The following is a 72,089-nucleotide window of genomic DNA, read 5'->3' on the forward strand; positions in this document are numbered from 1 at the left end:
CGTATAAAAACCGTGGTGCGAAGGCAAAAACAAATAAAACGTTCAAAACGCATCCCACAACAAACATAGAGTTTTGCATGATACCATCCTCATTTGGAAACAATATCATATCTGACTTCACTAAGCTCTGCACCTTCACTTATACCACTTCATGGTCAGTGTGTGTCACCACCAACACCTCCCTATGGCCACTGTCGCCAAAGACTTTCTAGAACAGTGGCCACCGCATACATTTATAGCACTATTTACCACAATGGTTCACTAAATTCCCGTTGCAACCGCCACTTGTAGTATGCAATTGCTGCCCCCAACAACCCATCTACCGGCAGCCCTTCAAATTGTATACTATAACTTATTTTTAAGTATCAACAGTAATTGGCATGATTTCATTGTAACATAAGTGAATGGTCGATTTCATTGGCATTAGTTAACTTAAGTATTAACTCATGTCTCAGAAATATTTCTCTGGGCTAAATTATCAAAATAATCGGTACTCAAAACTTGACCCATCCAAGATCGAAGTCTCAAGTATCAACACCCAACGAGAATGTGAAATTAGTAGACCATGCCAGCATCTCAAGGAACATCGCAAATTGAAAAGACAAAAATCCATACAAAAAATTTTAACACAGAATACTAAGTTAATCCGTAAGATTTTAGCATGGTTATCAATCTCCGTGTCTTAAATGGGAAACAACCAAAAATGACAGCCTGTAGAGACAAACTCTTAAGTTCTACAAAGTCCTGAATTGGAGAAATCTTGAAACAAAAGTAACTTGATATCCTAATTCCTCAATCAAAGAGATCGAAGCCCATATCCTGCAAAAAGTAGAACAAAAGAAAAGAAGTCAGATTAAAAGGGGATTAAATTATATACGCCTGCTTGCTTTTTTTCTTTGGTAAGAACCAAAAAAAAAAAAAAAAAAAGCCATTAGGGTAAAGGTAACATCTCTAAGGAAACAAAGTTCATGCCTCTATGTGAAATAGTCTAGTCTAAAGAGAGGACATGGATTTGTCACCCATTCCCACTGGTCCCCATAGAGTTTACTAGGATCCCATGGTGCAAAAATAAGAAAGAAAGGGGCCAGACTGGTGTTGCCCCACTACCTAAAGTTACCACTTTGAATTTTGTCTCATTTGGCCACACAATCTAATTTCAACCATATTCTTTTGATGTTCTGATTTGACCAATTTTAGCCCTTGAATTTGAATTTAGCATGTTCTCTAATGTTATTACCTAAATGTGGCACCACAGCTACACATGACTCCTAAAATTGATATCATGTATATGTAAGGATACACTTAAACAAAAAATGCTAAACACAAAAATAAATATCATAATTGGAATATATGTAATCCCCTAGTCCCTAAAAGAAAATACTTGCAAAATAATTATATGAATTGAGAGGTTCGGAATATTTATTTGGTTGGAAGGGAAGAAGAAACCAAATCCAACAAGTAAATTTAGAAGGTTATGCTAATTAATCAAGGTTATTAAATTTTGTTGTAGAATGCTTACATCATCTGATTCCTCTTTCTCTTCCACCTTTTCCTCTTTCTTTGCCTCTGCTGTGAGGTTATGCAAATTTAGAAGGTTATGCTAATTAATCATTTGTGCTTTTATTTTTGTTCTTGGGTTATAATTACGAATTTTTTTTAAAAAAAATTGGGGCTTTTGAGTTTTGATACCTTATTTTGTTCTATGGAAAATTTAAAGAGAAAAAATTGTGAATTATTTTGTGCTTTTGAGTTTTGATACCTTATGAGGACATCGCTTTGTTTTGCATCAATATGAGAGTGACTACCCTGCAAGCAAATAAGAGATGCTATAAGCCATATAGAACATATTAAAATGACATTAAAACTCAACTTCCCCCTATCCACAAAATCAAATTGGTGTATTTGTATCAATTATATGAAAATTTCTTAGTATACTAGGCAAGATAATTCTAACTACTCTTTAAGTTTAACAGACAACATCTGTTAGACTGTCACACTGCTGTCTTCAGAAGATTAAACAAATCTCTTTGGATTGAAACTTTACCTTAACAATTTGACAATCACCTTAATCTATTCAGTTCATCATGTTGAGCTTGGTTTTCCGGTATACAAATGGGTGCATTGGTGTCATAAAACAGAGTTTGAGTTTCAAGGGCATCATAACATCAAAACACATTTCAATTATAAGTATCCAAAAACTCTTGTTTTAGCATTCCCATTTAAATCATTCCTCCCTTTGTCCCAACTAGTTTTTTCTGTATTCCATTTTGAGATGTTGCAATATATAGTCTTATTTTGAATGGGGATCTATCTCATGTTTAGTCACATTTCCTTGCATGTAGAATAGCATTCCTTTGCCCCCACACTATTAATGATCTCACAGTTGAGTATTTGAATGTTTGCAGTATGGAGCCTCGGATTGATGACGAGCCACAGATCTTGCACCCTGGTCCACTTGACGAGTCATTGTTGACGCGACAACGATATCATCGATCAGAGGACATTTGGAATGGCGAGGTGAAATATCTAGTTCTAACAATCGCTTTAATTTTTACGTTGTCTTTGACTTTTAGTTAGCAAGTTCTTTCAAAACACAATTTGTAGTTGTAATAACCGCTATAATTTTTATGGATTTTGCAGGACCCGGGCCCACTTACGTGCCGTGGTCGCACTAAGGAGATGGCAAGCATTCAGATGGAAGATAATCGGGTGATTGACATTATCAAGTTGCTAAGGCTGGAAGGATTGTTTAGGGCCCCTTCCAGAGAGATAGATCATTGCCTAATTTCGGCCCTAGTTGAGCGATGGCGGCCGGAGACGCATACGTTCCATCTTCCACATGGTGAGATGTCAATCACCCTACAAGATGTGGAGGTCATTTTCGAACTTCCTATAGACGGTGAGGTCTTGGTTGGGCCGACTGCTGTGGTGGATGGGGATTGGCGAGATCTGTGCATGGAGTTGCTTGGTTTTACTCCGGCGAATGACAACAAAACTTTGGTGGGGCAAAGAATTCTCATCAGCCGCCTTGTTGACGTCATTGCAGCGCCACTGCCTCATGATGCAATGGAGATGCAGATACACCAGTATGCTCAGTGCTATATTTTAGCGCTGCTAGGGGATAAGCTTTTCATGGACAAGTCGGGAGATAGGGTGCATCTGATGTTCTTAGCGTTCCTGCGTGACCTTTGTGATCTGCCACAATATAGTTGGGGTAGTGGTTGCTTGGCCTGGTTATACAGAGAGTTGTGTCAGGCAAGCGAGAAAGGGGCATCGCAGATTGGTGGGGCGTGCACATTGGTCCAGTATTGGGCGTGGGCAAGGTTGTCATTCTTGTGCCCGAGGATAGAGCCCCCACCTGGATGTGATTATGGCCCATGGCCATATGCTCCACTTGCATTTAAGTAAGTATTTTTCTAATATTGTGTGTGCAATGTACTCTTCTTAGTAACTATAACATGGGTATTATCTTATCTTATGTTATTCGCTTCTAACTGTAGGTGGGTGCGGGTGCCAAGCTCGAAGAGTAGGCCATCCGGCATGGCCTTGATCCACTATCGCGAGCAATTAGTTAGAATTCAGCCGGACCAAGTATGGCAAACAAAAATTTTGTTTGGTTATGTTAATTTTCCTTAAGAATATGATTGTTTCATCCTTTAACACATCTTTTGTTTTAATTTTTGTTTTTCCCTTTATCTATGTATTCTCCCTTGTTTTAATAAACTTGATGTTATGATAATTGTTTTTTGTTTCTATTGTAGATTGTGTGGCAGCCATACGAGGCAGACTTCGGCCACCTTCCTGACTTTTGCGTTGCAGGGAGGGATACGTGGACGGCAAGGGTGCCAATTGTGTGTTTTTGCATAGTAGAGATACACCACCCAGATCGTGTCCTTCGTCAGTTTGGGTTGGCGCAAGAGCGACCCGACCATGTTGTGTACGATGAAAGACTGTATAGAATAGACTTGCGTGGGAAGGTGGAGAAGAATTGGAGGGAGGAGCATGGACCGTATATCCTTACATGGGATGAGAGACGACAACGACTTTGCCATGCACCTCCTCAGACTGGTGAGATGCCTCGCGATCATGACTATTACCGCTGGTACCGTCCAGTCACTCGAAAGTATGTTGACCGCAACAACACAAAATTAGATATATCGGTAATGTGTTCTAATTAGATATATCTTAGTTGAGTGTTTAGGTAGATTAATAAGTACTATATTATCCATTCTACAATTGATACGTAAATGTCTCAAATCTAATTGTACTGGTTCTTTCTCGGTTTCAGATTGAAAGCCATTTAGCGCTATTGGAGATGCTTCCTGTAGGCAGCCGAGCCCACAACCATGTCCGACGCGTCCTAAATGATTTGGCTGGGCTTGGTGGTGGTCTTGCACCAAATGGAGAGGCAAACAATGGGCATGAGACTGAATCAGCAGATATTGCAACCCCAAGCACAAGCGCAGCACCTGTACGTACACTGACCCGTGCTACTGCAGCTAGGGGCCGTGGTGGGCCTGCTACAGCAAGCCCAAGCACAAGCGCAACTAGGGGCCATGGTCGGCCTGCTACAGCAAGCCGAAGGACAAGTGCAGCTAGGGGTCGTGGTCAGTGTGCAACAACTGCTCGGGTTGTAAGTAGTCCTGAGATACCTGCACCCATCCCGCACGCATCTCTCCAGCCTGAGGTCCTTCCACCCATGGTAGATGCATCTCCTCAGCCCGAGGTCCCTTCACCCACCCCACCTTCACAGCCCAGTTTCGATCTCGGTATTCATTCTCAGTTGACCCCTATGCACCCCGAGACACCCTCAAACCCATCCACCAGCTCCAGTGCACCCACTTTGCCCATAGACCCACCCCGTACTGAACCCATGACAATGATCCCCACTCCTGGCCTGTACACAGAGCATCATTACCCACCTACCTCATCCTCATCTGACCCTCTAGGACCTCCAGTTGGGATTGACACTCTTCAGCCAGATACTGATGTACCGGACGAGCATCCCCTTCATCAGCCCTCACCCCCACGAGGTCGACCGCAACGTGCTAGAAGAGCTCCCACTTGTGGGACAGGTGGACACAAAATAGGACACAAAGGCAGCTCTATGGTACGATACCATTAATTACAATGTATAGGCCTATTTTGCAGTTCACACACCTTATCATTTCACCAAATATTGATTGTATGCATCTAATGTCTTTGCAGCGTGATGATGAGCCTAAGGATGATGCCCCGCAGCCTCCTCCCCCGCCCAAACATTACACGAGGGTTAAAAAACGCAGAATTGGTGAACCTTGAAAAAGAGGTTTGTTACAGAGGTAATGTCTAAGTCTCGGGATGTAAATGCAGTAAATTGGCAGGAACTCCTGCTGGTCAATCAAAGTCTCGTGATGTAAACCATGAAGTTTTAATGCTTTCTTTTTCCTGCAATTGGTGGACAGGCTCTTGAACCCTTAGCACAGCTGATGGAGACTGCCTAATTTTTAATTTGAACACCTTCTTGGTAAGATTTTGAGCCCCTTTCATTGGTTTAAATTTATTATAAAATAATAATGTCCTCTTTATGGTATAGGAAATCATGATCATGATGTGTGTTTAGTGGTCATTGGCTGGTTTCTCAGTAAATATATGGTTGCAGTTGATTTCTAAACCAGTGTTTATGACGAGTAATGTGCCCGTTTTGATTTTGTGGGGTGTGTGTATGTGTGACAGCCAAGATTGATGTAAATGTTGATGCTTACTCCTTTCAGGTTCTTGCTCAATTCATGCTTTGTTTATCTTTTTCTTCCTTACCCAGTAATTGATTTCTCTCTCTCTCTCTCTCACTCTAATTCCTTCTAACAGGAGCACTGGCAGTCCTCTTTCTCTGGTAATTGGAAGGTAAGGTTCTGATTTTTGTTATTTTGGGTCAACATTCTCTAGATGGTGCTTTCTTGTTTTTTGGATTTATATGGGTTCATTAAATTTTAAAAGAGATGATAAATGAAGGGAAAGAGAAGATATATAAAAGTTGAAACTTTGTTTTTCCTCACTTGTTTGGCGTAAGGGAATAAAAAGCTTCACTCAACTTTGTTGAAATCAAAATTTGGCTTTGTTTTTAGCTGGTTTTCTTTTTATGTTTTTCTGGTAATCAAAAAAATGTGAAATTTGAAATTAGGAATTTAACTTCTTTTACTTAGCTCTCTAACCATATGGAGAACTATGGCATTGTCGAAATAAAGGGTTCGGTTGTTTATTGCGGTCTTTACATCAAACATCCGAACTTATTTGGTGGAAGTGAGAAGCATGATGTATCATTAGACAAGGGGCTCTATGATTCAAATGTCTTAATAGCTTATAGGAGGCCGAGACCAGAATTACTTGCTCGGCGGTCCTTTGTTATTCGGGTTTATTTCTCGCTTCATTACTATTATTTGTTGGTGAGAAAGATGGAAAAACATATTGCAATTTTTTCGATTATGCCCGTGTAGGTGGACATTTGGTGAACCCTTACCATGTACAATCATAGGTATGCCGGGTAAAGATATGCTTATGATATTCCACGCCCTAAGGTCTCGCTTATCATTCTATTAAACAAAGTTAGCTGCACATTTTGTATTGATGAATTCATTCTAATGAGATGGCTATCTGTCAACCATTGGCTGAGATGCAGTTGTTGAGAGGTATTTAGTTGAATATCAGGTTGAAAGCACCACTAGGCCAAGAGGCCTTGGGCTAGAATTAGTTAAGTTATAAATGAGTAAGTAGTAACTAGAGACAATATGTAATAAAATATACTACGCTGAACTAATTTGTCACTGCTTGCTCCTGAGTTGAAAATGGCAAATTTTTATGTAGTCTTGACAATATGACTGATTGGTAAATGTATAATAATAAGTTCCCTGCAGTTTTTGCTGGTCAATTCCTTCTTTAGAATAAAATATTTAAACATTTTTTAGTTTTTAAATAAAGATATCCTGTTTATGAACAGAGTTGGGGTATGCATCTGTAAAAGACCAATATTTTTTTCTCTGAATTTTAGTATTGTAATAAAAAAGGGTAGAACTTCAAGGACCATTCCAATTACTCCAAAATATAAATAAAATAGAACTTATGTGAACTGTATTAATGGCATAAAACTTTTTGCTTTTAAGTGTTGTAATAAAGTTTTGGGGTCTGATCTCCAAAAGACTCCAAAACTTTTGGAGTTGTATAAAAAAAAAAAAAAAGATTTAAGAATCTGTGTTTTTTTTTTTTTTTTTGTTGTAGTCTGATGTATGTTGTTCTATCAATCCTGTTAATAATTTTTGCACTAAAGGGAAAAAAAATCTTAATGGAGGAAGTAAAAACAGGAAACTAGAATGCAACAAGGAAACTAAAATGGAGACTGCAACCAATTTGCATTTGTTGTATGGCTGATTTCAATTTTGTAAGCTATCCTTTATAATGTGGTGGTTTAAATGATGTTTTTCTCAGAATTTTGTTCATTGAGGTCATTAAAATGGAGGCTTGTACTTGAGGGAAGTCAATTCTCCCCTGTAAGGAAAACTAAGACATCCTGCTCCTGCATCAGAGCATCAACATTATCAATTGAAAGTTTATTTTCAGAGTCCTATGTCCAAATCCTTTTGTCAGGTTCTTTAAAAAGGCAATGATATTGATATCTTCCTTATATGTTCTACGCTGTCAGAATCTTTAAAAAGGCAATGATATCTTCCTTATATGCTCTACACCATGATAACATGTTCCCAAAAGCTTAAGCTGTAAATGAATGGCAAGATTTCTCTAATTAACATTTTATTTTTCCTTATCTCCTGCATTAAATCTTGAATATGATCGATTGAAAATTTATCTTTAGAGTCCTATTTCCAAATCCTTTTGCCAGGTTCTTTGAAAATGCAATGAGATTTTCCTTGTATGCTCTACACCATGATAACAAGTGTTCCCAAAATCTTAAGCTTTCAATAAATGGTGAGATTTCTCTGATCCAACATTTTCTTTTTACCTAAATCTTACTCTCACCAATAAGGTCTTCATATTTTATGCCACTCTCTAGTTCCATTGGAGTTTATTTATAGCCTTATAACCCTTGTAACAAGAGATAACTACCAGTTTGAGTGAGTTCCCTCAAGTACTCTTGACTTTGTTGCCTCTAAACTGAACTATTTTCTTATATGCTAGATCTCAATAGATATTTTTAATGTGTCTCCTTATGCACCAAAAATCATTATTACCTTCTACGCTTTTCCAATATCAGTACGGTGTGAATTATTGGTGTGATATGAATGATTTGACAACCAATCCCTCATGCTTTAAATTAGAAAGCTAACAAATTTGGGTTGACTTTCAGTTTTTTATACGTGTTTTCAAATCATATTTGACGAGATTGAGCCCCAAGTTTCGGGATCACATTCAAATCATATTTGACGAGATTTGCAGTTCCCTCACAGAGAGTGGATCTAAGAGTAACTTATACTACTCTTTTAATGCCGGAGGAGTACATTTTATCATGTTGGGGGCATATGTTGACTATAACAAGATCTGGTAACCGATACTGTCACTTCTATAAATATATAAACCAAAACCACCCAGTATGTTATTTTTTAGATTGTTTTGTGTGACTGGAGTTTTCAATTAATCTTCTTTCAGGTGCTCAATATGCTTGGCTAAAGAAAGATTTAGATCTAGTGGACCGCACTGTAACCCCTTGGCTGGTAGCTGCATGGCATCCACCATGGTATAACAGCTATTCTTCACACTATTAGGAATTTGAATGCATGAGGCAGGAAATGGAAGCAATTTTGTATCAATATGGTGTTGATATTATTTTTTCTGGACATGTAAGTCAAACTTTATCCTATCCTACACTCATTGATTAGAGAGCATGTGATTGTAATCATTTAACATTTTTAGGTGCTTATTTATCAGAGGTAAAGAATTTGATGTTAAATAATTGTCCTTTTCCGCCTTCCAAAGTATTGCTTAGTTTACTTCTGTTTTGTTATTTATAACAATTATCACACAAAATGGAGCATCAATGGCCATTTGCATAAATCAGTAGACATGTGGTGGTCTGTCCTGTATTTATGATATGATTGAGTGGATAGATATAAGGAGAACTGGAAAATACCTTAAATATTTCAAAAAAGAAATTTTCTTCTATATTGAATTAAGTGCAACATATTTTCTCGCTTTGCAGGTGCATGCTTATGAGCGAATGAATAGAGTTTATAACTATACATTGGATCCATGTGGGCCTGTCTATATAATAGTTGGAGATGGTGGCAATATTGAGCAAGTTGATGTTGATTTTGCTGATGACCCCGGAAAGTGTCCTTCACTCGGAGATAACACACCTGAATTTGGAGGGGTATGTCATTTGAATTTTTCTTCGGTCCTCGCTAAAGGGCGGTTTTGTTGGAACAGGCAACCAGACCGGAGTGCATATAGAGAAAGCAGCTTTGGGCATGGAATACTTGAGGTAAAATCCTAGCCTGTAAAATTATTTACTTTTCCGATATTCCTCTCCTAGGTTTGACAACTCATACCCAAATTTTTATCCCTACTGCCTAATCCTAGTGCTACTTGGGATTATACCGGGGACATCTATAAAATTTAGTTACTTATTTGCCCTTGATGCAGAGTTGAATTTTCTAACTCAAAAATGTTATTTGAGCTCCGGTGGAAATCAATTTGTTCCTTCGTTTATACAGTTTTTGTGTATCAGTTTCCTACTACCATTCTCTACATGGCCCCATTTAAGTTTATTGTAAAATATGGGGTTCTCAAGACTCTAGATGTACACCTCACACTTCATTGACCTAGCCCTTCTTTTAAATGATCCCCAGTAACATGAGTACTCATTGGTTCAGTCAATAAATAGCAATATGTTTATCATGAATGGTAGTAAGCCTAAAGTCTAAGCTCGCCTTGGATGGGTAACTTATGTTAAGGATCTTCTCTTTTATAAATCAACTAAATGGGGCTGCTTTCTTGACCACGAGTGATTATGAGGTTCAACTTTTGTTTTTTGCGTTTGGAAAATGTATTCTTATAATAAAAAAGAGGGGTGTTTGGAACATGTATGTTGTGCATGCAAACCTTTGATAATTCTAAGCACATCATCCAGTCTGCAGTGGCTCAAATGAAAAGTTTACAGATTTTTTATCTAATTAAAAACAAAAAATGCTCAAAAAAATGAAGAGCATGTTGGTTTACATTTCCATTATGATCTTTTATGACATCTGCCTTCATATACTTACCGTTTTTAGTTCCTACTCCCCTCATTAATTGCCTTTCTATTTCTTAATGCAGGTTATGAATTCTACATATGCTTTATGGACTTGGCATAGGAATCAAGATGTATATAATGAAGATAGCCACGGTGATCAAATATACATCGTACGACAGCCAGAATTGTGCTCTAAAACTTTAAAAGTGATTTCTTCGTTCAACTTTAAACTTTATCAAACTGTTAAATTTTTTCTCTTTTCATCAAGCAGAAGTAAAAATTCTGTTCACACAATAAATGTGTAGGTCATTATAGAGTGCAACATAAAACAATAGATACTGAAAGCATAATTGTTTATCAGGGGCCAAAAAAAAAGAAGTATGCTGAAATATCTTTTATCATTTTTCTATTCATTTAAGTTGTTTTTGATGAATGGCCTCATTTTGGCCATTGATGGTAACCTTTTGCTGGCGGCAAAGTTCCTGGCAGTTAAAGAAGGCTGTCAGCGAATAATGCATTCTTAATTCTTTTTTTTTGGTACTGGCAGCCAAGCACCCTTCACTCGGGAAAGGGATACTTCCACAATGAATTTGTCACCACCAGCAAAAATTGTCACTAAAAGATTTTGCCTAAAGGGCTTGTGCATTTCTTGCCATAAATTTCGATGGGGGACTTAGAGTGACAAATGCCATTGCTAAATAATGTAGTCAGTAAATGCATGGAGCTCATTATATCTCTCTCACTTGCAGCCCTCTATCGTGCAGGCTCCAAGCTCTCTCCCTCCCTCTCCATCACTCTCTGAGGCATGTTTTCACCACCACTCTCTATTAGTAAGCTCTCTCGCTCTCTCATGGAAAAATTTTGTGTTAATAACAAAACGTTTCTAATTTCAAATTTTGTTCTCTCAGATATTCTCTCTCTACTCATTACTCATAGGGGCTCTCTCTCTCTCTCTCTGCCACTCAGGTAATCCCTTCTTTTTGCCTATAATCCCAGGTCTATTCTTCTTCTTTTTTAAATCTATATTAGAATGATGATTTTTTTTTCCTTTTTCGAAGCTTAATGGGGTCGTTAGGCTCATGCTCTTTTGCCCTTTTTTAAGAGGTAATTGATGCAAAACCATACGAAAATTGCTTGGATTTTTTTTGTAATATTTGTATAGTGACTATTTGGTTGCTTTGGAAAGGTAGGCATTTTTTTGAGTTGTGCAAGTGGGCAATTGGGTTTTTATTGATTGTTGCTGATTTTTATCATTTGTAAGATTCTGTTTCAGTTAAATGAAAGTACACAGTGCATGCTGTGTCTTGCCTTCTTTCATTAGCATTCACCACTCTTTATCTTGGTGAGAAGTTTTACAGTGTTCATGTTTCTTAAAATTTGTTCACTGCTGTTTCAGAAAGTGGATTATCCTTTGGAGTTGGATATTTATGATCTGTGTTCGGATGATCTCCGCAAAAAATTGGAAGCTCCTCGCAAGGTTTTTGCTTGCCCTTGGCTTTGATGAACTTTAAAGTTACATCTCCATTTCAAAAATATTTGATTGCTTGGTTGTGTTGGACATTTTCATGTATATTTTTTATAATTTAGATCCTAAGGGACGAGGAAGGTAAAAAGCTTGGTTTGAAAGCTAGCGAAAAGGGCTCTGGGCAGAAGACAACGATGTCAAGATGTCTGATGCAGAGGTACACAACCTATCCATACAAACACCCAAACATGTATCTCTTTCTCATTACAAAATTATCTCATGTCTCTTCTTGGCACACAGGGATCATCAAATAGAAGTGGTGAACCATCTATAGCTACATCTGAAGAAGGTATCAACCTAAAATGTCCATGTTAGCTGAAATTAGGGAGTCTACTGTAGATTTCATGTGAGTTTTTGGAAGTCCAGTGCATGTGGTCCCTCCTTTTCACTGTTTGACTGATACTAAAATGCAGGTGTTCCATCCGATAGCGGAACACAAATGACTGGAATTTATGATTTGGTTGCTGTGCTGACCCACAAGGGTAGGAGTGCTGATTCAGGACATTATGTTGCTTGGGTCAAGCAAGAAAGTGGTCAGTTTTCTAGACTTGACTATTTAGTACTTCCATGTACTTACTACCTCATGTGCATAGGATGTTGGGATGTCTACACTAGATAACCTAAAGAATTACAAAAAATGTGAACTACAATCGATGAAATCTACAATAGAAAGAGTATTAAGGATATAGAACATAGAAAAAGTGAACATAGGCTGTTAGGAACCGCTAGCTCTGTGGGGATCATCATCGCGGGATATGGTTTTTCATTTTAGTGGCAGGAGACGGGAGCCGTAGGTTAGGAACTTATCTAGATTGCCCTACGTTGCCTCAACTGATGGTCGTAAAGAAGACTTTTCCTACCGCAAATGCTTGGATAGCTTCATCAAGGGAAAGTATCCAGATGTTGCTGAAACATTCAAGAGAAGAACAATACTCCAGAGGAAACTGAGAATGAAAATAGGCAGGAAGTCCAAGGAGGGGGGGGTTCTAATTTATGTTAATTGTAAATCTTTTAGCTTGCCTCCCTCATCATGTAAGTAGTTACAAACAATTCCCGTCATCTACTATTCTGATTTGTATATGTACCGGGCGTATGTTTTTAGTTTACTTCCAGCTCGTCCACAACAAAATCAAAACCGAAGCGTGCTTCCATCTCATTGCTCATTTTTCATACAAGAGCGGATCTTATTTACCCTGTAGTTAGCTTATTTGGTAGTTTGTAACCTATACTGTGTGTATAACTTACTAATAAAAAAAGAAGAGAGATATGTGGGTTGAATTAGCATTAGTTTAGATAAATTCTTTGTTGGGCTGTATTGGTTTCTTAAACTATAGTTTTGCCACTGCCAGTGCTTTAAGTGGAATACATAATTCTCAACTTTTTTTGTTTTGACTCAGGTTGGCATCAATGTTCCTATCCCAGTTCCTTTGCCGTTCTTCTCATTTACTGGCTGTAAGGCATCTTTTGCAGGCGATCTCAATTTCTATGGTAAAATATCTTCCTTCCTTTGATCTGTAACTACATTTTTTTTTTCTTTCACTGTAGTGGTTACTTGTATTTAATTGATTTTTTTATTATTTAATTTTCAGGCAAGGCTGGTGTTAATTTTTTCACCCAAATCAAAACAGTCACTCAGCAATGGAAGGATTTGCCAAGCGGCACTGGAGCTAATCTGGCAATGCCAACTTCTAAAGTGTAATAATTTATGTTAATACTTAAGAGTTTCTATTCCAGAACTTATTGTGAACTGTCCAATAAATTAATAACAAGATGGTCTTTCTTCTAAAGCTTGTGCTCAGTGGTGAAATCATATAACTTTTTCAAGGGAGACCATGGTTGTATATTGATGTTAAAATTTTTGAAGTTAATCACTTGTCTGAATAATAAGAAATTTTTGACAATTTAAGGTCTATTGACAAGGCAATAAAATTCAAAAGCAAATTTTAACCATCATGTTTGATTAGCAAATTTTTGAAGTTAATCACTTGTCTGAATCCTTCCAAGGAAGCAGCCCTGGTGAAGCTGATGGCATTTTTGAGACTATATTTATCTTCAGTGATTATAATTTATTGGATAGTTCACAATAAGTTCTGGAATTAGATGTGTATATTATGTGATTTAGACCATAATTTTCATTCTATACGAACAAAGAACAACAAGGAAAAAATGAGCAACTGATTTCATATAAACTTAGCCACAAGCTGTGTGCAATTGTTTAATTGGATTTGCAACAAGTGAATATATGGTGACATGATTTGTCAGACATTAAGAACAACATTTAAAAATTGCACACAACGTATAAACTTTAACAACAACGTCGAATGTTCGTAGGTAGAAATTTTTGGAAATCATCATTGCTTGAATCTGAGAAGTCTGAAATATCACTTTCATCATCTAATGCAGTAATTTCATTAATAGACTTCATGGCTCGCTCTTGCGCCTTCCCCTTTAGATGCTTCCTAGCTTTTTGAACTGCATGAAAACGGTCTAGCCGCCTTTGCATTTGATTGTTCTCTTGTTCAAGGCGAGCAAGTATGTTGGCAGGCTCATCTCTAGGTAACTCGGCTGAGCGTGCCTTAGGAACTCGTAACCCGTGCCATCGACAATACACCTCCAACTCACACCTCTTCTCGTATAGGGTTGACCATGGTGGTTCTGCTACGGTGAACTCCATTGCGGTGGTATCTGTACTTAGTTTTGTAGGTTTGCCGACCATGATGTGGCTAACGCTTCCAAGACTCTCGTACGTGTATATTGGCATATTAACGAAATCTCTCTTCTTTCCAACCCATTTCCCTCCATAGTGGTCTGTGTATGTTTGTAGTTGTTGATCTGCTGGAACTTGTGATAATTCATTTCTTGAAGTAGATTGAAACTTGTTTCTACGTGTACGAGATGATGTTGAGGCGTTGCGACTCATAGCTTACTCAACCTACAAAGTTAGTGGTGTAGGAATAAGAAAAGAATTGTGGTACATTTATAACCTCATTCCACTGTGTATTCAGTAATAAAATTTAACATATTCAGGCTTGTCATGTCAATACAGGCTGGAAAACCACGATACGAATTTTTTGTTCAAATGTTCCCAATGTCATAGTGAGATTCTCTTATTCTGGGCGTAGTTGCGGTGTAGGCTATGACTATTCAGCTGAACAGTATTCATATGAAGAGTATTTAGCATGCTTGTGTTTCATCTGACATGAACTTGACAAGACAATACCGAGTTGTGTTAAATGCATCATAAACTTTTCAGGGGTCTTCTGCATCCTTGAAAACAGTGCATTGCAAAATGATGCAGATCTGTGTATTGACGTGAGTGTGAATGATATGACTAGATAGGATTCAACAGTGCCGAGCTATTGAGCAGCACATGTAGCACTATGAATATCAGTGTAGCAATGGTGGACAGCTGGCCCCCAAACTCGAGAATTTGTTTTAATAAATTTAGATTTTGAATAAGGGCTCTCAACCTAAACTTGTTGTCTCCAATTATATATGTAAGTACACAAAGATGGATCTTCCTGACCAAAATGGAACAAAGTGGACTGCATGGACCAAATTAGACCAAATGAGACCAAATCAGACCAAATCAGACCAAATGAGACCAAATCAGACCAACTCAGACCAAATCAGACCAACTAAGACCAAATAAGACCAAATCAAACCAAATCAGACCAAATAAGACCAAATTAGACCAACTTAGACCAAATCAGACCAAATTAGACCAAATTAGACCGATTTTATTTTCCACTATAACTCGAGTGTTAAAGAATCGAGATACCAAAAGAACTCGAGTCTCTAAAACTCGATTTTCGGTGGGCAAATTTTTTTTCCCCACCTGCTCTGTTTCAGGCAGAGAGGCATGCCCTGTTTCAAAAAAATTTGCCCAGTGGAACTCGAGTCTCTAAAACTCGATTTTCACTGGGCAAATTTTTTTTCCCCACCTGCTCTGTTTCAGGCAGAGAGGCAGAAAGGCATGCCCTGTTTCAAAAAAATTTGCCCAGTGGAACTCGAGTCTCTAAAACTCGATTTTCACTGGGCAAATTTTTTTTTTCCCAAGAGAAGCATGCTCTGTTTCAGGCAGAGAGCAATGCTCTGTTTTAGTGAATATAGCCCAAGGAACTCGAGTCTCTAAAACTCGATTTTCACTGGGCAAATTTTTTTTCCCCACCTGCTCTGTTTCAGGCAGAGAGGCAGAGAGGCATGCCCTATTTCAAAAAAACTTGCCCAGTGGAACTCGAGTCTCTAAAACTCGATTTTCACTGGGCAAATTTTTTTTTTCCCAGGAGAAGCATGCTCTGTTTCAGGCAGAGAGCAATGCTCTGTTTCAGTGAATATAACCCAAGGAACTCGAGTCTCTAAAACTCGATTTTCACTGGGCAATTTTTTTTTTCCCAGCAGAAAATGCTTTGTTTCAGGCATTGTTTTACAATGTAAATGCACTCAAATCACAACAAAAGTCATTCTCAATGTATCACTATTCTAAACATGTCCAACCACGCTTAATTTGCAATTCTAACCATACTACTCAAATCACAATCTTCATAGAGGTACATTGGATAGAGAATTACAAGTACATTCAACAACAATCAAAAAGTTCACATAGAGCCAATACAACGTAGTCACTTTTCCTAAGATCAGCGGTCCGCATGACAAAAACGTCGTCCATGGAAGGATGCCTGAAAAACGTAGAGTATTTACGTTAGGAGACAAGATAGTAAACATTAGGTAAACATCGAATGAACAACAATTATTTAACCGATGCATAACTTTTTGCCAACCTACCTAGTGTGGAACATGGCCGCTTGTGGAAGCACCACGGGACTGCGGACATTTTCTGCGGTTATGCCCGGAAGCATGACACAGTCCATATGTCTGCTTGGGTTGACTCTCTATCAAATCTGCGTCCTCCCTCCGCCATCCCGGTTCTTGATCCTTATTCCTCACTCCATCCATCTCATTCCTTATTCGTGACTTCACCGGTCGACCTTTGGCCCGCAACAATGCCGGATTAGGCAACCACTTTGGCCCCATGGGATCCCTCCATAATGACTGTGACTTAGGAACCACAAATGCATGCTCATAAGTGTTAAGGGCATGGTTCAAACCATAACATGGGTGAATATACGTGGTCGAATCAATATGTAAATAGTCACATACTCTAATTGCATGTGAACACGGGATCCCTATATTTTGCCATTTCCCACAACTGCATGTTTTTTCCCGTAACCGAACTTCGTAACTGTGGTTTCCCCCTCCTGCGCTACACATGTTGAGTTGGGTAACTACTTGAAATATCAGTTCTTCATTGCTAAATGGCTTGAGATAGTGTTTCTCAGATTTACGCTTATTTCCATTCCACGTGGATAAGGCATATTCACTCCATTTCTTACCCTCTGACAACTCATAATGGTATTCTTTGTGCCGGTCGTGGAAATATTGAACAAGTTTGCTCCAAGTGAACTCAACCAACGCGACAATAGGAAGGCCCCGTGCATTTTTCAGCACACCATTGAAACACTCTGATATATTGGTTGTCATTGCTCCAAAACGTCTCCCACCATCGTATGACTGTGTCCACATGTCCACATCCTCGCTCATTAGGTATGTGTATGGAAGATAATCTTGATCCTTTTCCTTACCATCCCTCCCCGTCACCTTCTTCTTCTTCCTAATGGCCTCAATTTCCACCTGCTTAATAGAGTCCATTATGGTAGCAAATTTAACTACCTGACTAGCATATCCCGCTTTCAACGCCACTGACTTTAGAGTCGAGTTCTGAAAATGGGTGTTGAAGTTGCTAGCAACATGTCGAAGACAATATCTATGAAATACCCCTGCTTTTCCATCATCCCTTCTAGGCCAGTTTGCAATGGCGTTTTTGATACCGAGATGTCGGTCAGAAATTATGCAAATGCCGTCGTCAGGTATCAGGTGGCCAATCGTTTCTCTGAGGCATCGTAAAAACCACCTCCAACTGGACCCTGACTCACAATCCACAACAGCAAAGGCGAGAGGGAATACCTTGTTGTTAGCATCGGTTGCCATTGCGACCAACAACTTTCCCTGATATTTACCATACAGATGGGTCCCATCAATACAGATAACCGGCTTGCAGTATTTGAATCCTGATAGGCATGGACCGAAAGACCAAAACACATAATGCAACAATACGGTGTGATCTTCATCGGTGGGTGTGACACGATAGCAAAACTGGGTAGTCGGGTCCTGATCAATATACGCCATTAGCAACTTTTGCAGCCTTTGGTAAGATTCTTCCCAATCTCCAAACATAAGCGCAATCGCCTTTTGTTTCGCATCCCATACCTTGTAGTAAGAAGGCTTATGGCCATTATATTTCGCCTCTATCAGAGATCTGAGATGCTTAATTTGAGTGGTGTGATCCTCAAGTACCTTGTTATGGATTTCTGCTGCAATAAAATTACAACTCATCATTCTACCATCATTTCGCACCCCAGTCGGTATACACGTGTGAGGACCCACATACACGGTGACCATCCATTGATTTTGGAGCTCGGGCTTCATAACTGCGTAGACATACCACTTGCATGACTCATGCACGCATTTCGCACAAAAATTTTTCCTCGTCGACCTAGTGATCTTAAAGTGTTTGTTTTCCTTGAGGGCACAAATTGTTAATACGCGCTTCACCTCCACTTTACTGGCAAAAGTCAACCCTTTGCACAAATTCATCCCCTCTCTCCAAGTAGACACAAATGGCATCTCAATATACGAAGGATTAACCATATTTTCCCAAGTATTTGCAGAGAATGACAACGCAGGAAGTGCGTAGGCAGGGATTGTGTTTGTAATGTTTTGGACACTAATAACATTGTCTGCATCAGGTTCACCACCGTCCAATGTCTCATCGTCATCAATGTCCCTCTCAAAGTCCCCAAAGTCCCGAAAGTCCCCTCTCTCAATCATGTCTTCATAGTCATCTTTATCGGCAAAATCTTCACCGTTAATGGCAAGATTCTCATCAACATAGTCGTCATCATCATCGTCATCATCATCATCGTCATCATCATTGTTAACGACAGTAGTCTCATCAACACAGTCGTCGTCGTCATCATCATCGTCATCATCATTGTTAACGGCAGTAGTCTCATCAACATAGTCGTCGTCATCATCATCATCATCATCTCCATCGGCATGAACAACATCATCCTCTACATGTGTAGAATACTCATATTGAGCATCCGGAAGCGCAACTTGTAAGCTTGTGGTTGTTTGTTGGATATCCTCTTGCCATCCTGCACGCGGCTCCAACTGTATGTACAACTCAATGTTACTTACTTCAATTATACTCTCCAACTTGTCAAACATGATCTTCACATGTTTGTCTTTTTCTATCAGCATATACTTGTAATTAATTCGGTGCTTCATGATTTCATTTGGCATACGATAAGTAATTTGCATGTTGTACGCATCAGGATTCTTACACAACTCTTCCATGACAAATATCTTCAATTCATCAAGGGTTTTCAACCTACGATCAACTTCGGCATAATAGGTTTTCATACCCGGCCCCTCAAATGGCAATCCCTTGTTCGCATTGGGATTCTTAAGCGGACCACCATGGTATATGATTATAACAATATCAGGCATTGTGAACCTGTTCAAGTCAAGTCCTATGTTAGTTAAATCACATAGTCGTAAAGTGAGGGAAAAAAGTAATGCAATCTTACCAATGAACATATTCAAGCCAGGTTATAGAGTGCCCATTAATATCTAAAGGCCAAGACGTAAACCTTCTAATCCTAGTTGATGGAGAGATGGAATTATCTATTACTCCATTGTGTGGTGACCTATAATGCCTAAAAGGGTTCTGAAAGAACTAGGTGGGTAGAGGAGCATGATTACATACCCATTCACTACATTCATTCACTACCCATTTCATACCCAAACCAATGATAAATAAAGTCAAAAAAACTTGAAAGATCATGATAAAAATAAAAGCCTAGAAATGATGAATAAAATTTTGATAATTACATACCCATTCCCATTCATTACATTCATTCACTACCCATTTCATACCCAAACCAATGATAAATAAAGTCAAAGAAATTTGTAAGATCATGATAAAAATAAAATGATGAATAAAATTTTGATAACAAAAACTATACAAATAAATACTCAAAAAATTAACACTAACAAAACAAAGTTCTATAATTCACAATATTGATAAATTAACTAAGTTATGTTAACTATCTACAAAATAAATGGTAAAACTCTTTAACCCACACCCATAGACAACATACCCAACTACAATGACAATCAAATTATGCAAACCCTTACCTTAGATATGAATTTGCTGAGAGGGAAGAGCAGTGAGAGTGGACAATGTGGTTTTGTGAGAGTGAGTGGTGTGAGAGAGTTATGGTGTGAGAGAGTTATGGGTGAGTGAGAGTTAGTGAGGGTGAGTGAGTGAGAGTTAGTGAGGCTGAGAGCTCTGTTTTAGGCTTTCTCTGTGTGTTGTTACTGAGGGTGAGTTCCTGTGAGAGTTAATGCCACGGGCTGAGTTTTTAAATAAACATGCCCAGAGGAAATCGAGTCTATAAGACTCGAGTTACTATCATAAAACTTGAGTCTTAGAGACTCGAGTTCCATGCGTATAACAAACATAATTTAAAAATAAGATATAGCTAAACTCGAGTTTTATAAACTCGATTTTAATCCGACTTAAAACGAGTTTTAGAAACTCGAGATCCAGGTGGCATTTGTCCACCTCAACAAGCCCAAAGCGAGCATAAAGCGAGTTTTTGAGACTCGATTTATTATGTGAATCTCGAGTTTCAAAAACTCGAGTTGTTATTTTTCTTTATAGTTTTAAACAATGCCTAACTTACTATATTCATGCCATCCACACTGCTAATCTGCACATTCCCCCAGACCCACACACTCAGAACTCTCTCTCTCTCTCTTTAGAGCATTTTGTGTATGGGTGCGATTTAGGTCTCCAATGTGTGTATTCGAGTAAGTAAATTATGGGTTTAATTTGTTAAACTTATTTTAGTCTTTTTAATTTTTGAAATGTGAAGGCTTGCATGTTGCTGTACGATTAGAAAAAATCAGATGATATTTAGAAATTGAATGAGCTTCAGTTTAAGAAATATGAGCTTCAGATTTTATAAAGTAAGCTGGTATGCTATTCATTGACATGAAATATGATCTTTGAGATTTTATACTTCTTGAAGTGATTTTCATGCCAATTTTAAGAAATTTTAAGATTTTCCTGTGTCTTTTCCTGTCAACCTATTTTCTTGTAATTTGTTAGTACTTGGGTAGTTGGTCACTGTTTTTGGGTCAGATTTTAACCAAAAGATGGTCTGAAATTTTTTTATTTTTCTGGAAATTGCCAATGCCATTTGGGCCGAATGGCATCTCCAACACCCATACAATTATGGGTGGTGACTGGTGAGTGAGGTTGGGGATTCAAATCCCCTTGGGTGCATGAGTGAATACCAAGAAAAAAAAAGTTCAGGACAGTTTTTTATTTCTCATTTTGGCTCTCAATACTTCTGTTGTAGGTGATATGGTATGAATTTGCAGCGTTTCTTTGACAAACCTGACTTGTGGTGGCTGAATGGTATGGGTAATCCTTGTACAAAGTTCATGTTGCTGTTGATGTAAGGGGATATGGAGAATGTGATGCTTGGAGCCATCTATTTGGCTTCCAAATAATTGAGAGCCGTATTGATGGTGCCACAGGTAGAAAGTATTGCTTTATATGCCTTCTAGAATTGATATTGTAGTCTATAAATTTTTTTTTTACAGTTTGTTCAAGGTCAACATACAGCCTATTTATATCTGTGGTGGTAATTGGATATTGTCAGATGGGTTACTATGTCTTTCAAAGGAATGTTATAAAACAGACATCAAGTTTCATGCTAATATGAATTTGAATATGATCCGCCGCTGGGGTGGTGGATTGGCTGAGAGGCCAAAATTCTATCATTGTTGTGATATTTATGGACTTCTGGTGATCTCTCTCTCTCTCTCTCTCTCTCCCCCCTCTCTCTCTGTGTGTGTGTGATGTGAGTGTAATCAATTTTATGGAGTGTTCATGAAAAGTAGAACAAGCAACAGCACAGGGAACATAGAGACCTTACATGGTTCAGCTTTAGACATATGTCCATGGGTGGCATTGAGGAGAAAATTTCACTAACAAAGGTGCTGCAATAGTGACCCAAAACAATCACAAAACCCAACCCCAAATTCACCCAAAGAGCTCTTTCTCACAAATAACAAAGATTAGAGCTGGAAATAGGACTAGGCAGTATTGTTGGCTATTGTAACCTATCCATATGTTCTCTTGTCAGTTGAATGAACCATATATTTATAGAATATATCAAAGAAAAATAATTTTGTTTCTAAGTACTTGACATTTGTACGATTACAGGGAAAGGAACACTGGCATATGGGTTGAGGTGTCTGTATCAATAACTGGGGTGAGCTGTATTGCAGAACTTCCTTCCATGACAATAGATTTGTGATAAACTATCATGTTAATGATATTTGTAACTCCTAAAATGAAAGCACTTGTGTAAACATTAGTAGTATCCTCATAAGCTGTAAATATGCATGGTTATGAAACATGTAGTGTAGATTTCTTCTGCCGTTCCTTATTAACTTTTATTCGTGGTCATGCCATTTTTTTCTGAATTAGAATTTCAATATTTAATGGTGCTTTTGTTCTGTTGGGAGAATTGTTCTTTCCTTATTGTAATCAGATAATTCAGATTGGATGCTTTATTATTTGATGCAGCCAGTGAGAATAATTGATCCCCACTTGGTTTCATCAATTTTTTACGATTACAAGAGGGTATATATGCATGCTACAACATAGTTAGAAAATAGAAGTGCCTGGGTTGCTGAGTGTTCTTTGAATATCCAAGTAACAACGGGAGATGGCGGGAAACATTTGTTTAGTAGAGCATCTTCAGAGTCAACACTTGTCAATCCCTGCTGCATTGCAATATAAATTTCCCGAGGTCAGTGATAGCATTCATTATTATGTGAATTTTTGAAGAATTGTCTTCTTTCAGCTTGCCTCTTTCTTAAGCCATTCAAAATTTAAGATAGTCTAGTTTTACTAAGTAGTTATCAACCATTATGAGCAAACTTGTTTTATTCGTAGTATCTTTAGCACAATTTTAAGTCTATGCCCTATTGGATTGCCCCACATGGAAAATCAAAAAACAAGATTAGACAGGCTTGGAGTTAACGTTTAGGAACTAGGCTATGTGAGCTGTCTACATCCTTATTCCCAATTGAGATGAAGAAGACTTGTCGACTTACATCTTATGCAACCTGCAATACTTATCATGGAAGTCTGTTTATTAATAGAGATTAAAATAAGGATGTGGTGTAAAAGCCCACGTTTACACCCTCCAATGCCAATATGTCACATAAGATATTTATGAATAAAAGATTAGGTCCAAGCACACAGAATCATTCTCCCTTTAAACACTATGACACAGAAAATTAAAAACCCCAAACTTCTTCTAGTACACGCAGGTGAGCCAAGAAGTTGCCGCTGGAGATGTTGTGCCGAGAAGCATCTGGTGAAGCCACCAGTGACTGTAAAAGACATCGGTGTCAAAACTCAAAATCCCTCTGCATCAACCTTGAAGTTGAAGATATTTCATATGAACCTAAAGACATTCTGTGAAGGAAACTACTAAATATTTATTGCTGTAACCATAGCTAAACTCCTTTTCTTTGGATCCCAGCAATTTTATACCCATAAAAGGTGTTGACAAAGTGGAAAATATGAACTCAAATTAAGAGAACATCTGTGTTAGCTGAAGTTTTGAACAACCATAGTGTTGATAGTAGTGGGGGCTGGAGTCACCATGTCTTCTTTGGCTTCTCTCTGTCACTGGCAGAATCTCCACCGACTTCTTTATTTTAAATGGTTCTGGGTTTTGCATGGCTGGGTTTTAGGTTTCTTATTAATCAGATTTTTTTTAGTTCTTGATAATGCTGAGGTATTGATTGAGTGTGGTAGTACTTCACCTTTTATTTGCAAAAGTCTGATGTGGCACACTGTCATTGGAGGGTGTAAAACTAACCTTTTACACCACATTCTTATTGAATTCAATCTCTTATCAATAACCCTGGCTCTTTTGGTGTTAATGAATTCCTCCTCATACTTAACACTTGGGACACCCTCCCTTTTTTACTCTAGTTCCTGTTTTTCTTTTGTCAACTAAAGGATTGCTTTTGTTTCTGTCTATTTGAGGTATAGAATTTACTGTAGTGATAGTGGTTCACCCTGTTGTATAGCTTAACCATGTCCTAAAGCTTAACCATTGTTGGCCTCTGCAGTTTTCCATGTTAGTCTGTGTGTCTGTTTTTGATACTCATTCCTTCTGCTTATGATTCAGTAAAATGGAATTTGATTTTTCATCATTTTTATTTTTCTTGTCAATATCTTACAAAATCATAGCATGATTTTGTAAATTTAGGCAATGAACTTCGTTCTTGATTCACTCCGTTGATATTGTACATTACCATTGAAGAGATGTGAAAGCATAAAAGAACCCCACGTCCCCCAAGTTAAAAAAATTGCATACTGTGCCCGAATAATGGAAGGGATATAGCCTTCATTACTTATCCGTGCCTTGAATCATTGTAATTTTTTTCATCTCTGAGCATTTGGACCACCCGATTATTATGGATTCTGATATGTTGCATTTTTATCTAGTTTTAGGCTCTCAATACTTCTGTTGTAGGTTATAATGATATGCATTTGTAGCTTTTCTTCTTCTACAAGCCTGACTTATGGTGGCCAAACGGTATGGGAAAACAATCATTGTACAATGTTCATATTACTGTTGATGTAAAGGGATATGGAGAGTCTGATGTACTTATCAAAAAAAAAAGAGTCTCATGCTTGGAGCCATCTATTTGGCTTCCGAAAAATTGAGAGCCATATTGATAGGGCCACAGGGGGAAGGTATTGCTTTATATGCCTTCTAGGACATATTACATAGGTTTTTATTTTGACATGCGATGCGTGGGAATATATATATATATATTATATTGTAATAGGGTGTAATATATAAAAAGTAATACTTACTTCAAGTATTGTCATTTTTTAAAATGATTTCTATGAGTATTTTTTTATCTTTTTATCTCTACAAATATATCATTCTACCATTTTTTTGTGTGTTTGATTAATATTTTTTTTAAAGTGAACCATACCTTTCTAACTTTTGTTGTAGTGTGTTATATTAACCTAATATACAACTAAACTTTATAAGTTTCAACTCTCTCAAGGAGATATCATGTAATCAAAACTCATCACAAAATTACAGATTTATCTTAACCAAAATTAAAATGAAACTAAAGAAATAAAAGATAGACTTCATCATAATTTATTGTTCAAACAATTGGTAGGCATATTCTAATTCATAGCCATGTAGATTGTGTTTTGATATAAACTCAAATTCCCATTTCCCAAAAAAACTAAGTATTAATCTAAACCAAAATTCAACCAAAGATATAAAAGGGAGAGAGAAAACTTTGTAATGAGAAATTAAAAAAAAAAAACACAAAATCCCGAAATATATATTTAAAAAAAAACCATCAATTATAAAAAAGAATAAAAATTCACAGAGAGAGACAGAGAGTACTCAGTTTTTTTTTTTGGTGGTAAAAATCTGGATTGAAATGGGAGAAATAAAATGTGAAATGTGAAAATGGAAAGGCTCTCCTTTTACTTTTACTTTTTCTCTGGGATTCTCATCTTGTCATATCATCACTTTTAACCCTACCAACTCAACCCAAATCTCTCTCTTTCTTTCTGCTTTAGTCTACTCTCATCTCCTGTCCCACCATTTTATTTTTGGCAAAGTCTCAAGTCTCATCTGACTCTCTCTCTCTCTCTCTCTCTCTCTCTCTCTCTCTCTCTCTCTCAATTTTCTTTTATTTTGCTTGTCCAACGATTTCATTATTTGAATTACATTGAAAAATCCCAGCTCTTTTTTTTTTTTTTTTTTCTTATTATCATCAACACCAGTAATGATTTTCTTTGGTTCTTTTCCTTCAAATAAAATTTGAATACAGTAAAACTTCAAGGACTTTAGTGTAGAAAGAAAAGATTTTCAGGGTCCCACTGCCGACTGTTCGGCCTACCACCACCATTATGCCACCGGAATCATAACTGGTTTGAAATTTATACAAATAAAATGGGAAGAAGAAGAGTCAAGTTATAGAAAAGAGAAAATGACGAAGGAAGTGTAATAGCGAAGTAGAGAGTAGTGGGAGAGGTAAAGAGGCAAAGAAAGAAGAGAAGGGTTGGAGGAAGTGTAACTGTAGGCGTGTATTAATAAAATGGCAAGAAGAAGAGTTAAGTTATGAAAAATAATGAAGGAAGTGTAACGGCGAAGTAGAGAGTAGTGGGGGAGGTAAAGAGGCAAAAATGGAAGGGAAATGTTGGAGGAAGTGTAACCGTAGGTGTGGACTAATAGGGGGAAGAAGAAATTTTTGTTTTTGTTTTTTTAGAGAGTAGGGAGAAGAAAAGTCTAAAAAAGAAAAGAAGAGATAAAAAATAAGTGGATGATGTGGCTTAATGATTGAGTAGCAAAATGTATTGTGTGTGTGTGTGTGTAAGGATAGGATGGAAAGAAAATAACACTCAATGTTGAAATGAGCTTTCAATATAGACAATAAACAATTAGAATTTATGATGGCGTGTAGTGTATTACATATGGCCACAGAGAATTAATTTTGCAAAAAACAATTAATGAAGATGGAAATCCAAAAAAATAAAATAAAATAGTGATGTGGTCACTGCTGTGGCTTAACAGGAGCGTAGTAACAATAAATGCTATGCTTTAGCTTTTAAATATATATAGATATAAATTAGGATATTTAGTCTATAAGTTTTTGCTTAACAAGTTGTTTAAGGTCAACGGACAGCCTATTTTTATTCGTGGTGGTAATTGGATATTGTCATATGGATTACTTTGTCTTTCAAAGTAATGTTATGAAACAGACATTAAATTTCATGCTGATATGAATTTTAATATGATCTGCTGTTGGGGTGGTGGATTGGTTGAGGCCAGAAGTTTATGATTATTGTGATATTTATGGACTTCTCTCTCTCTCTCTCTGTCTCTCTCTCTCTTGTGAGTGTGATCAATTATGGAGGATGGTTCAGCTTTAGACATACGTCCACTGGTGGCATTGAGGAGAAGATTTCACTAACAAAGGTGACTACAATAGTGGCACAAAACATTTGCAAAACCCAACCCCAAATACACCCTAGGAGCTCTTTTCAACAAAAAACAAAGATTACGTCTACAGAGTCGGTTTGGTGACTTCTTGTGGAGACTAACCAAATCAAAGTCAGTAACTGTTCTTAGTACATCTGTGAGGGTTGAGGGTTGAGTTCCACATTGAGAGAAAAAGTAATGAAATGAAGAACTTCTTACTAGTTAGCTTAGTGGTCTTTGCTTACATAATTAAAAACTGTCTTAAACAAATTTTCTATATATTTTCCTCAAAGCTACATCTTGAATTTAGTGAATGCATTCATTCAGTATTCTATTTTTTATTGCCATTATCAATGATTTAACAGGGGAGAAGGGGACATGGACTCTAAATAGAGCTTAATGGAAATATTGGATCAATGTAGCCAGCTAAGTTACTTTGGATAATGGCTTTGTTGAGTTCTGTTGTATTTTCTAATTCTCATTAACCTATCTCAGCATCTTTTCTCTCAAAAAAGTTATTTGACATTGTCTGTTGTTTGGTATATTGCAATCGGATCCTTTGGTACTTTTAATTTTAGGAAACTTGGTTATTTAGTAATTGAAGCTTTAAAATGTTCCTACCAGAGTGAATTCTTCGATGCCTTACTTTGAATGATTTATCCTCCTAAGACCCAAGCCCGTCTATAGGGTTAACTAAGGATGCTAATCAAACCTAAGGATTACAATGTGCTGCTTTGGATTTGATATTGTAAGCTGTTGCACTATTAAATTACTCTAGTATAACTTGATCCATGTGGGTGATTTGATTTTTGTAGGTATGGCAAGATTTTTGGATTACTAGAGATGTTGATGGGTGAGGTGAACTGGTATCAAATCCAAATGGTCCCCTGGATCATAATCCAAATTAGTAACAGTAATTTCAAAAGTTAAATTTTGAGTAAACTCCACTCAAAAGTTATCTTTTTTTTTTTTTTTTTTGATAATATCAAAAGTTATCATTTAAATGTAACATGAGATAAAATTTCATTTGTGTATAATCTAGAAAGAGATGCATAAATAAATCTTATAAATGAATGAGAAAATTAAATGTTAGTATGGATATGTTTGGAAACACAAAAGCAAAAGAAAAACAAAAAAAGAAAAAAAAAGAAAAAGAAATAGGAAATGTTAATATGAAGTATTGAAGTCTAAGTTGGCAAGTAAGCATATGCCTTGCTTACTTGCCTACTTGCTTCCTCTATTCTTTCTTTCTCTCTCTCTTTCTTTCTTTTGTTTTCTTTGTTTTGGAGCAAGAATTTATCCTTTGACACAATAACATGAAAATCCTCTAAGTTGGACAAGGTATACCTTCTTAGGCACAATGGCATGATAATTCTATATATAGTGAATGTTATAGAGGGGTTTCATATGAAGTTAGCTTTTAAAAAAAATTGAAACTAAGGATAATTTGGAAGCTTCCCTAAGTGTGCTTTGAAGCCAAAATTGGATTTTTATTGCTGTAAGTATTGATAGTTGACTTTGTAAATTTGTTCATATGCATGTGTGTTTTTTTATTGGTATTTATAAACAACAAGTTACTTTGCTTTAAATTTGTCATATAAATGTTAAATGTAGTAAGATTTTATTACACTTGCCACTATATTTTTGTGAGATATATTATTGCTAGATGGTTTTGTAACATCTAGATGGTTTGGTTTATGTTACATTTAATGCAATTTGGATAAATGGTATAATTTTAATGTCTAATCACCTTGATATTTAGAAAGAATAATAGATCACCTAAATATTTAATAAGCATGATAGTTGGAGGAAAGAAATTTAGTTCAATAATGGGATTACAAACCATTATTATGGAAAAATGGAATTGAGGAATATAACTTCTATAGAAGTTAAATATCCAAAAAAAGAAAAAAAAAATCAGTAATAGTTACCCAAAAGTCAAACTTGCACATGCCTTATCAAATGTTCATTTTATCCCATATTAATTGTAAGATAGTTTAAATTCATTTTCCAACATTATCAAATCTTTTTTTTTCTTCTTATTTGTCACATGTGGGGAAGAGAGAATTTCAACCCAAATTAAAAAAAAAAAGAAAAAGAGGGAGAGGAAGTGATAGACTCAACATTAAAAAAAATGTTTTTATTAATAAAAGAATTTTTCTATTGCATTTCTCATTGTAAAAATGGATTAACATTAAACCAAGCTTGCTTGTGTTTATGTGAAACTCTAAAAGACTTTGCTCTTTCATTTTGAATCCCCAAACCACAGGTACTAGTGAACTTCTTTTAGAGGTTTTGTTGGATTAGCTTTGTTGTTTTGACTTTTGAGTTGTACTGGCTAAATTGGGGTAAGGAAAAACTTGCATAAAGAATTGATCATATCAATATAAAGGCAAACTTAGTTGCACTCTTTATTTATATATTGAATCAAGGCAAACTTAGACTTGTGTTAAATGATTTTAAATAAATGATAACGATTGACATAAACAAAAGAAAAAAAAAAGTAAAAACAAATTGTATTTTTCTAATCACAAGAATGGAAGATAAATTAAAAACATATATTCACAAGAATGGTATCAAAACATATATTCATAACTATTTTGGTGCATTCCCTTTCACTAAAAAAATTACATTCATTATTAATGAAAATAAATTTAAAAAAAATTCCATTCCATACAATAGAAGATTTTACGCCTTCCATAGTTTTACATTAAAAAATTGAAAATTCCCACAGGCCACACCCAACCCAAGCAAGCCCTTTAAAGCTAAAACATGCACATCTAATATTCATTAACTCCAACGGCCTCCGTTACTTAACAGAACAGGCCTGGGTTTGAATGAATAAATATTTGTTAAGTAAAACCACACCTTCTTCCAAATCCCTCTTTTTTTACTTTCGCTTTTTACAATTCTAAAATTCAACTCTAAAATCCACCAATTCTCTCTCACTCTCATGCACTCTCTCTTTCTCTCTATTCTTTATTTTATTTTATTTTAAATTTCTCTGTCTAAACAAATTTGATGTTGTCTGTGATTGTCACTGTTACTTTGCATATGATAGAAAGAAGAAGATGGAGCAGCAGCAGCAGCGGCTTCTACATTTTTGCGATTCAAAGCATCCCTTGGTCTTCTTTCCAGACTTCATATTTGGATACACTTGTTGTGGGTGTCAAGAATCAATTTATGGTCCTGGCTACTTTTGTCAAGAATTAGGATGCCCTACCTACTGGCATCATAAATCATGTGCGGAACTACCCCTTGGGTTGGACCATCCCTTGCACCCAATCCATCCTCTTATTCTCTCTCCCTATCAGATAGATTATGGCAAAGACATTCAATTTAGCAATTGCCTACTCTGCAATGAATCTCGCAACCAATACACTTATCGCTGTTTCCGCTGCGACTTCAACCTTGACTTCACATGCGCTTCTTTACCGCTCACCACCATGGAGGCTGAATTCCACGACCACCCATTGACCCCCATTTTTAAGTCGTTCACATTCACTTGCGACATTTGCGGCAAAGAAGGGAAAGGTATGCCCTACCTGTGTAATCTATGCAGTTTCTGGGTTCATGGAAGATGTGCTTCTTTCCCACGCATGGTCAAAGTTGTGCGTCACAAGCACCTCCTCCATCTCACCCATTCTTCTCTTGAATTCCATCAACCTGACACCCGATTTTGCCAACTCTGTGTTCGAAAGGTGGACACACGCTATGGGCTTTACTATTGCTCCAGATGTGATTTCGTTGCCCACCTCAATTGTGCTATCGACAGCAGAAACAAGGAGAACATAAATTTGAAGGAATTTAAAGATGTGGATGAAGTTCCAGAGCTGAATGAATCGGCTGACTCAGCAACTTACGAAGTCAAAAAATCCAATATGAAGGAGGACGGAACTCAAATAGTCGAAGAAATTAAACACTTCAGTCACGAGCATGACTTAAAGCTCACGAATGAGGTTCCAATTAACCAAATATGTGATGGGTGCGTAAGAGCCATTCTCCCTCCGTATTATAGTTGTGTAGAGTGTAGATTCTTTCTTCATGAATCTTGTGCTAAATTACCCCCAAAAAAACGACATCCACTTCATCAACACCCCTCATCCTCCTCCTCCTCCCAATGAAACCAAGTAGTTATTTTAAGTGTGATGCCTGTTCTCAGCGTTGCAATGGCTTCACCTATAGGTGTGAGGAATGTAATTTTGATCTAGATGTTCAATGTAGTTTGATCTCAGACGTCCTCACCCACAAAGGTCATGAGCATCCACTTATCCTCTCCTACACCACACACGAACAGAAATGCAGTTGCTGTAGTAATGAAAGCGAGCAAGTATTCCGTTGTAGCACTTGTGAATTTGCACTAGACTATAAATGCGCTACACTACCACATTCAGCAAGGTACAACCAACATGAGCATCCCTTCACTTTATGTTATAGACCTGAAGATGACTCTGGTGAATATTATTGTGATATCTGTGAAGAAGAACGAGACTCAAAACAGTGGTTCTACTACTGTGAAGATTGTAGTTATCCTGCTCATTCCAAATGTATTCTCGGGGAATACCCAAATTACAAGTTTAGAGGTGCTTAAACATTTGACTATCACTCACACCCCCTTATTTTCATTGAGGAAGCTAAAGACCACCCTAAATGTGACAAATATGGTTATCTTTGCGAAGGGTTTATCTATCAACGTGCCCAATGTAATTTCAATAGGCACTATGACTGTGTATAGAAAGGAAAAATGTGGCTTTAAATTTTTCTTTTCTTTACTAGACTTTTTAAATAATTTTTGGTGCATGAAGTTTGTTAAATGATAGTGCAATTATTCTTTTTAATTCTCATTCATGTCATCATGGTTTAGATGGGACATCAATACATTGAATCAACTCATGGTTGTTTGCGTTTGGTTGTACCCTGCCTTGTCCACATATGTTAGAAACTTGTAGATAATATGATTTTTTTAGTTTTTAATGTTTTATGGTACTATTTTTTTAGCAATGGAAGGCACTAAGTGTGAAACATTGAGTTCAGGGATGATGAACATATATTGGAACTAAAAGGCAAACTGCAGCTATTTCTTATCTGTTATGTATACTTGTTTTTCCTCTCTTTTCTGTTTTTATGCTTTTGCTAAAAAAAGCATGCTTTTGTTTCTTTTCCCTGAATAAATTTTTATGCATTCTACTATTGTCCAATTGTGTTATTATTATTATTTTTAAACAACGCTTTGTGGACATATTATGATCATCCAACTATGTCCTCTTTTTCCACTACCCGATTCTTATGTAATTTGTTTCAGTCTCCTGATAATTGTGCAATAAACATAGCCAACATTATTTTACCACCATGAGACACAGTACTTGGCATCTCTTCAGCTTCTCTATATCCCTCTTGTTATGGTTAAATGATTAATATTCATTTTTCAAAAGTCCTTCATTGACAGTTATAATTGGTAGCAAACCTTTTCAAACTTGCCAGATACCACTTTCAAGGTACCATTTTCTGCCCTCAAATTTAAACTTAGGTTAGGTTCTTGTTACTTAGGAGTTCTTCTTTAGCACATAGGCTTCTGCATTCCGCTCAAACGAGTTCCCAGCTTCATTCAGAAAATCCACCCTAACATTTTCATTGGTCATCTTTTGCCCACACACTTCCAAAGATTTTGTTGTTAGTAGGATCTAATGGCTTCCTTGGCCATAGCCTTGTGGAATACCCATGGTGTTGAAATCAATCTTATGGGGGCAGAACCTGCAAGAAATACAGAATGGCAGAGTAAACATAATGGTATGAAATCAATCAAGGGATTTGTAAATAATATTGACAGCCCAAACATGGAGACTCGGCTTGAGGTCGTGAATAATAGAGAGCTTAAGAATGGAGGCTCAACTCAAGCTTGTCAAGACTCAAGACTAACAAAGAAGGCCTGAAAATGGAGATTCATTTTGAAAGTGTGAGCTTGATTAGATTTAGAGGTATGTTCCTTTTTGTTTTAAATGGTTTGTTGGATATCAAAGATGAAGTTCTTGAGCTTATTAGTATTGATTGGCTTAATATTAGGTAAAATTTTAAAATTGAATGAAATGGGTATATATATTTTTGTTATTATTAAGCACTTTCGAAAATGATACTACAGTTGTTTGGCACATCTAATAGTTGAAATTTTATGCTATTTTGACCCACTTTCAAAATTTTATACTATTGTTGTTAGCACAAGAATGCTATTTGCACACATTTTTGTCACTTGTTTTTCTCACCCGGCCTTTAAACCTTCACTTCAAATCAAAACAGATATCACATTTTTTCAAAAATGCTATAATTTTTCCTGTGTTGTTCAAGGTCTGTAATTGAGACAAGTTTAAGAGCCTTTCATGTTAGCTCCTTTTGTAATGATTTAGACTATATCATAATCCAGCACACATGCTATAAGATGCTACCCTTTCTTCCTCCCTTTTGTTTTCTTCCTAATTGTTTGTATTTACTTGAACTTCTTCATGTAATGGCTTCTTATGCCATGTCATCTTGTAGGTCACTACTCTGGACATTAGTAGGCACAGACTTATCATTATCCATGGCAATTCTAATTTTGGATTTAGTGTTAGTTTGATCTGACTTTGAGTCATAAGTGAAATTTATGAAATTAATGCTTTTTTCTAATGTTGTATCTTTTGAGCCTTTATTTTTTCTTGTGCCATTATTCATAGTCTTTGAGAGATGAGGAGAGGTTAAGGAACCAATTGGCATTTATTGGAACTCCAGGTATTGTATATGATTATACCACAAACTTTCATTTGCTCATACCTAAGTAACCAAGCTTTAAGGGGTGGTTTTTGAGTGATGCATTTGTAAAAATTTTGAATTTCATTCTACCTCTATATTGTAATTCACTTTTGGTCATATTCGAATAAAATTTTCCTCTATTTGAGCTACACTCTTCTTTTTTCCTCTGATGTGCAAATGCTGATAGTCTTCCATTCTTTAGTGGGGTTCATTAACAGTATTTGAATATAATGGGTGGAAATTTAGAGAAGCAACGTTTTCAACATCTTATTCTCAAGTATCTTCATTCTTACCCTCCTATGTTCTTTAGGAAGTCTTCTTTTTCTTTTATTTATTTATTTATTAATATTTGGGGGTTTTCACTTTTGGAGTTTAAAAATCTCTATATTGTGTTATTCAGTTATTGTTTGTTCATTTTCTAGCTTATACACAACCAATACAAGTTCAACTTTTAATGTCATTGTTATAACTTAGGCATAGAGCAGTCGTTACAAAATATAATAAGGTCATATTTTTTTTAATAAATATGGAGTCCCACCCCCCCTCCCCTCCCCTCCCCTCTTTTCCCCTTTAGAAGATCAAATACTCAATTGCTATGGTGATCAGTATCATGGTTTGGATCAACCTGTTTGATGAAATGGCTATCTTCTTTAATATTGCTTTGGTCGCACTTAAGATTGTGATCTATTAAAAATGTTATTTTGTTTAGAATAATGAAAAATGTGACAAGTGCAGCCTTGTCATTTGCCTCTGTTTTATAATTGTGCGAAGTGTAGCTTCGTTCTTCATAAATCATTTGATTTGTTAAATTACCTAGTAAAAATCCACACTCACTCTGTCACCTCCCAAAGACACACTATACAAGACTGATTGTAATAACTGCACTCTGCCTGCAAAGGATAAGTATTAAAATGTCCAGGCAATTTTTCTTCCAAAATCTTGTTATTTTCTCAATTAGGGGCCTGCAATCATGATAGCTCAGTTTACCAGGGACTAGAGCCATACTTAGATATCTAACTAGGAGCCTACCTTCCTTAGATTGACAAAGCATCCAAAATCTGGTTCTTTAGATCAGTAGGTACACCTGCACAATATACTTTATGTTTAAAGCATTAATCACCAAGCCAGAAATCACTTTAAACTCTTCTAAAAATTTTTCACTAACTGGATTGGGAGTAGATCAGCTTTTCTGAAATTTATTCAGTCATTTACAAAACAAAGATTAATAAGCTTCATATTCTTATGTCTGAGATGGAATTTGAAGTCCTTGCAACCAAGAAATCTCTTCTCTAGCATCTGAGCTAGGAACTCCATTGCTAGCACAAACAAATAAGGGGACAATGGATTCCTTTGTCTCAACTCTGTAGCTTCTCGAAAGTAACCAGCTAGTTCTCAATTTACATCCACAAAGTACTTAGGAGTGGAAATGCACTCTCCCTCACCCAATTGACATATTTTGTGGGAAAACCCATGACCTGAAGGCACTGAATAGTAAACCACCATTCCACTGAATCATAAGCTTTCCTAATTTCCACCTTGATGGTACACCTGCCTTGGACTTTTTCATGAACTAATAGCACACTTTCCAGGAACAAAGGCAGTTTGGTTGGGGCTAATAATATCATTCGACGATGCTTTAAATTTATTAGCCAAGATCTTTGTGATGCACTTGTAAATGAAAATTGCAACAAAAAATCGGTCTATGATCCCCTATGCTTGAAGGATTCTTTACTTTAGGGACAAGAGTAGTAATGTTGCATTCACATCTCCAAGTAGCCTACCTGAATTGAATTATGATTGGATAGGATGGACTACATCTGATTGGATTACAGGCCAACCTTTTTTGAAGACACATAATCTGGTGGATATCCAAACTTGAAACTGGCCTCTGTAATGTTTCTATATGATCTGCTGCAATATTTAAGTCTAGAACCTGTTGAAAATCTCCCCACATTTCTTGAGGCAGATGCCCCTTAGAGGTGCCTAACAGATTCTGATAGTACCCCACGGCTAATTGTTTTACCTTTTGAGGATCCTATTCCCAGGAGACTGCAACATACCCTTCTGCACAACATATAATTTCATTTTAGCATACTCCACTTGTTTATCCAAATTCCCATATATTTATATATTTTTACTCCTCAATACCTGCTTCACAGCGTTTGGCTTAATACAACCTAAACATAGGGACCCCATAAACTTCCATTCTCCAAGGCTCCAAGCTTTCTTAATCCAATCTAAGAAATTCTGATTTTTTTCCCAAAAGTTAAAAAAATGTAAAGGCTTTAGGACCAAAATTTCTCCTCTCCCTCAATTGCCAGCTTACTCTGTTCTGCTCGAAAAAAGCATTCCCCAATCTTGAATTTCAGCATCACAATACTGTTCTCTTTGGGTCCACCTAGTACTGAAGGCCCTACAATGTTCAGCCCATTCTTTCCCAGTCTAAATCCTGCTCAAAATTGACGATTATGCCGCTCTCACCCACATTCCTAACAACTTTACCTGCCAAATAACTCATCTGTACTCTCCTCACCTAGCACGTGTGCTGCACTGTCCATCCTCCTTGCAGAATACCTAGCCATTGATGAACCAGAGAAACTCACATCTTCATACACCATTGACAAGCCAAGTAAATTTACTTCTTCTGTAGCTTTTCCATTCTAAGTCTCAGCCACAACATCAGCACGATTGTGAATTGTACTGAGTTTACAATCCTCTATTAACTTGGATAGTTGACTTATCTAGTCTAATTGAATGCACTCTTGGATAATCTTTAATACCATGCTAGGTGAAAATACTACTTCAAATCCTGTTTGATAAGTTCATGGCTTAATTAGAAAATGTTAGTCAGTGTCATTGTTACATAGCACTTCTAGAATTTCAGGGTAAAAAGCATCTTCTGTGACTTAGCTATGTACTTGTGTTCAAAAAACCATACTTCGGTTTCTATTCCCTCAAGTAATTTTTAAACGTTCCAGTACTGTCCAATTGTGTTATTAATATATATATATATATATATATATATATATATATATATATATTATAAATGATGCTCTATGGATATGCCTATACCGATCATCCAATTCTATATCCTGTTTTTCCTACCCAATTCTTATGCTCATATTTGTTTCAGTCTACTGTTGACTGTGCAATTACCATACCAAGCATTATTTTCCACCATGAGACAGAATGCTCAGCATCTCTTGAGGTTCTCTACATGCCTATTGTAGTTGTTAAATGGCTTATATTCATTTTTCAAAAGTCATTTACTGACAGTTATAATTGACAGGAATCTGACACTTTTCAAGGTACCATCTTCTTTCCTCACATATTAAGTTAGGTTAGGTTCTTGTTCTTAGGACCTCTTTTAAGTGCATGGGCTTCTGCATGTCCCCAACATATATATAGGTTTCAATCTACTTCATGTGGGATGGCATTGCTTAAATAGTAATGAAACTGACAAAAGCTAACTACTGTTATCATCCAACCAGTTACATATTTCTTTATCTACTTTTTTGTTTGTGCATTACTGTTATACTCTATCTGGTTCTTTGGAAACTGAAGAGATTGTTTGATAATAAAATATGCTTTCAAATATAATTGTCAAAAATAAAAATATGCTTTATATATTTTCCTAGGGTTTATTTAAGAAAGGATCTTTACCTATCCAATTTTTGTTGAATTAAGGTAACCATTTGTTTTTTCTTATTTTTGCTAACAAAGGATATTTATCAGCTTTCAGTTGCTTGATTGATTTTTTTTTGTTTTTGTTTTTGGGTATTAAGTAAGAATGAATTTTTAGTAGGTTCTACTTCACATAAACATATTAGTTATTGATCTTAGAATGTGATTTCTTCTTCTGTCAACTTAACATGCATCTCTATGGCTAAGAAAGAAAAATATGAGGACTAAAGAAGAATAAATAGGGACTGAAAGGTTCGATTGGTGTTATAAAGGTTTCAATTTTATAGTGAATGCCTTTTCCCTTCTTATTCATTGGTGCAAAGATAGACTTAAACTAAACTTTGATTCTGTTGTTTAAATGAACTTGATTTGAAGCAAAAGTTCTTTTTAAAATTTAAGAGTAGTGGAGATGGTGGTCAAAATGGATATTTAATTGTTATGCCATTTTAGGTTTCCGGACATTATGTTGTATTATTGTATATTAGGACCATCAAAATTGAAATCAAGGAATGTGAGAATACAAATTCGGTCATGTTCTTATTTTTCTATGTTATTGTTCTCTCTGCAATGTTTTGCTTCTCTTTGCTGGAATGATATATATGTTGCTAGTATCAATAATCTTTCCAAAATTGGTTTAGCTTGTCCATTAGTCTTGTTTCTAGAGTTTGTTCTTGTATTCTATTTTGGTCCCTCCATGATACATTCACATATACTATGCTTGAAAGCATCTGTTGATGTACTGCAGGAAAGTACAAAGACTAGTTGCCCTTGTAATTCCTCACATTGGTCAGAAGCCAACTTATCCTCTCCACTACAGAATATGAAAATAATTGCACTAGTTGTAATTCTGAAACGTCCTCAATATTTTGTTGTACCATTTGTGAATTTGCTCTAGATTTCAAATGCGCTACACTAACATATACCACAGGGTACAAACAACATAAACATCCCTTCACTCTCTATTATACTGTTGAAAATGATTGTAATGAATATTATTGTGACATTTGTGAAGAAGAGCGAGACTCAAAGTATTGGTTCTATTATTGTGAAATCTGCAGTTATCCTGCTCGTCCCAATTGTATTCTTCAGAATTACACAAATATTTGGTTTGGAGATACTTACACATTTGACTGTCACCCACATCCACTTACTTTCATTGAGGAAACTAAGACAGCCCTTATTGTCACAATTGTGGTGATCCTTGTAGAGAGTTTATCTTACAATGTGTCCAATGTAATTTCTACACCCTAGATAAATGTGAGTTGAAATGGACGAAGCAATTTGAATTTTTTTATTTATATTTTTCTGTAGGGGTTTTTTTTTTGAATCAAATGTGTTATTACAACCATAAAAAATGGGTCCTGCCCATCTTTGATAACATTAAGTTGAGGCTGCTAATGAGTATTTCTGTTTTCGTTAAAACAAGTCATATTTGCATTTTATTCTTGATCTTACTTACCACACTAACTTTATTAAGAAAATAAAATGAGATCTCAGAATCTTTTTGAGAACTGAGTTTAAATTTACTACAATGTATCATCAAATCCAGAATTTTACTGATTGATCATATCTTTTTGCAAACACTTGTAGTCTGCAGCTCTAGTAGTAAGAAAAATGCTTCGTTTTAGCTATATAAAGTCATTCATTCCAGCACTCTAAACTTCCCTTTTATGTTTGTATATTAATGTTTTGTATTACACATGATTCTTTGAATAGTGTTTCCTTATCTGCACTTATATTTTACCTTTTAAAAAGATCCTATATTACACACACACACACACACACACACACACACACACACACACTAAAGCTTCCCTTTTGATGTATCTTTCTCATGTTTTATTGATAAAGTTCATAGTTTGATTAAGTACTGTTCCAAGTAATTGTTTGATTTGAAGCGGTCTGTTGTTACTGCATAGAAGAGATTAGTTGGTTTTAGTAGCTGCACTTGTAAATTGAACCCTTCCATTGTATGAACAATATATTAGGGTCAAGAAATATTTGATGGCACTGACATTTCTCCCCAAGATATATATGTATTTTTTATGTGATTGCATGTTATATAGGAGTTTTCTGGCACCTAGTATGTTTGGTGATTCTCATCATGTACGATCTGATATGGTACTAATAAAGGGATCTTGTTAATTAGATGTCAGTTTCGAATGCTTATGATGTTTTGAGGATTTTTTCTTTATGAGTTGGGAAAATTGCATCAGTTAAGTTTTATCCATGTTAGAATTGGATGAGGTCACACACTGCAGCTCTTAATTAACTGGATGAGTTTGATTGTGGCTGATTTTCTTCGGATGGTGCGTTTGGATGTAATGAACAACATTAGATAGTGGTTGGTGCACGTGTTTGATTGTTGGGCATTGGCGAGTTGCCAATGATGTGACCATTTTGGGTCATGTTTGGCGTGTATCCTACTAGTACCAGTTTGACACAAGGTCTTAGAAACATCGTCTTTAATTGCATCAATTACATAATACACAAGCAGGTAAGGCTCATAACTTTGAAATTCCAACTTTATTTTTCTGGTAAAATTGCTTATTATTTTGTTGCAACCATAATTATTAGTTATACCTAAATTAAAAATTCTTTGAAGGAATATGAAATTTATTAGAAGTAATTGTAAGTAAAAATGTAAAGCTGGACTTTTCTTCTAAAAGGTGTTTACTATTTTGCTTAATACCCAAAATACCAAAATTGTAAACTTTGTTGCATTCTAAGTATAAATAAATCTTCTTGATTGAAGGGGAAAGTTGTGATGACCAAAATAGCCAATGAAGGCAACCATGCAATCTTAAAGAAGATAAGAATTGAGACAAGCGGACTGTGAAACCACCAAAAACGGAAACTCTGGTTTTCATCTGAATAGATCAATTCCATGGCTTGCTTGCTTTAATTTTTTTCCCCAATGTGATTCATTTTAGAAAAAAGTGTGCATCTTTTGAGTTTGGTAGTGGACCCACTGGAACATTGGAGACATAATGTCACCATCCAGGTAGAAATAGCTTCTTCACCCATCTGTTGACTTGAGTAACTTTGTAAGAGTTTCAATATAATTCAAATTCTGAAAATATTCATAAGTTCAGGCCATTCCTTTAATATGGTGTATACATCTGAAACGAGTGAGATTTATGAATATTCTACTGCATGTCAGTCACTTATAATGGAAGTAAAATCATGTACTATTATTCATTTGCATTGCATACAATTTTTATGACAAGAATGTGAAAGCAGCTATTTTCTTTAACCTGAGATGGGGTAAAAAGTTGTGAACAATTCTATAATGGTGAAATTTCCTTATTACCATTAATAATAGTTTGTTACTTAACTTTCTCAGCATTTCTTTTATTGTTGCAAATGATGATAGCATGTATTTGTGTAATCTTTTAGTTCTCCACTTTATAACTGGTTAGTGAGCTCCAAAGATGCGAAAGCTAATTAAAGTTGAAATAATAGTGCAGCCCAAGGATTCATTTTATAACCCTGTTATGTGTAACAATCAAGGTTGAATTTTGACAGTTCTTCAATCAACAACTCTGGTTTTCAAGTCAGATGTTTGTGGATAATAGATTCTAATAGTACCCTCATAGCTAATTGTTTTACTTGTTGAGGATCCTATTCCTGGGGAGACTGCAACATACACTTCTGCACAATATATAATTTCAATTTAGCACACTCCACTTTTTAGCCAAATTTCATTTATATATCTATATTTTTACTCCTCAATGCCTGCTTCACAGCCTTGGCTTAATACAATCTAAACATAAGACCCCATAAATATCCATACTCCAAGGCTCCAAGCTTTCTTAATCCAATCTATGAATTCTGATTTTCTTCCCAAAAAATTAAAAAAAGAAAAAAGTACAGGCTTTAGGACCAAAATTTCTCCTCTCCCCCAATTGCCAGCCTACTCTGCTCCTCTAGAAAAAAGCATTCCTAACAACTTTACCTGTCGACAACTCATCCCTACACTCCTCACTTAGTGCGTGTGTTGCACTGTCCATCCTCCTTGCAAAAAACCTAGCCATTGAACCAGAGAAAGTCGCATCTTCACACACCATTGACAATCCAAGTAAATTTACATCTTCTTTATCCTTTCCATTAGGAGTCTCAGCCACAACCTCAGCACGATTGTGAATTGTACCGAGTGTGCTATCGTCCAATAACTTGGCTGGTTGATGGTTGAGTTATCTAGTCTAATTGAATGTACTCTTGGATAATCTTTAAAACCTTGCTAGGGGAAGAGACTACTTCAAATCCTGTTTGATAAGTTCGAGGCTTAACTAGAAAGTGTCATTGTAACATGGCACTTCAAAAATTTTAGGGTAAAAAACATCTTCGGTGACTTAGCTGGGTACTTGTGTTCAAAAAACCAAGCTTGAGTTTCTATTCCCTGAAGTAATTTTTAGGCATTCCAGTACTTTCCAATTGTGTTATTAATATATTTGTTCTAGAAAACAAATGTTAGCATATCCTGTGGCTTATAGCAGATAAAAATGAAATAAAATTGACATTTTTGTCTCTATATATTAGACTACAAAACGTGGATCATGGTCGTTGAGAAGCAATTTTGACCATCATATAGTGGAAGCATTTCTACTAAGGGTCCGTTTGGATACAGCTGAAAATTGAAAACACTGTAGCAAAATAATTTTTAAATGTGTGAATAGTGCCGTGGGTCTCATTTTTAATAAAAAAAAAAGTGGTTGAAACAGTGCATGAACAGTGCGCCACTGTGCGTGAACAGTACCTCTTGTCCCTTGGTTGAAACCCGTGTGCAGGAAAAAAAAAAAAAAGAAGTTTGAAACGTGAAAAACCAAATCGTGGACGCTGGCATCTCTATCCAAACCCACCCTAAATATTGTATTAAGAAAACCACTCCTTAAAAGGACCAGTTAGAAAATGAATGATCCTCTTCTCTTGGTTTTATATCAGAGTTGTGGACATGGAGATTTATTGATTGATACAGTATCGACTGTGTGAAACATAGTGTTTTTTTTATTTGTCCTAGCATTTTTATTTAATGGTGGATGAGGTATCAATATTTGAAATCGTGTGAAACTTTATAGTTTATAATATCACTTTAGATTTCAAAAGAACATACCTAAAAAAGAAAGTTAAGAGTCTTATGATTCAGTGATAGTGTTTGGTTCTCATCATAAGGAGACTTTGCTTTTGAATATCTCTACTCCCACTATTTGTAAGAAAGAAAAAAATACGACTAAATGAGCCATCAGCAATTTGTTGGTGGGAGACTTTCTAATGCCAAAGTCAAAAGTGTTTCTCAAAAAGCTAATTGGGAATGCACGTATTTCTTGATCTGGGTTAAGTATTTGTTCATGCTTTCTTCTTGATATTGTTTGATTAACATTACAAGCCTACAAAGAGACTCTGGTTTCGAATATCTCTACCCCATTTATTGTAAGGAAAAAAAAAACTAAGCATCACATTCACAGCCCCCTTTATATAAAAAAAAATAATAATAATAAAAAAAAAAAAAAAAAAAAAAACCTGATCTCTATCATACTCAAAAGTTACTCACTTTTTGATTAGGTGGTTGCATTAGCTTTGTGGTCTGTACCTATATATTGCAAACGGGTAAGAGAAAATGCATTGTCAACTCACTCACCAACAGCCATGGCACTAATCTTATGTTGGAACTTATGCTTTCTGATTGGAGGCACCTTCTTGAGCAACTTCCACACAAACACAATCAACCATGTCTTCCGTGAAATAAACCAGTGTGCCTGCCGATGCATTGGTTGGGCACTTCATAAGTTGTTAAGTATATTTTGTACACCTACCTACCTCCTATCCTGTGGTAGTTAATTTGCTAGCCCTTGACTTTGATAAGGCTTAGCTCTATTGTAATAGAACTTCTTTTGTTTAAAAATGTGATTTCCCTTGACTTTGATAAGGCTTAGATCTAATTGGTTTTTTACTGGTTTTTGTGGCATATTTCGTGTAATAGAATTACTAAACAAAAAATCGCATCAATTTTTGACAAATTTCTAACAAAATCCATTGCATTTATCGGTTTTACTATCTTTATGAAAATCCAATCAATTTTGATATACATTTTCTAGCAACGAGAATTACGAGTTCAATTATCAGCTTTAGAAGTGGAAATATTAGAAAGAAGCTGATAATTTTGACAAGTGAATAATTTAAGTTTTGAAAATGATTCACTATTTCCATTTATCTCCAGTTGCACAACTTAAATTGGGTTCACATAATTGTTTTAATGGATAATTAATTAATTCATAAATCCACTAAATAATCAACTTTGTGATCTAAACCAATATTCTCCATCTTAACAGCAACATTGAACATCCTAAAAAATTATTGGGGCTAAATTAATACTATATATAGTTCAACAAATCCAACTGAAATTTATAATTAAAACAAAAACAATCAAAGTGAACCTTGACACATAACTTAAAAACATGGCCAAAAAAAGTGGTCTTCAAAAACTTGAAACGATACGTTTAAAGGGTCTATGAATTTGGGGAAGAGAGGGGGCGATATTTCAAGCGCGCGAAAACGGAATTATGTCGCTTGAGATGACGTCATTTTGAAAATACAATATTGGTTCAACACATTAATAAATTGCCAAATTGGTTCATTTCATTTCCCCCAACATTTTCTCCACCACTCTACGGAGTCTTTACGGTCCGTTTGTTTCCCGAGAAAATACAATAGTAGGAAAAATTGAAACCAAAACTCAGAAATCTCATAACAACAGCTTGGACTTGAGATCAGATCTGTAAGATCTCTATTCCTCTCCTCTTTCCTTTCTATTTTACACTCCGATTCCTTCCTTTTGTATATGTTAACACTATTTGATGAATTCAGGTTTGAGTCGCTTCGTGTTACATTAATTTTATTTTGATCTAAATTCATACATGTTTATGCTATGTTCCGTCTATATTATTTGAAATTTACTCTTTTGTGTTGTTTATTATCATTATTGTAATAGAAACAGATACTGTAAGAACATTGTTGTAATAGTTTTGAATTTTTGGCAGTCTATATATTTGATTGAATTATATTCAACAAAAGAAAAAAAGGGGGAGATTTGATTGAATATAAACTCAAATTAGGTTTCCATGCTTAATTTGTTACTATGAAAAGATATTGGCATCATGCTAGGGACAACTGAATATAGAAATCTTTTGTTTTTTTTCCCACTTAAATGAAAATGAGTGATGGATCCTCCATATACTATTAGATTAACTGAGAAAAGTCATATGATATTGATTGTTTAGGTGATGAGTATGTTTAGTGGCTGATTGAAGAAAAATGAGCATTTTGAGTGAGCATGATAAAGAATTTAACAAATTCGTATTTTATTTTATCCATCTAATTTCAGCTTTATTAGTGTATGTTAAATTATGCCATTAAATATAATGTTTAACTCAAAAAACACATGTGGATAAAGTGTCATTTTTCCCAAATTACAAGTAGATAAAATATCATTTTTTTAAACACAACTGGTAAAAGACATCAATCTTTTTCAAAGCATGCAATCTATATGCATAAGTTTTGATGACAAGTTCTAACAGTGTCCATTTGGGTACAATAGCTTATTTGCATAATATTTATCAATAATATTGTGAACGCAATAAATGAAGACCGGTATTAAGCAATATATGCAATATGAGGGTGAGTTTATAAAAAAGAGGAAAAGTGTAGGAACAAATTTTGGTATCTTGGAAACAACTGGCTTTGCCCCTCAATAAAAGTGAGTCTTTCCCGTTTGTTCCATTTGAGCTCATGTACTATAATGTACAGGGAGCATCTCTAATTCCTACTATAATGGGATTTTGTCAGTTTTCTTGATGACTTTATACATTACACTTGGATATTTTTTATGAATAACTATTTTGAGTTACTTAGTTACATTACTAAAATCTATTGACATGACCATGCTCTTAAGTACAAACTACATGACTTCCATAGTGTTCTCAAATTATATGGCATCACTTCTTATACATAATGCTGAAGAACTTCACAATAGATTGATTGAGTCTAACGTAGACGTCAATACATTTGTTCATGCTCTCATTCTTTTTGTATTTACTACTGCATTTTTCTAGGGCAAAGCTACGCTTGCTGTTGTCCATATAGGACAAGAAATTTTTTGTTTTAATAATACAGCAGCTTTATTGGATGGTGTTAAGGACATTTAATATATATATATATATAAATATAATATAGAATAAGAGGAAGAAAGGCAGAGGTTGCGAGTTTGGCATTTTTATTCAAAAAAAGGTCGCCAGTTTGGTAGTTCCAATAGTATATTATAATTACTCTGAACATGAATTTGATTCTATGATATTAATTAAATTTCAGCTTTAAAACATCTGTGCATATGATTAGGTCATGGTGAAGATTACCAAGTTCAGCTAGCTGTAGTTCAGTGCCCAAGAAGTTGTATCTATTACGTTACACCTTCACATATAATTATCTCAGAGGAGTTACTAGACAGGTAGGTAGTATTATCTCATACCCGGAAATCACTGTTAATGGAACCACTTCCCTGTAACCACAGTTGTGAAATAAATGAAGCTGTCATATTTTCTTGATTCAGGCATGTATTACCTGCATTCTATCTTCTACAGCCAAAAGCCCAGGACAAACATACACTGATTTGTGCTATTTAATTATAACCTTCATGTTGTCACATACCACTAACACATATACCATTTTACTAATTTGGGATATATCTTATGAATTTTAACCATGTTTTCTATTTCTGGTTGATTTTGATATCTTAGTATCTTGAACACACCTTATGATTCATCAGCAGAGGCAGAAATGCTTTATTCTTCTATAGTTAAAGCCATGTTTGAGAACAATCGGTAACCCAAAACTTCAACCAAACATGTTGACTGGTTTTAAGTTTTAACATTTGGATGGTGATGTTTGTATGCTGCTTTATTGAAGAATATGGAAGATGATACTGCTTATAGATGCCTCCAATCATCTATGTGAATAATGAATGTTGGTGATGTCAATTCAACACATCATTGATCTGACTCGCTGCATGGAGGTCCCTTCTTGTTAAGTGCTTGTGCACTGAAAAAAAAAAAGAAACAAAAGAAAAAAGGGGATGGGGGTGGTGGGGTGATTGGATTTATGTCAATGGCATGTGCATGTAGTTAGTAGTTTTTTTTTTTTTAAAAAAAAAACCTAATCTACCATATTTTTCAAAGTTCGGTAAATACTTAAAATTGCTGTGATGGCAATAGACTATGGTCTTATGCTCTAATAAATAGTTTTGTGCTTGCTAAACCTATCTTAATTGCAAGGATCTGGTTGGCCAACTTAATGACAAAACTTGTTGTCCTTTATTAGGAGAAACATAGTTCAAATTCTCATTCTTTATTATTTTAATTATCGTAGTTATAAAAAGAAGAAGATATTATTCAATTTTGAAATTGGGAGACAATTAACCCTTTAAATATTTAACTATAAGCTGCTAATATATATATATATATATATATATATATATATATATATATATATAAATCCTAGTTTTCATGTACAAACTTAGATTTTATCTCTTTGGGTCCACCTAGTGCTGAAGGCCCTACAATGTTAAGCCCATTCTTGCCTAGTCTAAATCCATCTGAAAATTAACGGTTACTCTCACCCACATATCTAACAAATTTACCCGCCAACAAATCAGTTCTACTTTCCTCACCTAGCGCATGTGCTACACTATCCATTTTCCTTGCAGAAAACCTAGCCATTGATGAACCAGAGAAACTCGCATGTTCATACGCCATTGACGAGCCAAGTAAATTTACATCTTCTTTAGCCTTTCCATTCGGAGTATCAGCCACAACGTTAGCACGATTGTGAATTGTACCAAGTGTACTATCCTCTAATAACTTGGATGGTTGAGTTATCTAGTCTAATTGAATGTACTCTTGGATAATCTTTAAAACCTTGCTAGGTGAAGAGACTAATTCAAATCCTGTTTGATAAGTTCAAGGATAAATTAGAAAATGTTAGTCAGTGTCATTGTTACATAGCACTTCTAAAAATTTTGGGGTAAAAAACATCTTTTGTGACTTAGCTAGGCACTTGTGTTCAAAAAATCATGCTTTGGTTTCTATTCCCTGAAGTAATTTTTAAGCGTTCTAGTACTATCCAATTGTGTTATTAATATATAAATATATATTTTTAATAATGCTATATGGATATGCCTATACCGATCATCAAATTCTATCCCCTTTGTTTCTTACCCAATTCTTATGTTCAGAGTTTTTTCAGTCTATTGATTACTGTGCAATTACCATACCAAGCATTTTTTTTTTCCATCATAAGACAGAGTGCTTGGCATTTCTTGGTTCTCTACATGCCTCTTGCAGTTATTAAATGGCTTATATTCATTTTTCAAATATCCTTTAATGACAGTTATAATTGACAGGAATCCTATTCTAATTTTTTTGATATCATTTTCAAGGTACTATCTTCTCCCCTTGCATTTTAAGTTAGATTAGGTTCTTCTCCCTAGCATATATTTAGGTTCAATCTACTTCATGTGTGATGGCATTGCTTAAATAGTAATCAACTTGACAAGAGCTAAGTACTACTATTATCATCCAACCAGATAATAAGATATGCTTTTAATTATAATTGTCAAAAAGAAATATATGCTTAAAATATTTTCCTTGGGTTTATTTTAAAAACATCTTTAAATTTATCTTAGTTTTTCCAACAAATTGGATTGGTAGAAATGCCAGAGTTGGCCTCTGATCTATGTTCGGGTAAAATAATTTGCAAGCGCATATAATAGTAACAAGTAGTAAAGTGTTTTTAGGAAATGAATGCCGAACCCACAGGGATTAACTATGTTATTGAATACCAAAATTCACTAAATTAATTACTATTTGGAAAATCGAAAATAAATGGAAGTTCTACTATCTGAATTAAATTAAACTATTAAATAAAAATAAATCTACGAATAAAAGATTAACAAAATGCAAAAATCTAAAAGTGTAAAAATATGATAAGAACGGATCTAGAGCGGTTGATTTCACCTAACAAATCCCATACAATTTATTCTTCCTAATTATTAAATTCTAATAATCTGCCATTGATGATTAAAAATTCCTTAAGTATTCAATACCTTCTCTTGAATAATATCAAAAATATCTTCAACTAACAACCCCATATCTCTATGTGAATTTAATTAATTGGAGACTCATTACGTACTTTGAATTTTCTGAAAAATCACACTAATCGCAGTAAAGCATCTCTACTTTCGCTCAACTAATGATGTTTAATTCTAGAACTAAAACAACAAATCACCTCTCGGTCTCATTGTAATTCAATTGATCAAACAATAATTAAAAATTTAGTAAGCATTAAGAATAAGAATTAAACACTCAATCGTGGAAATATTAAAAATAAAATAACTCAGAATATAAATTGTGTGTTCATTGCTAGACTACATCAACGCTCTAGAAAATAAATTTAGTTCATAATAAAATTGAAAAGAAAACAAATAAAACTTATATTTTTCATCTGAATTGGTTGATCAACATGAAGCTCTCACCTTTGTCCTCAGGTCCTCCTCTTCATAATGACTCCCAAAACAAGTTCTTTTATGCGGCGCCCCCTTTTCCTCTCTGGTTCTCTTCTTTTTTTCTTTTCTTTTTTCCCCTAAAGAGCCTTTAAATAGGTCAAGGAATCCTATACCCGTTGGGAGAAAATCTCAGATTTTTAGGCTTCACTTAACTGACGATTTTGGCCCAATTAATGTCAGAATTTGAACTTTTGGTAAACTACAAAGTTGTAGCCCTTTAAGTTAACTTTCCAGCCCAACTTGAATCATCTCAATTGGATATCTGAGCCGAAAGTTATGCCAAAAATACTACTGATGTGCAGGCTAGAATCCTAATCCAAATTGGACTTGGATTTGAATTTAATTGGCTTGGTCTTCTCTTGAATTCATGCCTGGCTGGATGAAAGTTGGCTTGATTCAATTTACTTAGCCTCACTTTGCATGTAAAGCTTTTGTTACCTACAATACAAAGATATTATATAATCAGTAACAAAATAACATAAAAGTAAGGCTAAATATGTAGATATGTGAGTACTTTATTGTATATATTTCATGCACATCAATCTACTAAATTTATCAAGATGTGAAGCATAATTATGGTTGGACATATAGTTGACCAATGACTTGATTGTAGATTCAAATAAATGGGCTCTTGCTCTTGCTATACTTGTATAAAGCTTCAGTTACTAGATTTGGAAACTTAGTACTGTTGAAAAACCAAGCATGAAAGCAGCCAAAGATGTAAGAATTGAGCTAACTTCAAAGTCCTCTATTGCATACGAATCCAATGCATGATTTTTGGAGGAAGCTTCTAGTTACTTGGACCCTATTCCCATGGCATAATTAGGGCTGGCTCGACAACTTTGGGGCCTTAGGAAAAAATTTAAGTAGAGTCTTTTTATATTTAAATATTAATTAAATAATATTTATTGAATTTTTTTATTTAAAATCTATTTTTTTTTGCTTTTTGAGATGCAAAATTACTAATTGGTAGATAATTTATAATAATTAATAAAGAGTTTGCTTTAAAAAAAAAGATGTGATAAATTATTAATTAGTGTGTGGTGGGGCCAGCTGTGATGTGCTGTGGCTTATGGGCAGACTGTGCAGTGCTGCGTGCATTGTGCAGTCTTGCCCACACTAGATTGAGATTTGGTGCAATAATTAGGGGCCTAGGGCTCTTGCACCATGCAGTACTTTCTCAATGGTTCATATTAAAAGTTAAAAAGTTAACTTTTAATACCAACCATTGGGTCAAGGAAGTTAAAAAGGTAAAAAAGTTGAGAGTTTAAAAAAAGTTAAAAATTTTGAAAAAGTGAAAATGATGTGAGAGGTATTACATGGTGCAATAGCCCTAGCTATTGCACCGGATCCCAATCTGTCCACACTGCCCACAACTTGTGTGCAGTTTGCACTGTGCATTGTCACTGTGCGGTGCTGTGGGTTGTGCAACTTGTGCAAGACGTGTTGTCCTATCAATCAAGCAATGAAGTAGGTTAAAAAAATATAATTTAAAATATTTAAATTAAATAAAATCAAAATCCTAAATCTTATTTGTAAAGATAGAGAGGGAGAGAAGGTTACCTTTGCTATGCCCACAGCTCACGATGCTCCTCTTCAATTTTGAATTTACTATGAATTGAAGGGAATGAACAAAGAATGATTTCAAGCTAAACTGAGCTTGTAGAAAAAAATCAAGAATCAAGATGAAGAAAAGAAAGTTAAGAATATAGATGGAAAGGCAAAGACATAGAGAGATGAGAGATTTTTTCTTTTGTTTTAGAAATTTATAATCTCTATTTTAGCATATTTCAAGACAATTATGTTGTATTATTAATGAATTTGTCTGGTATTAATTTTGATTTTAGCATATTTCAAGAATGATTTAATGAATTTGTTTCCTAAAATTTAATTTTGTTAGCTAAAATTTGACTATTTTTGTTTTTTCCCTTTTTGATTTTCTGCATTTTAGGATACAATAGGGCATTTTTAATGTATTTTATTGACCAATAAATGTACTTGAATTTTTTTTGTAATTAAAAAAAAACATATATATATATATATATATATTTACAAGTGGGGGTCTTAAGCGATTGTATCAATTGTATCAACAGTTCAGCCGGCTCTGGGCATAATACTTGGTTTTGGAAAGTGAATAGTTGCTGAATGGGTACAAGTGAGATAGTAATGAGTTCTTACCTGTATATGCCATTATGGTATTTTGAGTATGTGAATCCATTTTTGAGTTGGTCTCTTGCCTTATCTTTTTTCTCTTTTCTGATTTCAGTTTGCTGCGGAATTTGTCCTGTGATTAGAGTGTCTCACCTATGTTTTGTAAAGCATTTACATTAAACCAAATTTTGAAATGCTTCTTGCTAACAAGTCCTATTAAACAAAATATGGACGGGGGATTGAAATTTCCACTAGTGGAGATGCATGTGGTTTGGTATCATGCTGAAAGAGATGATACACAAAAGCAGCCCACTAGAGAATTATTTCAGGATGGGCTTAATCTGAGGAAATGGGTGGCTTCTACATTTCCAAAACATGGTATATATGGACGTTCTAAATGCCTTGTTAAAACAGGAGGCAGATACATGGGCCTCAAGTTGTACTTGGGCAGTGCTGGATTTAAATAGTTGATGCAGTGTAGATTAGAAAAATGAGAATCCATGAAAGGACCATCGATGGAACAAAGATATTAAAGACCAAGCGTGGAAAAGATGATATATGGATCGTAATTTCAGTGAATCTTATGATATTGAAACTCGACTTCCAATTTTCTGTAGCAATTTTTTTTCCCACTTTAGATTCTGTAAATCATTTTGTAAAAGGTCAAATAAGAGAACTTTCAAGAGATTAGAAGCAGATACAAGTGTGTTTTTCAATTTAAAATCTAATTGAATTTTTCTTCAGTTTTACCTATTATTATATATATAGATTAACCCATTTTCACTCCTAAATCTCTATTATTTCTCCTTTTTTATTTATTTATTTGGTGACTTTAAATGACGTCACCAAATAATTATCAGCTCAGTTGGCTTAATTTGGGTTAATTTAAACAATGCTAAATCAAAACTCGAGGGTAATGGCACAGCTTGGAGGATAATTTAAGCAGCACAAGCTAATCTCTTAGAAACTTATCCCAAATTTGAGGATATGCTGAAATTTCAAATTTATCATCAGACTCGGGGCACTAATCACTACATGATTCATCAGCTAACCAGTTCACATAAAAGCTTTTGAGGATAGATTGTTGCATTTCCAATATTTTTAGTTCAAAACACTTGGGAGAACGAGAGAAAAGTATTGCTGAGAACAGAAAAGTCTACTAAAAATGAGTAGTTTAATTTTTTTCTTGGGGGATATCAGTGACCACCTTCACACTGTTCTTTATTCCTCCCTCCACAATAAAAAAGTAGCTTCCATTTTATCACCAAGGCTGAATAAATCCTAGCATGTAGCAATGACAATTCTCCTTATACAGTCATCAATGTTGCACAAATGTGAAAAATCCCAGGCATCAGTAAACATATGCCACGCCTCGTCTGCTGCTGTACATACTACATGCACCATTAATCAAGAAGAATGAATAAGTAAAATGCAAAATGCATTGTCAACTTTAACTATTATATGAAACTAGTAAGTTACCCATGAAATGCACGGATAATATTGTAATATTTTATATAAGATGATTTTGGAGAATGTTGTATATGTATTATAGCATAGTTGTTATAAAACTTTATTAGTAATGAGTTCATTAAAAAAGGCAACAATTATAAATTGCATACACATATTCATTATAATTATTCAATTAAAGTAATGAAAAAAAAAAACTTTGGAGAAAAATTATAGAATAAAATTTCTTATAGAATGTGTCTTTCTCTCTCCTTAATTCTAAAACAAAATACACATCTCAAACATTCACGGTTAATCACATCGTTTACAAAACCCACAAATTTACAACATCCAACGTTGACATCAAAATCATAATTGCCATTGTCACTCAATATAAAACGCATACCCTCCTTTCTTGGTTGTAGCCAACTCAAACGGAGTAGGAGTAGATAAAGCAACAATGTTAGAGTTAGGTAGGTGTCGTTGAAAGATTGAAGGTAAATGACATCATTTTTTGTTTATGTGTATTTGACATGGAATAGCATGAAGGGCAATAGGTAAGCATATATAAAGGGCTAGAAGTGCAAGAGGTGAAAAGATTGAATTAAAATGCAAAGTGTTTTGTGTGTATGTGTGAGAGATGAAATGTCTTCAAACATTGAACCAAATAATAGAAAGAATATATTTTTTTTAATTAGAAAAGTCTTAAAACATTGAACCAAATAAAACCAAAAGTCAATAATTAATTTGTTTTTATCTCTAATGTAAATTAAGGTATTTCAATTATCTTCATTGAGTGCGCCACATGGCAGGACCTCATACTCTTCCATATGAGGACCTTGCTTTTATATATATATATATATATATATATATATATATATATATATATATATATATATATATATATATATATATATATATTGATTGATATTGATTATAAATAATTAATACCATCACACATAAAAGCTAATGCCATACACAATGTCAAACAAGTTTACATGCTTATAAATGCTTCACTATATCAAAAGCTTCAAGGAGGCTAAACACTCATAGGTAACCTCATAAAAAGAAGAAGAGTGAAAACAAGGAGAAGGGTAGCTGAACAGGCAGAGTCGTCATTAACTAATTTGAGTACTGGTATTCAATAATAACTGACTTCGTGCTCATCCATCCAAATTACAACGTGGCCAAGGAGCTTTGTCTAATGCAGAGAACATTTTATATATATCTGTTGGAACGTTACAAATGCTGTGGGTCTTGAACCAAAGACCTCACCATCCACATAGAATTTGTAAGGGGATGAGGTAACAGATGATCTAGAACTCATTGGCTAATCCAACATAAAAATTGAGACAAACTTTCAATCTTAAGGAAGCCAAAGCTCACAATAACATGATGGGTAACAGATAATGTAAAGTTGGAAAAGAAAGAAAACAAATAAGAGCATACCTGATCTTCTTCAAACGCTCAAGATCATCCCTGAAATTCATGTCCAAACTCCAAAGCATTGGAGACAAAATATTTTGTTTTTATGAATAAATTAGATCTTTCAATAGAACATAATTAAAAAATTTACTAATTTGATGACAGGAGTAAAAATACAGTAGCTAAACTGAATTTAACCAAAAAAATATAATTAGTAATAAAAAATTGGAAAATCAGTAAATTGACTATATTTTGATAGTTTTTTTTTTCTTCTTAAAGTTTTCACAAGCTTTTCAAACCACTCATTGATCTGACAGCAAAAATGGATGGGTTGGATGCATTGTGCATGTTAGAATTACGAAGGATTAATGGCCAAGTGGCTAAAGATCCGTTTGGATATTGCTGAAACGCAGTGTATTTGCATTTTAGTTTTTTTTTTTTTTTTTTTTTTCACTAAGAAGCGTCTTTCAGTGCTATTCAGTGAATCTTGAGCACTGTTTACAGAATTTACAAACATCTTTTTTTAACAACTTTTTCATACTACTTACACGTTTAAAAATGATTTTATAAATTTCAAGATAATCCTAACCGACACTGACCCATACATCCCCATTAATACGTGCACTACGAAACGCAAACATTGACTTTATTGTTGGTCAATAGATTCGATACTTCCTAACCAAGAAAAAAAAGACTCAATACTAGTACAACAACGGAACTACCTACCTAAAGTCCATCCCTTCTTTCAACTTGGTAGCACGTAGCACACACACGTAAACAAACCACACTTTTTTCTTCTACAACTCAACTCAAAATGAGTGCTAATAATAAACAGTACTCAGATTCTCATTACTTGGTCCTCCCATGGAAGACGCGGATCTCCGTCTCCGCCCTCTCTGCTGTCACCGACTTTTTCGGCCTATCTGACGGCACAGTCAACCGCCGTATCCTCTCTCTCCTCGACGTCAAAGCAAGGCCTAATCCCAACCCAGTGAAAGGCGTCAAATCTTCAGACATCACGGTCGACCCTTCATGGATATTAAATAGAGTGGAATTGACTTAGAAAAATGATTAGAATGCTAGAATACGTTGGAGATTCATGCTAGAATAGGATATTTGTGGAAGTAATTTAGGCAAAAGTAACCAATTTATTCCAATGACTAATTATGGAATATCCATTTTTCTTCAAGGAGGAGAAATCATAAGTTGGTAAAAAGTTAATTTTACTTGGGTGACTGTCCATTGCGAAAATTCCCTCTTTCTATATCACACCTATTCCATCTAAACTTAAACATCCTCCTTTCTAAAATTTTTGTTTTGCAGAGTGAATGATGTAAAAAAATTTGTTTTGCAAAGTGTATAATGTAAGATAGAGGTAGTTAAACCCAAAACCAACACACATGGAAACACCAAGCACTACAAAATAGGCTGAGATTGAAGCGATAGATCCTAGGTTAAAACGATTTTATTACATGATGAAAAAAAAATGAAAACCTACTATGATCATATTCGTATATACCGATTTTTCAAGCGATCACACCGATAGTTTTACCTGCCATTATTGAATTCTGAGTGATTGATTGGTCAATGCACTAGTGTTATGTTTGGAGTTTTTGTTTGGTTAAACTACGTATGGGCTCTTTGTCTTTTACACCATATTTTAAGGGCATACATTAACCGTACATATAATGGAATAGTTTATTAATTTTGTTTTGCTCTTTCACAAGACATGACTGACTTTTATGGGAACAAGAGAAAAGCATTTGACAATTTATATATTTTTAAAAAGACTAAACTACCCTTCACTCATTTCTCCTCCTCCTCCTTGAAAGTTGAAACACAAGTTACACAACTTAAACAAGTTAACCGAAAACAACACTCTACCACCAAACAATCTCTTACAAAAATTCTCATTAAAAAAAAAAATCCTCTTGCAAAAATTACAACTCATACAAATTTTAGATGTTACTAGAACAAATCCACAACATATAATAAATAAATAATTATGACTTAAATACTTTAAAAAAAGAAATCGATATGGGTTTTAAATAGTTGTGAATCTTGGCACCAGAATTGTTCAAAGCTGAACAACTGTTTGTTGCCGATGACATGAGGGGCCTTGAAATTAGTGCATTGGCCAGGCGTGGTTCATGATCGGGTGATCCTTGAAGCCATCCCCATTTCGTGCTTGAGTTTTCTTTGATTTCAGTGGTCTCTGACTCTCTGTTTGTTGAGGGAATGAAAGAAAGAAAAAAATACAAAGAAAGAGATGGGATCTGAGAGAAAATGAAGGAAAGAAAGAAAAAAAAAATGTAGTGAAACTGAAAGAGAAGAAACACTGCCATTGAAGACCAAGACTTTCCTCCCCCAGACTATCCTTGGTTGTAGTTATAGCGGTGTAGGAGTTGAAAGGAAGACAAAATTTCTGAAACAAAGTTCTACATGTTGTCCTTATGTGGATACGTGGAGAAAAAAAAGAGCCACACAACAATATCTATACTACTATTTAAGGGGATTCCCCTGTTTGGATTCCACATTTTGGATGCCTAAAGTACCTTTATCATATCCACTTACAAGTTTTCAACTAACAAGGATAAATATGTAAATTAAAACTCCTACACTTTAAAACCTACAAACTCACATACGTTTTGCAGTTTCTATCTCACTTTCTATCTCTCATTCTTCTTCAGATTGAAGACATTTAATTTAGCTTTACATCCTCCTTTCTTTTTCTTCAGATTAAAGACATTTATTGTCAAAGGCTCCAATAAATTTTTAGGTTTTATCTTTTACAAGTTCCTCTTTGTTTTCTTTTATTTGGTTTATGATTGACTTTCTTTGAGCGCTATTTTTTTTTTATATGTATCACGTTAACTCTTTTTTTTTTTTAAATGTAATTTTGAAATGAATGGTTCCTTCATATACTCTATCACTGTACTTCTTAATGAATTGTCATTTCATGTTGTAGGTATTGTGATCCAAAGACAGGGTTGTCTTATGCTACAAAAGATGCATTCAACCAACAAATTTTCAGGTTTTATCTTTTGCAAGTTCCTCTTTGTTTTCTTTTCTTTGGTTTATGATTGACTTTCTTTGAGTTCTACATTTTTTTTTTTTTTGTTATATATGTACGTTAACTCTCTCTTTTTTTTCTTTTCTAATTGTAATTTTGAAATTTTGAATGGAAATAAAAATAGTTACTACAATACTTCCTAATTAATGATCAAAATATAAATGACCAATTACTATTTCCTTCTATTTCCTCACTTCTTTTTTTTTTTTTTTCCTTCTTCGTATTTTTTTTTTCTTCTTAAGAATTTTTTTTTACCATCATTGTATATGTTTTTGGCGTTAAAGTTTTTTTTACCATCATTGTATATGTTTTTGGCGTTAAATTTTATTTAGTTACTTATTTAAATAGTTGATGATGTGGTGATTAGATTTTAAAGAGATCATGATAGAGTTAAATTCTAAAAAATATTTATCTTCTATTTCCTCACCTTTTTTTTTCCTTCTACGTTTTTTTTTTCTTTTTAAGAAATTTTTTTTTATACCTTCATTGTATATGTTTTTGGTGTTAAAGTTTTTTAGTGTTTTTTTTTTTTTTTTTACCATCATTGTATATGATTTTGGCGTTAAAATTTTTTTTATTTAGTTATTTATATAAATAGTTGATGATGTGGTGATTAAAAGTTTCCATACAAGAGATACATCACTTCAAGAATTATTTCAATAACTGAATTACATCAATAACTGAAATTATTGAAGTAATTCTTGAAGTGCTCCATCTCTTGGATTTGCAGATAGTGAGAAATGAGTAGCCAAAGTAAGATTGGCGCAAATGTTGTCATTGATAGCATTCTTCAAGTAGTAGGCACAGCACTCTAATCTAACTTTGCCTTAACCTTCTTCTTCATGGCGATCCATGCGTATCTTAGATCGCATTGAAGAAGGTTGATGCAAAGTTAGAGTTAAGAGTATTGTGACAATCTTGGCCTGCAGTTCAGAAAGAGATTAAAGATGCTGTGCAGCTGTTGAATGTAACTCAACTGATATTATATATATCTTAAAATGTAACTCAACTTGGCTAAGGACTTAGTTTCAGCCCACGTTACTCTTAGAATTCCTAAGGCTGAGGACTCGATCGGTAACAACTATTCAACTCAATTCAAATACGTTACAACTAAATGATGATAAATTCAAATAAAAATAACATCTGGCCCTGGGATCTCTCAATATCCAAATGGTTGATCTTATCTCTTTGGAAAAATGCTACATCTACAAAAAATTTACGACACTTTCTCAACAAATTATAGGTACTTGCTGATTAATGATCAAAATATAAATGATCAATTACTATTTTCTTTTTTCTTTTTTTTCCTTCTTCATATTTTTTTTTCTTCTTAAGATTTTTTTTTTTTTACTACAATTGTATATGTTTTTGGCGTTAAAGTTTTTTTTTTTTTTTACCATTATTGTATATGTTTTTGGCGTTAAATTTTATTTTATTTTATTTAGTTATTTATTTAAATAGTTAATGATGTGGTGATTAGATTTTAAAGAGCCCATGATAGATTTAAATTCTAAAAAAAATTTATCTTCTATTTCCTCACTTCTTTTTTTTTTCTTTTTAAGAATTTTTTTTTACGATCATTGTATATGTTTTTGGCATTAAATTTTATTTTTTTTATTTAGTTATTTATTTAAATAGTTGATGATGTGGTGATTAAATTTTAAAGAGTCCATGGTAGAGTTAAATTCTAAAAAATGTTTATCTTTTATTTCCTCACTTCTTCCCTTTTTTTTTTTTTTTTCTTTTTTCCTTCTACGTATTTTTTTTTTAAGATTTTTTTTTTTTTTTTTACCTTCATTGTGTATGTTTTTGGCGTTAAAGTTTTTTAATTTTTTTTTACCATGATTGAATTTTTTTTTTTTACCTTCATTGTGTATGATTTTGGCGTTAAAGTTTTAGTTTTTTTTTTTTTTTTTTTACCATCATTGTATATGTTTTTGGAGTTAATTTTTTTTATTTAGTTATTTATTTAAATAGTTGCTGATGTGATGATTAGATTTTAAAGAGTCCATGATAGAGTTAAATTCTAACTTTGGTTTGTTGATTAATTTTTTTTTAAATACTTGGTTTAACCCTAATTCTTTTATCTCTCTCAGGTTCACGTACGCACAAATTTTTGGATTACATTGAGGAGTCATTGGAATGGAATATTAGATAAGTTCGGGTGAGAGACTTTACAAGAATTATTATATGTATTAAACCTCACATAAAGTGGTTGTTATCTAAGAAATTGTTGTAAAAAAATTCTTTTGTAATAGAAACTATATTTATCATTTGTATAATTCTATGTCAAATTCAATTTAAATTTTTTTCCATAAGTATTAATTTACTACTTCATAAAAAATGTTACGTACCTTTTTCTCAGTTTTAAAGGTTGTTGATGTTGTTGATATATTTGAAATTTAAACGATTTTTAACTTTTTTTTTTTTTTTTGGTGAACATTTTTAACTTTTGTTATGGAGTAGTAAGTGGCTAACTTTTAGGACTAAAAAACTAAATTTTTGGATTAAACAAAAATTGATAAATGTTATTAAATTTTTTTAAAAAAGAACAACACCACCAAAAGAAACGTGTATCTCCTGCCATAAAATTTGAAATTTAAGCTTTTATTTACTTATGTTATGGATGTTTAGTAAATGGCTAAATTTTAGGATTAAAAAACTACATTTTAGGATTAGACAAAAAATTATAATTGCCATACATAAAAGTTGAAAAAAAAAAAAAACCAACATCAACAACACCAAAATGGGGAAAAAAAAAAAAAAGAAGAAGAAAAGAAGAAGAAGAGGAAAATGTGAATTTGGGTTTAAAAAAAAGGTGGTCGGATAGTTTTTAAATGTGGGATGGAAACCGAGATTTTTTTAAATAGTACATGGATAGAACATGGGATTTTATTCAAACGTGTAGTTTTTTTTTTTTTGATAAACTGTTAAATAGGGTAGGGTCACACCAATTCCCCACCTTAATCTTTTAAATTTCCCTAAAATTTAGCCTTTTATTTTCTTTCAAAATCAGATATGTTAGTGCCTAAATATAAGGATATAGATGGAGAAGTTATAGTAGTGGTTTTATAGTAGAATTCTTTTCTTTCTTTTTTTCTAAAATATGGAAGAGATTTAAAAAAAAAAGAAAAAGAAAAAAGAGAGGAAAACGTGAATTTTAACTTAAAGGTGAATTTGGATGTTGTTCCGACTGCTATGACCTTAAACTACATTTAGTGTACTTTTTTTCAATAAAAAATTTAGAAGAATAGCATTGACAAATTGAAATAAAAGTTTTTTTTTTTTTCTTCATTTTACAAGTTTATGCTTGATATTTATTGTGCTTATTATTATTATATACGTTTTAAAGTCTCTATTAATAACACAAACTAACACATTTTGTATCATAGGTTCATGGCAAATGCTATTGGAAAGCAATTAGAATGTGGAACAAATAGCATTGCTCCACCAACTTCTCCACCGTAGCCAGCATAATATTAATAAGTTCACATATTCCATGTTTCAGATGTAGTGCATTATTTTACAGTTTTACTTGATATAAATATTTCAGTTTTCTACATTGATCCATCAACTTCTTCATAATAGTTTTTGTAAAGGTCATCACATGTATTTTGTAAGTAGTTTTATTGTTACAATTTTATAATGCATTTTCAATATATGCACTATTTATAAGATTTATTTAGAGGATCTTTTTTTCTTCCCCCTAAAGGTTAATATTAAATTATTGTATCATCTTCCAATTAATAACACGTCGATTACTGCATAAATAAAATTGGCAAAAATGGATAATAGTTACGGAATACTAGCCTCTGAGCATACGCTCATGCGCGTGCTCAAAGGCTCTTCTATTTTTTGGGTAAGGGTTAATTTAGAGTGTTTATTATAATTTGGGAGTACTACATTTTTCAATTACAAAAAAAAAAAAAAAAAAAAAAAAAAAAACCTAGGGGTGTGATGAAAATTCATTTCACCTGCTAACGCATTATATTCATCACACCCCTAGGTTTTTTTTGTGATTTGAAAAATGTAGTACTCCCAAATTATAATAAATGCTCTAAATTAACCCTTACCCAAAAATTAGAAGAGCCTTTGAGCACGCGCATGAGTGCGTGCTCAGAGGCTAGTTTTATCGTAAAGGCCTACACATTGAATAACTTTTTGACTATGGATCCTTGGCTCCTTGCTACAGACAATTATCTAAGTTTAATGATTAAATAATGCTACCAATGCAAATATATATAAGTATTTGTGAAATTATTTAAGTATTTATATCACAGTTAATTATTTTAACCATAATGAAATTTATTGTGAAATTTATTATAAGTATTTGTGAAAAACTAAATTTATTGTGAAATTTATTATAAGTATCAATTGTGTCTATTATTCACGTCAATTTTATTCTACCACGTGACATTATTTTATTGGACAAACTAAATATGTGTAACATTATTTTGTGGCACTTAGTGGAAAAGTATAAATGAAGAGGCTATTTATGCAAACAATATACATCTTCAAGAGGTAAAATCAAAATTATAAAACTTTAGGATATAAAATCTAAAAACACTCAAATATTAAGGGTGTAGTTTGCATTTTAGCCTATTTTGATATCAAAATTAGTTTGACTTTTTTTTAGGGTAAATTTCAAATTACATCCTTAAATTTTGAGAGTGTTTGAATTTTACACTCTGATATTTTAGAATTTAGATTTAACCTTCAGAAGTTTGTGGATGTTTGGATTTTACACTCCCAAATTTAGAAACTTCGGAGTGTAAAATCCAATTACCCAAAAACTTTAGAAAGTAAAATCCAAATACCCCTAAAATTTAAGAGGTAAAATCCAAATTTTGAAACGTTAGGGTGTAAAATTCAAACACCCAAAACTTTAGGAGTATAATTTGCAATTTTACCCTATTTTTTTATTTTGATATCAATTGTGTGTTTGGATTTTGCTTTAAACAAACTTTCTTTTTGCTTTATGCAAATAATCTAACTTTAAAATTTTTGAAAATAAACTAACTTTTAGCTTTTTATCACACATTTAAGAAAAATAAAGATCACATCAATAAAATCTTTAAATTTCAAGTTTTTATAGAGTGTGAATTTTGACAAATACACATTTGCATTACATTTTCATCTTATAACATCTATGCTTGTAACATTTCAAGATGATACGAGGTCAATAAGTATCACGACAATAAAATCTTGTTTCTTGAAACAATGACCAATTCCTTTTGAGTCCGTAATTTCTATTTGTATATGTGATGGCACGAGCTTGAGTCATTACAATTTTTTTTTTCTGGTCTTGTACCACTAGCCTTATCATAGTAAGTATGTGATAGGCCCCACTCGCAGTCCACCAACTTTTTGTTGGGGCAAACCCGCTTGGGGTTGTGTTGGTGCCCCACTATATTTCCCCATAGATTTAGGGTTTTACATGAGTCGACATTTATTTTATTTAAATATTAAAAATAATAAAATTCAAAATAAAAGAAATAAAAATATTTTATTGATTAGTAGTGGGTTAGAGGTGTTAGAGATTTAGTGTCCTAAGACAATAAAACATAAATAGTAATTTTTAAAATTATTTTAAGTTTAAAAACAGTACCTTGCTATTTTGTGTTTCAAATGTCGTGAGAAGACCGGTTTGCTTTGGATTGAAAAAGTGTCATGATGCATGATATGATATGGGACATTAGATTTCAATTTTAGTGAAACACTATTGTTTCTATGGCAAAATTTTTTATTTTTTCAAGAATGCATGATATTCATTGGCATAATATTGTCAAAATGATAATATAACACCAACAAAAATAAAAAGTTGGCAAACATCATATTGGTGATTTTTTAAGCAAAAGACCTAACATTTCAAATAAAATATTGGGTTCAATCCCGTATCTGTTGAAGTACAATTTTTCATTTTCTTTGCACCATTTGTGGAAGTCGAGTTTTCCTTCTCCTTCTTCGGACATGTAGAGATGTTATGGCCAACATGCTTACAAAACCCACAAATTCTCTTTTGCTTTCCTAATTCTTTTCCACCTTTCATTCTTTTTTGCTTTGGGCAACCTTTTGTCTTTGAGAGCGAAGGACAACGAACAAAACAATCTCCATCTATTGCATCATTAGCATTAGCATCAACTATATTTTCCTTGTCCACTAAATTTTCATCATTCAACACTATCAATTCTTTTCCACCTAATGATGTTTCGCAACACCAACATGGTGGAAGATACAAAGATGGGATTTGGTAACAATCTTTGTGAATGAATACACTAAGTGTGTGACGACAAAGTAAACCCCGAAATTCAAAATTCTTGCAACTACAACTAGTCATCTCACCATCCCATAAGACCAAGTGCTTTTGACTAGTTTTTTCTTCATAATATTGCAACACAAATTCAATACCATTTTCTTGAAGCACCGAATATTGTGTGGCTCTTCCAAACTCCTCTTGAAAAATTTTGGAAGCATAGGGGGTCAACACACTATGTGCTTGTTCTTCTATCAGTGACAATGTTCTTAAAGATGAACCTCTATATTTCTCCAATATTGTATCATGTGATTGTGTTTGCTCAATATCTTCAATGGCAAGGTTAGCCTAAAATTACAAATTTTAAATAATTTAAAGACACATAAAGACTACAAATTTAACAAATAAAAAAATAAATCAAATTCTACAATAAAAGAAGATAAATAATGACTTACTTGTTCAATAAATTGGGTCAAGTTTATATGGGAACTAACAAACCGTTTGATAAATGCATTTATACTTTCGGATTTTCCGGTTGTTGTCATTCTCCCAAAAAAATAGTTACGAAGGTAACATAGTATCCGAAAATGCTTGATTTGATATAAACCACTTACATGTTTGTTAGTAAGCATGTCATATTTTGCCATAACTTGAGACCATTGATGCTCAAATTCTTCACATGAGTCTAACTTATATAACTTGTAGAAATTCGTGCACCAATTTGAATATTGACTACGAAAAATTGCCGTAAACCAACTACTAAATTTAGCAGTTATGTGCCATACACAAAAAGCATGTTTTGTGGATGGCAATTCTTTTGATATAGCCTCTATAATCCATGGATCTTGGTCTGTTAAAATTGCCTTAGGTGACTTCTTCATTAAATTTGCAAAAGTCTATTAATAAAATAAAAAGTTATTAGCACATGAAAAAATATAGAAGGATATATACTATTAAACTACTAATTAATCAAATAGAATAGAAAAATAGTTGCACAACCTTACAAGATAATTAAATAATTTACGTACCTTCATTAGCCATTGAAATGCACTAGTTGTTTCATTTCGAAGAAGTGCACAACCAAAAAGAACTGTCTTTCTATGATTATTGATACCAACAAAAATATCAAAAGGCATGTCATATGCATTTACTTTGTAAGTAATATCAATAACAACCACATCTCCATATTTTTGGTACCAATCGAAACAAGAAGTAGGCGCCCAAAAAATATGCTACAACCTACTCTTTTCATCAGTTGTATATGTATATTGAAAATTAGAATTCTTTTCCTTAGCAACTTTGCACAATTGTAAGAGACCCATAGCATCATTCATTGCAAGTCCACCATTTTTTAATAAGAAAATGCGATCTTTATCTTCTTTAGTGATAACTCAATTGGCAAGAAGAAATCCCACTTTTGAGGGGGACAACAATTCATGATTGTGATCTATAACAAACTTAGTGACATGTCATTTTTGCATAATTGAAAGTCCACCATTTTTTAATAAGAAAATGCGATCTTTATCTTCTTTAGTGATAACTCAATTGGCAAGAAGAAATCCCACTTTTGAGGGGGAAAACAATTCATGATTGTGATCTATAACAAACTTAGTGACATGTCATTCTCGTGGAAAAATGTCAAATGACTTTCGCAATGTGATTCTTAAATGAGCTTTGCATCCACATGTTGTAGATATTCTATTTTGTTGCTCCTTAGATGAATCAACTCTTTTTAATTGTTGTCTACCTTCTCAGTGACGAAGAAATCACGTCTTACATTTTCTCCATTTTTTGTGATAAAACGACATTTTCAAATTGTAAAACCATATCGATTTGCTTAATTTTTATACAAAATGAAAGTCTCTTCTTCACTAAAAAAACATTAACCAACAAAAGGTTCAAACTCATTTTCTATTGAATTAATATCATTATTTTCTTCAATAACTCCTATTTCTTCCATTGGATATTCATTCCGAACCACTATTTTCTCCCCACAAATGTCATTATTTTCTCCATCATTTGGAAGCTCATTTAAGTCAACACAATTCCTTGAAACACTTTGATAAATCTCACTTGCAATTATAATATCATTTATTTGTTCTATGTTGCAACAAGGATAAAAAAGAAAAAAAAATCAACATCATATTCAATTATAAATGAAATATAAACTATAAATAAAATAAAATAGTATACCTTCTTGAGGTAATTCATTTAAGTCAAAACAACTCATTGGAACTAATTGATGAATCTCACTTGCAACAAAATTCTCATCCATTGATTCTACAATAATTTAACAAAAATGATAAATAAATATTAACATCATATTTCAATATATTTGAAAAATAAATTAAGAACAAAAGAAATATATGTACCTTATTTATAATTTCTTGAACAATATATTCTTGTAGACATTCTTTGATCATTCATGGAACTCATCTTTCTTTCTTGTCTTTTTGCTAAATATTGAACTCATCTTTTAGTTTTTTCTATGATATTAGTAAAGTAAGTATTGGTGGGAGATGAAATAGGAAATGGAGGAAAAATTGCAAAAAAATACATTTTTGTCTTGTTAAAAAATTTTGAGGACATCATAGTAATTTTAGTTTGTTAGATCCAGCCATATCAATAGATTGTTGGCAAGACCAAAAAAGAATCACTTTTCGGCTTATTTCAAGTTTCCATGCAAGGGGGGCCACCACTATCATTGGCATAAACGTGTGACCTAAGGGTACACGGTAACAAATGCCTATTTTAAATTGGTTTATAAACTTTCAATTGTGTTAATTTGGTCCCTAACCTCTTAATGTCATGTCAATTTAGTCTATATTGTTATCTCTTGATGGAAATTGCTGACGTGGCCAAAAAAAAAAGTTTATTACCACATCAATAGAAGCTAATTCGATGTGGCACCAAAAGGCTAGATACCAAATTGACATAATTGAAATGTTAGGGACTAAATTGAAATATAGTGTAAAGTATAGGCACCAAATGTGTAGTTTAATTAAATAAAAACCAAAGTATAGGGACCAAATACGCATTTTAACCAAAGTATAGGCACCAAATACATAGTTTAACCAAAGTATAGACACTGGATACTTGGACACTAAATAAAGTAGAAGTGACTTAGGAAGATGATTAGAATGCTAGAATACAATAGAGTGTTAAAGATCACAAGCTAAACGAGAAGATACAAATCAAGGAAAACCTTTCACTAAAACTCTAAGAAAGCTCGAGAAACAGAGAGAGAATTTCTAAGTGAGAAAGAATATCTCATTACTGAATTTCTATGATTACAAGAACTTACTGATTTACATTACATTGCTCTACATTTATACTACGGATTACAGTTCTAACAAGAAAGCAAAAGAGCAGGAAAATGTAACTAACTTCTAACAATTTTCCTAAAAACAATCCACCAATAATAATTAGCCACTTGTCACTCAATAACTAACTAACGGCTAGCTTCCTCATGTGCCTTTCACACGCCTTGCTTTACCTTCTAAAACTACAAGTAGTTTCTTTAATAAAATAGAAATGCTTTTGTCGTTTTGGTCAGCAAGCTTCCTTTGCACTTTAGCTCTCTATTCTTGATTGCCATATGATTATGATTGGGAGGTAGCCAAAGATATTTGTGGGAGTTGGAGTTGTTTTATAATGTGACTGAGTTATTCTCTGGTTGTAAGTACCCCACAACTAATATGTATTTTACTTTGATGTGTGAGTTGAAAATAGTATTGAATGAATGGAGTTTGTCTTCAAATGAGATAATAAGTAGGATGGCAGAAAGCATGCTTGTTAAATTTAATTTTTATTGGGCTAATATTAATGTTGTTATAGCTGTTGCTACCATCTTGGATCCAAGATATAAGATGAAGTTATTGGAATTTTATTATTTTAACATTTATGGTAATAATTATGATTTGGAGATTGAAAAAAATTAAGAATATTTATTATGAATTGCTTGATGAGTATGAAGATGTCGATGTGTCCCGTGTAGATAATGAAGGAAGTTCCCATATGCTTGCAAGTACTTCAAATGATGTGGTACAAATTAAACTTAGGTTGAGTGGGGCAATGCCATATTTTGATTTGTTTGTTAACAATAGTTCAAGTATTTCAAAGAAACATGGGAGTGCTAGAATGGAATTTAATATTTTCATTAATGAGGGAGTGTCGAAAAGGAATGAGGACTTTGATATTTGGTATGGTGGAAAGTAATGGTCTCAAGTATCCTACTTTACAAAGGATTGCAATGGATATTTTTGCCGTTTTTGTCACAACTGTTACTTCAGAATCTGCCTTTAACACTAGTCGGAGACTGTTAAGTCCACACTGTAGTTGGCTTCATACCAAGACTATAGAGGCAATGATGTGTACTCAGAATTGGTTATGGAGTGAAATCAAAGATTAGCGATTGTATAATTTGTATTTATAAAATGAAATCAAAATTGTATTTTTATATTTGCTAGTTATAATTTGTTAAAGTTTATTCTATTTTTTAATTCATTGTTGTTGTAGGTTCTTCAACTATGCTAGGAGATTGTACACTTTAATTAATTCTTGATGATGAGGAGCCTAATGAAGAGGATGAGAGTTATGTCACAACTGTGGAGGATTAGACTTGTTATATTAATTTAGTAGCTTTTTAATTTCTTGGACTTGTTGGATTAATTTCTTGGACTTGTTGGATTTTTTTTATTTTTATGTTTAGCAGGTGATCTTCGCTATGATTTATTGATTTATGATTAAATGGTGATCTTAGTTATGATTTGTTGATTTATAGATTTATAATTAACAGGTGATTTATTGATTTATGATCAATAGTTTTTTAATGGTCCTATGATTTGGATTGATTTGGCATTTGGGTCACTTTATATGAGCTTGAATCTGGACGTTATAAGGCCTAAATCTGCCATCTAGGCAAAAATGATTTTTTTCCCCCTATTTGGGCCACGGTATAGGCTTCAATTCAATTTCTTTTTTTGATTGGGCCAAAATTTGGGCTGCAAATTGGGCCCAAATTTGACAAGATGGGTTTGGGCAGGCATAAAAAAACCTGTTTATTAAACGGGTTGGGTTCGAGTAACGAGTACTGGCCCGCGGGGCGGGTTCGGGTATAAAGAAACCCGTCTCGTTGCCATTCCTAGCATCATATATGGAATTAGCATATGCTTTTGTTTCTTAGGTCATTGATCTTCATGTTTCTGACTTTTATTATCAAAACTTTGCTTCCACATGGTGCTAATTTCTGTTACCTTGGTAAATGTGAAAAATCAATAAAAGGTCCTTATTATTACTTGCTAATGACAACATTTTTGGAAGAGGCTACATAGAATTGAACACATAATTCACATTAGAGGAGAGTCATCTAAGTCTATGACAATTGGAGAGATGGCTAAGGAATTTAGGTATGTCTTCTTTTGTTGTACTTTATGTATTTATTTTTAAAAATTCTCATAGTAGGCCACTCATATGCTTCTCTATCCCTGATAAAAGTTGCTACACTATAACCTCTCTGCTGTGGGAAAAAATTCTTGCAGAAATTGATACTTTGTTTTCAAAACTCAATTACATCATTTTAGTGAATCTAACATGATAATTTGAACCTAAGACAAAGCAAAAGGAAGATTTTTCTCTTAATAATTAGAATCTATGTGTTATATAAAAAAAAAAAAAAAAAAAAAAAAGTGACATTCTATTAAAAAGATGAACAGATTTAACCCAAATAATGTATTTAAGAATCAAACAAAATTACTTATCGAAAAAAGAAATTGATACTTTGTTTTGCTTTTATATTTTAGCTAGGCTTGGTAGTAATGTTTGGTTACTACTTGGATTACTTTGCCCAACCATCCCCATCAATACTTCCTATAAAAGAAAAATAAGACGGACCGTCTAGATGCAGATTATAATTACTGCATATTGAGTTTTTGTGTTTTTCTTTTATTTTTATTTTTTTTTCAACGTGCATGAACAGTAATAGAAACTATTCATGCACGTTATTTTACGTGCAGTGAATATTGTTCATGAACAGTAATTAATACTGTTCAGCACGGGAGACAAAATTACTATTTATGCACGATATTACTATTTATGCACTGTTTATAATTCATAGAAACAAGAAGCACTTTATTAAAAAAAATATTAAAAATAAGTTCCACCTTCAGTATCAGTATAACTACGGAACTATTTAGCTGAAGTCCATCCCTTCTTTCAACTTGGTAGCACACACGTAAACAAACCACACGTTTTTCTTCTGCAACTGAACTCAAAATGAGTGCTAATAATAAACAGTACTCAGAATCTCATGCCTTGGTCCTCCCATGGAAGACGCGGATCTCCGTCTCCGCCGTCTCCGCTGTCACCGACGCTTTCCTTCGGTCTGACGGCACCATCAACCGCCGTATCCTCTCTCTCCTCGACGTCAAAGCAAGGCCTAATCCCAACCCAGTGAAAGGCGTCAAATCTTCAGACATCACGGTCGACCCTTCTCGCAACCTCTGGTTCCGCCTCTTCGTTCCCACGGCGGACACCGCTTCCACTTCCACTTCCACTTCCACTTCCCTCCCCGTCGTGATCTTCTTCCACGGCGGCGGCTTCACTTTCCTCTCCCCTTCCTCCTTTATAAAGAAATTAAGTTAAAATGTTTAGCATTGCGTTTTTAAAGAAATCGCGTTTTCAAAATTGCTAAAAACTGAGTATTCAAAACACAATGAGCTCAAGCTTTTTCAAAAACACGGATGAAAACGCAATTATGGGTTTACTATCAATGTTCCTTTTAAAGTGTGAAATTCTTAAAATATCCTCACAAAATTGCATAATGACCAAAATACTTAAGAAAAATTTGTTGCCTTGACGCTATCGATCTCCTCTGTGCTTTTGCCCAGTTGCCTCTATCTATCTCCTGTCTGCCTCCAGTTGTTCACTTTTTAGCTTGTTGCTTCGATTTCATTGCAAGGATTAGTTGTCCTCGCTGTTTTGCTTGACTAGAATCTTATGGGCAAGGGTAAAAATTGGAGCTAAGGAAGATTAATGGGTGGCGGCGCTGTAGGGATGAGAAAAGGAAGACAAGCAAGTAGAAAAGTAGTGCCCGTAGAAGATGTATATTGGCAAAAATTATGGTAGGAGTCTAGGGGATTGATTCTTTTGCACAAAATATATATATATATATATACACAATTAAATATAAAACATTAAAGTGGGTGTCCTTTTCTTTTCTTTTTCTTTTTTTTTTTTAATTTTTATGAAAACTTTTTCTTATTATATAACAAGTCAGTAACCTAAAAAAAAAAATTCTATTATTATATGTCTTACAAGTTACAAAATAAGAAAGGGGTCTTGACAGCATAGTTATGTCCATTTTGGTAAATTACACCTATCACATACATTTTACACCAATTTTATCCAAATGTTTATAGAAACCACATTTTTTCATAATTTTACCAACGGTTAAGTGTGATTTGATAAATAGTGTTTTCAAGACGCACGTTTTAAAACGCTATTTTTAGAGCTTATTGGCCATATTGTTATTGGTATTGTACGAAGTACCAACACTTGTCATTGTTTTTAAGGAATTAGTGAACTAGATTAATGAATCCTTAATTGTTTTTAAGGATTAAGTTAACTAGAACATGTTTATCAAAAAGACCAATCAACTGGATTAGTAGGCTTCTTGGATACTAAATAGAGCGGAAGTGACTTAGAAAGATGATTAGAATGCTAGAATACGTTGGAGATTCATGCTAGAATAGGATATTTATGGTAGTCGTATGTGGAGTAAATACACTGGTGTCTTGATTTGGAAGACAAAGAACCCCTGAAATTGTCTTAGAGGTCAATTTTATGATCATCTCCTAGACCAAACAGCAGGTTTCTATGGCCGGCGCTGTGCTGCAAAACCAATTCATGTCCAGCTGAATCTGGCAATGGCTACGTATTTTATAGAGGTGATTTCTACACTAGTAAGAGTTAAAATCTATGAGTTTGGATTGGATTTTGAAATTCAATGAATATTTAAATCTGATGAAGTGTTTTCATAGAACACATATTTGAGCCTGAATATTTTTTTTGAATTCAATAAATAAAACTGATATTTTCTTTTTGACAGGACAAAATAAAAGGTTAATAATAAAACAAAATCTTGCAAATATGCTCATAGCTGATTTTCTTTTTTGTTTTTGTATGTGTGGGTTGACAAGGCCAGGGCGGTGACTGTAATGCTTAAATTTGTGCTTCTTAAACCAAATAATATTTCAAAAGAGAGCACATATGAAAATAATGCATTTTACTAGATGACATTCCTCGTACTTATATGTTATTTAAAAATACCCCTCAAGATTACATCCAAGATTTTCATCAAAGGGTCCGCTTATGAAATTGAAATGCATGTTGAAAATGTGGCCAAGAAAAGCTGACTCTTGAAATTTAACATATATGAACAATTTCACGGCCAAGCAAGGTAATGGTGATTTTGAGATGGTCTCAGAGGAACCTGCAACTAGTGGGACAGACCAAAAACATGAGGTTGGTTTGTTCCAAAGGATTTGCAGATGTTTCACAAAGGAAAATGGTAGTTTGAAAGTTACCGAAGAAAACGGGGCTGATGTAGTAATTGCTTTCTTCCTTCATTTTTCTGTTCATGCTTTGACCACAAGGAAGGAGAGGACATGAGAATTTG

At 34.1% G+C, this 72,089-nt stretch overlaps 1 protein-coding gene, 2 long non-coding RNA genes and 2 pseudogenes across 5 annotated transcripts; 3 read left to right on the forward strand and 2 right to left on the reverse strand.

Annotated features, from left to right (window-relative positions):
• Positions 1–576: 576 nt before the first annotated feature.
• On the reverse strand, positions 577–1,558 carry LOC142626477 (uncharacterized). Its single transcript, XR_012842511.1, has 2 exons — positions 1,520–1,558; positions 577–819 (listed from the first exon to the last, which is right to left on the reverse strand). It is a non-coding gene; the product is annotated as an uncharacterized LOC142626477 (long non-coding RNA).
• A 1,770-nt stretch (positions 1,559–3,328) lies between these two features.
• LOC142624422 (uncharacterized) lies at positions 3,329–3,820 on the forward strand. The gene is made up of 3 exons (XR_012842331.1): positions 3,329–3,404; positions 3,501–3,591; positions 3,762–3,820. It is a non-coding gene; the product is annotated as an uncharacterized LOC142624422 (long non-coding RNA).
• A 7,756-nt stretch (positions 3,821–11,576) lies between these two features.
• On the forward strand, positions 11,577–12,357 carry LOC142624304 (ubiquitin carboxyl-terminal hydrolase 6-like; annotated as a pseudogene).
• Positions 12,358–20,663: 8,306 nt separating this feature from the next.
• LOC142624384 (uncharacterized) lies at positions 20,664–31,827 on the forward strand. 3 transcript variants are annotated; one of them, XM_075797949.1, is made up of 5 exons: positions 20,664–20,738; positions 21,293–21,473; positions 22,165–22,213; positions 22,531–22,756; positions 30,051–31,827. In XM_075797949.1, exon 5 carries the CDS (start codon positions 30,061–30,063, stop codon positions 31,111–31,113), a length of 1,053 nt encoding a protein of 350 aa, XP_075654064.1. In that variant the 5' UTR covers positions 20,664–20,738; positions 21,293–21,473; positions 22,165–22,213; positions 22,531–22,756; positions 30,051–30,060; the 3' UTR covers positions 31,114–31,827. The 3 variants fall into 3 exon arrangements, 2 of the variants coding, with proteins under 2 accessions (XP_075654064.1, XP_075654065.1); XR_012842322.1 differs by lacking the exons at positions 22,165–22,213; positions 22,531–22,756; positions 30,051–31,827 and adding an exon at positions 27,805–28,071; XM_075797950.1 differs by lacking the exons at positions 20,664–20,738; positions 21,293–21,473; positions 22,165–22,213; positions 22,531–22,756 and adding an exon at positions 28,178–28,487.
• Positions 31,828–63,019: 31,192 nt separating this feature from the next.
• LOC142624305 (protein FAR1-RELATED SEQUENCE 11-like) lies at positions 63,020–64,746 on the reverse strand (annotated as a pseudogene).
• Between the last annotated feature and the right edge of the window lie 7,343 nt (positions 64,747–72,089).

This window comes from Castanea sativa, chromosome 2 (genome assembly GCF_040712315.1).
Source record: "Castanea sativa cultivar Marrone di Chiusa Pesio chromosome 2, ASM4071231v1".
In the NCBI taxonomy this organism is placed as follows: domain Eukaryota; kingdom Viridiplantae; phylum Streptophyta; class Magnoliopsida; order Fagales; family Fagaceae; genus Castanea; species Castanea sativa.

Bases quoted from the DNA above. Each gene is read 5' to 3' on its own strand.
- LOC142624384 (XM_075797949.1), top strand. From the start codon at position 30,061: ATGGAGCAGCAGCAGCAGCGGCTTCTACATTTTTGCGATTCAAAGCAT.